Source organism: Orcinus orca, chromosome 2 (assembly GCF_937001465.1).
Source record: "Orcinus orca chromosome 2, mOrcOrc1.1, whole genome shotgun sequence".
Taxonomy (NCBI): Eukaryota; Metazoa; Chordata; class Mammalia; order Artiodactyla; family Delphinidae; genus Orcinus; species Orcinus orca.
This window is the reverse complement of record NC_064560.1, coordinates 150188237-150260325: the sequence shown is the minus strand read 5'-3', so window position 1 is coordinate 150260325 and position 72089 is coordinate 150188237.

Sequence of the window (72089 nt, the reverse complement as noted above, 5' to 3'; positions counted from 1 at the left end):
AGTCCTAGCCAGAGAGATTAGACAAGAAAACGAAATAAAAGGCACCTGAATCCGAAAGGAAGAAGTAACGCTATCTCTATTTGCAGATGACATAATATTATATATATAGAAATCCCTAAAAGCCTGACCAAAAAACCTGTTAGTACTAATCAACGAATTCAATAAAGTTGCAGGATACCAAAGCAATATACAAAAATCTGTTTCAGTCCTATACATTAATAACAAACTGTCAGAGAATTTAAGAACACATTCTATTTACAATTGTGTTAAAAAATACTTAGAAACAAATTTAGCCAAGGAGGTGAAAGACCTGTATACTGAAAGCCATAAGACACTGATGAAAAAATTGAAGAACACACAAATAAATGGAAAGATATTCCATGCTCATTGATTGGAAGAATTAAAATGTTAAAATGTCCATACTACTTAGAGCAATCTACAGATTCAATTCAATTCCTATGAAAATTTCAATGACTTTTTTCTTTTTTATATAACAAACAATCCTAAAACCACAAAAGACTTCAAATAGCCAAAACAACCTTGAGTAAGAATAAAGCTGCAGGCATCACATTTCCTGATTTCAAACTATATTACAAAGCTATAGTAATTATAGTATGGAATGGGTATTAAAACACACACATAGATCAATGGAGAAGAATAGAAAGCCTAGAAATACACCCACTCATACATGGTCAATTAATTTATGACAAAGGAGCCAAGAATACACAATGAGGAAAGGGCAATAAATGGTGTTGGTAAAACTGACCCTTATCTTACACCATACACAAAAACTAACTCAAAATGAATTAAAGACTTGAAATGCAAGGCCTGAAATCATAAAACTACTAGAGGAGAAGATAGGAAGTGAGCTCTTTGGCATTGGCCTTGGCAAAGATTTTTTTGGATTTGACACCAAAAGCAATGGTAATAAAAGCAAAAATAAACTAGTGTGAAGACATCAAAATAAAAAGCTTCTGCTCAGCTCAGGAAGTCAACAAAATGAAAAGACAATGTACTGACTGGGAGAAAATATTGGGATTGACATATACACACTACTATATATACAATAGGTAACTAATAAGAACCTACTGTATAGCAGAGGGAACTCTACTCAATACTCTGTAATGATCTATATGGGAATAGAATCTTAAAAAGAGTGGATATATGTATATGTATAACTGATTCACTTTGTTGTACACCTGAAACTAACACAACATTGTAAATCAATTATACTCCAATAAAAATTAATTTAAACAAAAGAAAAAACAAGGAATAACAAGTGTTGGAGAAATAACAAGATGTGGAGAAAAGGGAACCCTTTTGCACTTTTGGTGGGAATGTAAATTGGTACAGCCACTATTGAAAACAGTATAGAGATTCTTCAAAAATTAAAAATAGAACAATCATATAATCTAGTAATTCCACTTCTGTTTTTTTTTTTTTTTCTTTCTTTTTCACTTTGTTTTTTTGGGAGGCAGAGGGCACACAGGGTGGGAAGTAGCCCAATGCCTCCTCGTGAGACCCAGGACAATGGTAGTCAGAGTCAGGGACACCGCAGTGGCCAGGCCTAAACCCAACATCACGGAGGTGGGAGAGGAGGTCAACACTTCCACACCATGGTCACTAAGTCTTTCCCACAAAGATCTCTGGCCCCGCTGTAACATCCAGAGGAAATGAAAACACTAAGTCAAAAAGATAGCTGTACTCCCACATTCATTGCAGCATTATTTACAGTAGCCAGACATAGAAACAACCTAGGTGTCCATCAGCAGATCAATGGATAAAGAAAATGTGTCATGGTGTGTGTGTGTGTGTGTGTGTATATATATATATATATATACAATGTAATATTATTTAGCCATAAAAAAGAGGAACTCCTGCCATTTGTGACAACACGTACAGACCTTGAGGGCATTATACCAAGTTAAATAAGTCAGGCAGAGAAAGACAAATATCATATGATATCACTTATATGTGGAATCTAAAAAATGGTACAAATGAGCTTATTTACAAAGAAATAGAATCAAAGTTGTAAAAAACAAACTTATGGTTACCAAGGGGGAAAGGGGCAGGGAGGGATAAACTGGGATACTGGGATTGACATATACACACTACTATATATAAAATAGATAACCAATAAGGACCTACTGTATAGCACAGGGAACTCTACTCAATACTCTGTAATGACCTAAGTGGGAAAAGAATCTAAGAAAGAGTGGATATGTGTACATGTATAACTGATTCACTTTGCTGTACAGCAGAAACTAACACAACATTGTAAATCAACTATACTCCAATAAAAATTAAAGAAAAAAGAATGTATGTCATTTAAAAGGGAAAATTGTGGAGGTTATACAATCTACCCAATGTCTTCAGTAACTTAGGGACAAGTCCACTTATCTTGGAGGTATAGAGACATTTTGAGCCTTAGAACATTGCCTGGCATTTTGTATGAGTCAAAACATGTTTGCTCAACATGAAAACAAAAAATAACTTTTAGTTTCAGCAGTCTAGCATATTTTTATTATTCTAACTGAATATCTCCCAGGATATTTGTTAAGAAACATTTATATGTTACATATAAACATCACTAGAGTCTTGAAAAGCAACTTGATTGGAAACCCTTCTATAGATAATCTGTGGGCCAAAAGAAGACAGGAAATTATAAATTTTTAAATGTCATTAAATAGATATTTTAAAAAACAAGAATAAATATCACAAATAGCATCTCCTTACACAATTAACTGAATATGTGATGTGTAGCCATTACAAATCCTGCTTTGAGAGGTAACTCTAATAGGTACAAATTAAAAGGCAGGCTCTCTCACTCACGATAATTCTCATATTGATGATTCACACTCCTCCATCCCTTTGAAGAACCAATTTTCCTCTCCATTGACCTTTCTCCTCAAGGACATCTAAAGGGGTTTGTTTCATGATGCTTTTTCTCTAGTACAGTGATTGGTCTTAAAGTAGATTCATGACCCACTGGGCCAGTAATATACATCATATCCTGGCCCCTGTGATTGCTCTAGGACAGTGTTTACCAAACTTTCCTGATGCTAAGAAATCGCGTGCTAAAGATACTGCTTTCCAGGCCTTTCTCCTGGTGATTCAGATCTAGTTATTCTGGGATGGGGACTGAGAATTGGTAGTTTAACAAGTCTTCTGATTAGGAAGTTTTGAAATGTTTTACTCTAAAGCAGTGCTTCTCAAACTTTGCCCTGGGGGATTAAAACTCCAAATATTGAGATCCCACTTCATAACAATTAAATCAGAATCTCTGGAAGTAGGAAAGAGGCATCAATGTTATTTTTGAAATTCTGAGGATTATCAGCATTAGACTCATTTGAGAGCTCATTAGAAATGTAGACTCTCAGACTCTACTACAGACTTACCTATTGTTTATAATCAGAATTTTCATTTTAGCAAAATTCTCAGGTGGTTGTTAGGCACATTAAAGTTTAAGAAGCACTACTGGGTAGCGTTCTGATCAAAGTGAGGCAAGGGCTTTTCTAAATTGAGCTGGGCAAGTGCTTCCTCTTTAGTGAAGGTGGAAGAACATGAGGCCAGCAACAGTCATTTCTACCCTTCCCATGACTGAATCATGTGAGTTGGTGAGTTAAGTCTTTTTCTTGCAAGCAAAAAAGTTCTAATTCAGTAAGCTTCTTCTAAAACCACCTTCATTCAATTAAAAAATATTAATCTTTCATAGTGAACTGCTGAGGCCCCTTCTATTTTAAGATTTGTTGTTTTAAGTTTTTAAAATTCCCTATTTGTTTAAAGTTTAATTGACTTCCTTGCCCTTGCATTTTTTTTTAATTTCCTATCTTTGCAAAATGAACATGTAACTGTGTGACCTTTTCCTATATAATCAAGATGCTAAAAGTATATTTTTCCTGGGCTTGCTCTAATACTTACTCATTGAGAGATTACTTCTCTCTCTACCACTCTCATACCCCAGTACCATGAGAGGTGGGGATAATGATTATTAGAGTATTCTTTTGTTCTGTGGTGTAAATGGATTTGTACGTATATAAAGAGATTGAATATTTTAAAAATTGAGGGGAAATTAGAAACTCTAATTGTTACAAAAACAAAATCACAGCTGATGAAGTAATTTAAGTGTGTGTTTCCATTATTGTAACATAAAATGAATCCTTGAGATAGTGACTTGGTATCATTGGTAAGCTATTGCAAATGATTTAATTCAAGTAATAGAAATGTTATTTGAAGGAAAGAGGTGCTGCATTTCTTTGTTGGGTGGCTTCTATGAGCCAAATGTATGTTAGGACCTAGAAGAAGTTGTGACAAAGTGGTCAACAAGCCATCTGGCCTCTGGGACAGCAACTACAACGTTGCCCGTAAGCCTGACTAAAGATTGCACTCTACCAGAGTGCTGAAGAAAAGAAAATCTCTTGAGATCTTACTGAGAAGTGGGATAGTGAAGCAGTGTAGTTTTCACATTTTTTCCTTGTTCTAAATTCCCTGATGGCCTCTCAGTTCTAGAGGCAGCAACATAAGCACAGACTACTGGCCTGTCCCAATGACCTTCACAAAGCCCCAGACAACAATTTTTTTGGGGGTAGATTTCCCACCCAACTTCTCACACATCATGAGGGAGGACTTACTAGATTCACAATAACAATTTGTCGAAATACTATGCAAAGCAATCTACAGATTCAATGCAATCCCTATTAAAATCCCAGTGGCAGTTTTATAGAAATAGAAGAAAATATTAAAATTTAAAAAAAAGTTCTTCCTTCAGAAATAATTTACTGTCTTAATCTTCCAAATATTTTTTGTATTTTGTGTCTAAAGGACCCAAGACTTGTGTGAATTAAGGTAGGTCACGTCAGGTCATCACATAAGGTCCTTTAAGGCATTTTTCTACAGAAATACAGAGAAGTGTTTTTGTTTTCCTTGGAGAGATAAAAAGAATGAAGGTGATATCAGCCTTCATACAAGCGGTTCTGCTTATATAAGAAACCCCAAGAGCCAATGCTCAAACTTGGCAGACAGTAATATCCCATCATATATTTTTTTGCTTTGTTTATTGTTTCTTTCCTTTATTTTTTAGATTATTTCTTAACTTTAAATAACTTTGTAAAATTGCTTACTTTAAATCAGTTAAATCCCCACCATAACAAATTCTAGTCTCCTACTTCATCTTCAAGTAATTGACTCTCCTAAATAATTATAAATATGCTCTGTTAATAGCCACTTTTAATCAGGAATTCTGTCCTTCAGTGAAATGTTACCAACATTTTACCATATTTTGAAATATCATGGGGAGTAATGTCAGTAAGATGATAGAGTAGCAAGGACCAGATCCCCTTTTCCCCTGACAATCACACTGATTTGGCAACAATTCAAAAACAAATTCCTTTCCTGATAAATCAGAAAATAATTGAAAGGCTCCAAACCCTGGGAGAATGCAAAACTAGACTCACTGAAGCTGGTAAGGGTATTTGGGACACCTTCTTGCCAGTGACCCTTCCCCTGGAACAGTGCCATATAATCAAGGAGAGACCCCCTAGCTCCCAACCTCACCTAGGGGAGGGAGGGATTGGCTCAAATGTTTAGTTACCTAAACATATCTGAGGGGGCTCTTCAGAGGTCTGGCTTCTGAGTTGCCAGTTTTGGAGTTCTGACAGATCCAGCACATCCTAGCTGTCCAGGGGAAAGGCAGAAGCTTAGTCTGGACGATGCCATTGATCCTGTCCCCTGGCTCTGCACACAATGAGTGGACAATACAACAGTTGCCTACTTCTCCATCATGAGGGAAAGAGTAGAGGCCCTCAGAATCTCAGGCTACAATGATTGGTAAGGATCTTCCCCTGTATGAGGCTGGTCCATGAAGACATAGAGTGGCTGAATGGATTAAATAAATCAATCAAACAAACAAAAAAGAGACCCAACTATATGCCCTCTGCAAGAAACTTACCTTAGATTTAAGAACACACATAGGCTAAAAGTGAAGAGATGGAAAAAGATATCCCTTGCAAATGGTAACCAAAAGAAAGCAGTGGTGGCTATACTTATATCATACAAAATAGACTTTAGAGTTCAAAACTGAAACAGGAGAAAAAGAAGGACATTATGTAAAAATAAAGGAGTTAATTCTCCAGGAAGATGTAACAGTTATAATTATATATGAACCCAATGTAGTAAGCACCTAAATATATAAGGCAGGCAAAAACAGATATGAAGGAAGAAATATACAGCAATAAAATAATAGGAGACTTCAATACCACTTTCAATAATGAAAAGAACATCCAGACAGAATATCAATAAAGAAACAAAGGACTTGAATAACACTACAGACCAGTGGACCTATAAGACATATATAGAACATTCCACTCAACAGCAGCAGAATACACAACTCTATTTAAGCACACACATCTCTCTCTGGAACAGATCACGAGTTAGATCACAAAACAAGTTTTAAAAACTGAAGAAAATTGAAATTATACCAGTTATTTTTTCTGACCACAGTGGAATGAAACTTAGAAATCAAAGAAGAAGTCAAAATGGAAAATTCACAAATGCATGGAAATTAAGCAGTATGCTCTTAAACAACCATTGGATTAAAGAAGAAATTAAAAAACTAGAAAATACCTTGAGACACACAAAAACAACAACAAAAAGATATACCAAAACTTATGGTATGCAGCAAAAGCAGTACTAAGAAGAAAGTTCATAGTGACAAACATCTACACTAAAAAAGAAGAAAGATCTCAAATCAACAGCATAACAGTATATCAGGAACTAGAGAAAAAGAACAAACTAAATGCCAAATTAGCAGAAGGGAAGAAATAAAGATTAGAGCAGAAATAAATAAAAATAAACTAAAAAAAGAAAAAAATGAAATGAGTTGTGGTTTTTTTTGAAAAAAAACCAAAACACATAAACTGGCCAACCCTCAGATAGACTAACATGAAGAGAGAAGACTTAATAAATCAGAAGTAAAAGGAGACTAATACTACAAAAATAAGAGTCATAAGAGACTGCTATGAACAATTATATGCCAAAAAACTGAATGACCTAGGTGAAATGGATACATTCCTAGAAACATAAAACCTACTAAATCTAAATTGGGAAGAGACAGAAAGTCTGAAAAAACCCATAACTAGTATGGAGATTAAATAAGTTACCAAAACTACTCAAAGAAAAGCTGAGACCTGGATGGTTTCATTGGTGAATTCTATCAAATATTTAAAGAATAATGAACACCAATCCTTCTGAAACTCTTCTGAAGAAATTAAAGAGGAGAGAACACTTTCAAACTTATTTTATGAGGCAAACATTATCCTGATACTGAAGCTAGACAAAACACTACAAGAAAAGAAAACTACAGACCATATGCCTGATGAATACAGATGCAAAAATCTTCAAAAAATATCAGGAACCAGAATCCAACAGCATATTAAAAGGATCATACACCATAACCAGGCGGGACTTATTGCTGGGAGGCAAGAACAGCTAAATATATGAATATCTAGTAATATGATACACTACATTAATAGAATAAAGGATAAGAATCACATGATTATCACAATAAATGTCAAAAAACCCTATTTGACAAAATTCAACACCCTTTCATGATAAAAACTCAACAACCAGGAATAGAAGGCTATTTCCCCAATCTAATAAAGACTATATTTGAAGAACCTACAGATAACATCATACTCAACAGAAAATAACTGAAAGTTTTTCCTCTAAGACCAGGAAAAAGGCAAGGATGTACACCATCACCACTTCTATTTAATGTAGTACTGGAAGCCTTCATCAGAGCAATTAGGCAAGATAAAGAAATAAAAGAGGGCTTCCCTGGTGGCGCAGTGGTTGAGAGTCCACCCGCCGATGCAGGGTTCACGGGTTCGTGCCCCGGTCCGGGAAGATCCCACATGCCGTGGAGCGGCTGGGCCCGTGAGCCATGGCTGCTGAGCCTGCGCGTCTGGAGACTGTGCTCCACAATGGGGGAGGCCACAACAGTGAGAGGCCCTCGTAACGCAAAAAAAAAAAAAAAAAAAAAAAGATGGGTAAGATACATTTAAAGGCTGAATGATATAGTTTACACTATGCAAAGACCTCAATTCATTCTATACTCCTTGGCTTAAAATCCAAATTGTTAATTCTGATTAAGATTGTCCCCAGAATTAAATCAAATCATTAATTTAAGAGGAAAATACAAAAAAAAAAAGAGTCAGAAATAGTTTGCCATCTTTTTTTTATTACTCAAAAATATAGTTAAATCACTGAAGCTCCAAGAAATCCTAACTTTTTAAATGTATGATCTTATCATAAGAGCAATGGAGAATTAACTTTGCCTGGTTTAACTTCTAATGTTAATAAATGTGTTCTGAGATTTTTGGAGTTTTGCTGGAAGACATTTTCCAATCCCTTGACAGCTTTATAGTCTCCCTGTTTGAGACAAATAACATAATATTTTAAAGTTTATGGTTACCAATAATGACAATGAAGAATATAATTTCATATAAAAAGTATCCATTGTCCACAGTGCCCAACACATTGTTATATATACAGGGGGCTTTTTTTTTTTTTTGGTTTTGTTGATTTCTTTAGTAGTGGCACCTCTGAATAGCAGATGATCAAGAGGGAGACTGCCCCTCTGCCACCCCCAAAAAAAATCAAAGGTAAACCAGATTTACTATTAGCACTAAAGTATTCTCACATGCTTTTTTACTTTCAAAGATCTAGGACTTGAGTGTGTTACTGTCTTTGAAGTCCTAGACAGAAACATAACAGGTAAATTGCATATTTAGAATCACGGAATATCAGATATAGAATTGAACTCAGAAGTCACATAGGTTAAAAATTATATAGACAAACTGGAATCTAGCAAAGGGAGCAGATGGCCTCCGGTCATAGACGTACATTCTTGACAGAAGGAGGAATAGATTTAAGGACTCCTGACTTCCAGGTCAGTGCCTTCACCTGAATATCACTTGTGTCAAGATTTCCCAAGGTGACCCTCAGTTTCAGTTATTCACTAGAAAGACCTGCACAACTCAGAAATTCAGTTACCACTTATTACAGTGAAAGGATTAGAGATTAAAATCAGCAAAGGAAAAAGGTAAATAAGGCATAGTCCAGAAGAGACCAGCCATAAGCTTCCAGTTGTCCTCTCCCAGTGGAGTCGTACGGACAGTGCTTAATTCTCCCAACAAGGACATCTGACAACATGCATGAAGTACTGCCTACAAGGGAAGCTCACCTGAGCTGTGGTGTACAGAGATTTTTCACATGGGTGGGAAGGGTCAGTCACGTAGGCATGGAGCACCAGCATGCCTCATCTGAATTACTCAATCTCTAACCCCTCCAGAAATCAAACTAATACATCCTGGCCCAAGGCCCCCATCATAAAGCACACTGTTAATATAAACTCTCCAGCATGGCTCATGGCTCCACTGTACAAAGATACTCTCATCATGCAGGATATTCCAAGGGTTGAGATAATCTCCCAGAACCTGGTCAAGAGCCAATCCTTTCTTTAGAATGTATGAGGTTTGAGCTGCCTAATTCCATTGAGTTAACCCTCTACTGCACAGTGAGCACCCAAATCCTGCTGGGTTAACTCTTTCCTGCATACCTCCTAACATAATTGTTGGTATTAAGAGACAGCATTCACAAGGGTCCAGGAACCCTTGGTTTTGAATGGTATGCTTTAGCAGAGATTTAATTTTTTTAAGATCTTCACCCAATCATCTAAAAAGGTTATGAGGCAATTACAGGGAGAAACGGGCTTCTACTCTTAAGAATTTTGATCCTTGTAGGCCTAAATGGATACTAGTTCTTAGGACTTACTACCTCTGGTATCCAGAGCATCTTGGCATTAGGTAAGGAAAGATAGGAATGTTAAAGTGATGACAGGTTGGAAGTAGGACTCAGGAAGGTCATCATCCACAGTTTTTAAACACAGAAAAAGAGCAGAAGTAGGATCTCTGGAATCTCACCAAGCACAATGTACTTCCTTTAAATTGTGCCTTTAAAAGTTGTACACTCCAGTCTTCACTTCTTAGGATATCGCCAGTGGTATGCTAGTAAATTAAATAAGCAGCTCTCCAGGGGAGAGAAAGCTCTGATTTGAGGTATTTGCTGATTTCTGAGGTGCAAATATTCCCACCATGGCTGATTTCAAGCAACTAACATAAGGTCGCTGAATGTGGAATTGAAAAGAAATGTGTATAATAGGTTCTTGCAAACCCATAGGAATCTCCTCCAGCATACCCCTGGATATTATCGAGTAAGTTAGGCATAGCTGTGTCTACAGTTCCGGTGTTTAATTATCCGATGTAGACTAAATATTTCCTATAGCAAGTCTAGCTACTTCTTGACCTGCATTTATGACAAAAAAAAATGTATCCTCAACTATCATTAAAGTTCTTATTATATTTTGGACTTTTATTCTCACCTGCACAATAAAATATGCTTTGGCTCAGATATGTTCCAATTGTTCTTCCTTTAAAATTTAATTTTCTTTTTATTAATGTTATATTTTAAAAGGACAAGTAGATTTAAAAAATTATAAAAAACAATCCAAGTTGAAATTTGACCTTTGGAATGTGGTTTATCTGTGGGTCATTGTTGTCATCATGTCTAAAAGTAGTTAGAATAAATGTCACAGGCAAAGAAAAAGTTTGCTTCCAAAGACATTAAAGGATGAGAGTAATAGAAATACAATTTTAGAGCAGTATATTCAAAAGACCATTTGTACTATCAAATTAGTTAAGTAAATGCAGCCAATCTCTGAGGGAATCTTTGTATCCAGTATAGAAATTTAATTCCCTAGAAAAGAAGGTAACTAAACATAAAAGGACAAATGTGAAACCCAGAAAACTATAAAAAAGAAGAGCTATTTGGGACCAAGGCTAGGACTCATTACCTTTTCATTTGCTGATATCTCTAATGAGTTTTCCAATTCTTTAATAAGGGAAGATTGGTGATTAAACAAAGGCTTCACATAATTGCAAACATTATAATCAGTTTTATATCTACCAAATAGTACAATACATTCGTAAGTATAATAACTATTATACTCGCTTTTTTTCTTATTGAGTTCCTTTCTTTCTACTTTTCTAATAAAAGAACTCCATCCAGGTGTTAATTTGAAATCACCTAAAGTGAAAATAGCAACTGCTGCTTGGGTGCCAATAAAAGACTCTCCAAAACACTATAGGCATACCTCGGAGATATTGCGTGTTCCATTCCAGGCCACAAGAATAAAGCAACTACCGCAATAAAGCGAGTCACATACATTTTTTAGTTTCCCAGTGTGTGTAAAGGTTATGTTTATACTATACTGTAGTCTCTTAAGTATGCAATAGCATTATGTCTAAAAAAAAATGTATGCACCTTAGTTAAAAAATACTTTATTGTTAAAAAATACTAACCATCTGAGCCTTCGACAAGTCCTAAACTTTTTGCTGGTGGAGGGTCTTGCATCGATGTTGATGGCTGCTGACTGACCAGGGTGGTGTTAGCTGAAGGTTAGGCTGCCTGCGGCAGTTTCTTAAAATAAGACAACAATGAAGTTTACCTCATCAACTGACTCTTCCTTTCATGAACGATTCCTCGGTAGCATGTGATGCTGTTTGATAGTGTTTTACCCACAGTAGAATTTCTTTCAAAATTGGAGTCAATTTTCTGAAATCCTGCCACTCCTTTATCAACTAAGTTTATGTAATATTCTAAATCCTTTGTTGTCATTTCAGCAATCTTCACAGCGTTTCAGCAGATTTGATCTCAAGAAACCACTTTCTTTGACCATTCGTAGGAAGAAACTCATCATCTGTTAAAGTTTTATCATGAGATTGCAGCAATTCAGTCACATCTTCAGACTCCACTTCTAATTCTAGTTCTCATGCTATTTCCACCACATCTAGTTACTTCCTCTGCTGAAGTCTTGAACCTCTCCAAGTCATCCATGAGGGTTGGAATCAACTTCTTCCAAATTCCTGTTGATCTTTTGACCTATTTCCATGAATTACAAATGTTTTTAATAGCATATAGAATGGTAAATCTTTTCCAGAAGTCTTCAATTTACTTTGCCCAGATCCATCAGAGAAATGACTGTCTATGGCAGCTATAGCCTTACAAAAGTATTTCTTAAATAATAGGACTTGAAAGTCGAAATCACTCCTTGATCCATGGGCTGAAGGAGGATATTGTGTTAGCAGCCATGAAAAAAACATGAATCTCATTGTACATCTATCTCCATCAGAGCTTTTGGGTGACAAGGTGAATTGTCAATGATTGGTAATACTTTGAAAGGAATCATTTTTTCTGAGCAGTAGGTCTCAACAGCGGGCTTAAAATATTCAGTAAACCATGTTGTAGACAGAAGTGCTGTCCTCCAGGCTTTGTTTTTCCATTTACAGAACACAAGCAGAGTCGATTTAACATAATTCTAAAAGGCCCTAGATTTTTGGAATGGTAAATACTCATTGGTCTCAACTTAAAGTCACCAGCTGCATTAGTTCCTAACAAGAGAGTTAGTAGATCCTCTGAAGATTTGAAGCCAGGCACTAACTTCTCCTCTCTAGCTACGAAAGTCCTAGATGACACCTTCTTCCAGTATAAGGCTGTCCTGTCTACACTGAAAACCTATTGTTTAGCATAGCCACCTTCATTAATGATCCTAGCTAGATTTTCTGTATAACTTGTTGCAGCTTCTATTAGCAGCACTTGCTGCTTCACCTTGCACTTTTATGTTATGGAGACAGCTTCTTTCCTTAAACCTCATGAAACAACCTCTGCTAGCTTCCTACTTTTCTTCTGCAGCTTCCTCATCTCTTTCAGCCTTCACAGAACTGAAGAGAGTTAGGGCCTTGCTCTGGATTAGGCTTAGGTTTAAGGGAATGCTGTGGCTGGTTTGATCTTGTATCCAGATCACTAAAACTTTCTCCTTATCAGCAATAAGACTGTTTTGCTTCCACAATGTTCCTGTGTTCATGGGAATAGCACTTTTAGATTCCTTCAAGAAGTTTTCCTTTGCATTCAAAAGTTGGCTGTTTGCTGCAAAAGGCCTAGTTTTTGGTCTGTCTCAACTTTCAACATGTCTTCCTCACTAAGCTTAATCGTTTCTAGCTTTTCATTTAAAGAGAGAGAATTGCATCTCTTCCTTTCACTTGAACACTTAAGGCCACTATAGGCTTATTAATTGGCTTAACTTCAATATTGTGGTGCCTCAGGGAATAGGGAGGCCCATAGAGAGGGAGGGAGGTGGGGGGAATGGCTGGGTGGTGGAACAGTCAGAACACACACAACATTTATCAATTAAGTTTGCCATCTTGAGGGTGGTTCATGGCACACCTTAACATATACAATAGTAACATCAAAGCTCACTGATCATAGGTTGCCAAAACAAATATAATAATATAGAAAAAGTTTAAAATATCGTGAGAGTTACCAAAATGTGACACATTTAATATTAAATTGCATATTTAATAGCTCACAAGCAATGAACATTTCTGTAGTTAAGAATAATGGTGGTTAAATGAGACTGAAACTTAATACTTTATGTGATATGTGATTAAATTTTATTCATGTTGTGCTAAGTGAGATATTTTCAAATAATTCTGTGCTTTAAAGTCCAAAATAAAAAGTGCCAATCCACCACTCTCCTGAATATTCCGGAAATTTTTAATATAAAATATTATTGTTATCTCTATAGTCCATTTAAAGTAGAGGTCTCCTAGTTATGAAGAATTTCACAAATGTATTAAGGAACAAAATTTGCTTCATCTATTTTTTCCACACTCAAGAAGAGAAGCTATACACCATGATTTCTTTTGTGTGATTATTATACTATAAAGATATTATCAAATATTTTCTGATGAAACACTATTCTAAATAACAGGTGATAAAGTACATACAATATTACTTGTGTCAGGTGATGTACAATTTTAATATACTCTATATACTTAGGTCATTAAGTCAACATAAAATAACTTGTTTGACAAAGTAGAATCTAATTCTGATAACAGTAGAAGTTGTGTAAAATAATAAATTCTGCTACTAGAAACATGAATTAAAGCTCTCTCCTTAATCAAAGTCATAAAAAGTAGGGTATTTGAGTTTTTAGTATCTAGAACAAAGTAGTTCTAAAGGGGGCAAAATGCGTGGTACTCAGCCTTTCAATAGTACCTTCGGCTGGAAAATTAAAATACTCCACCGTACCACATAGTTGTATTTATCGCCAAAATAAAAAAATAAAAAATAGGAACTTTGAGTGAATTAAGTTCAATGTATCTCACATTTTTATTAAGGAGTATTATGGCTGGAGTTAGCTGGAGAGTAGCAGTTGTTCCAAAGCAAATACAGTGTTACGATTACTGTAGGACTCTAAGGAAGTGACTTTCTCAATCATCTAGTTATTTCACAAATGACAGAAGCAATGGCAGCTGCTCTTCTTAGGGAATATTTACCATATTCCAGGAAATATGCTAAGTGCTTGCAATGTATTAGCTCAGCTAGTCTCCACCCAGGTAGGAGGCTCCACAAGGGCAGGTGTTTGATCCTCCTGATTGTGAAGGTGTCTCTAACACCTAAAACAGTGTCATGAATATAGTAGGATCTCAATAAATATTTCTAAATAAGCAAATGAATGAATCCATATAACAAAATTACCAGAGTACTACTAATATAATTCTCATTTTATAGACACAGCCAGTGAATGTGAAAGTTGGAATCCAAAATTAGGGTTGCCTTCCCTCAAAGCTAACCACTAGGCAATACATATATCTATATAAAATATCATGGTGTATTTTACTGTGTTTTGAATTTTGGTGCAGTAGTATATGGAAGACTGATTTTACACTCAGACCAGGCACTTGATTTTTGCATAGAACTTTCTATTTGAGGAAAAAAACAGGGAATTTTTAATCAAATCTTTTTCTGAAGTTCATAGTATTTGATTAAATGAGAAGATAAATGATACAATCTGGAATTCTTATATTTCCATTGATGTTTAAACAGGGACGCAATTCACCTCTCAATTTCAATTGACAATATTTTCCATTTATAATAAAATAAAAATAAGAGAAATTCAGAGAGGGTAGGGGGAAAAAAGACATATTCCTTTGATATTCTCCAGCAGAGTCAAGAGTTTGGGGTTTCTGGTCTACTACAATTAATATGTCCCGGTTTCACTAGTTCAGGTACAAGTAAAGTCACACTTACTTTGATAAGCTGAGTTATCTCACTCGGAGCCCTTACCTGCCAAATGAAGAAAGGTCCACTCAGCCCCTAATATCCCTCTCCTCAGTGTGTGCAGCTTTCAGACACCTGCCTGAGATTCTGACCTGCCTGTACTGCCTGTTTGCAAGTGAAGCAGGACTGGATCTGTTCCTCTCAGTCAAGAGTTCTCAAATGTTCTTTTCAGGACCACTCTGGAAGAGGGCTGTTGTCTGCTGCCTTCTCTAATAGCATTTATGAATTTTGGGACTACCTTTCTTGATCCAGTGCCCCACTTACTGTCTCCTGGACTCCAGAGGCTCTGTGCTGTTCTTGCTGAAGCCCCGGAATCTGCTGAAAAAATGTGGCCTTTATTGTGCCACTTGCTCTAGCTGTTCCCAGCACCCTTGTTTATACAGCCACCAGTTCAGGCTCTGTTAACTGTCCCAGAAAACTGTGTTTCCTCAGGAGCTAGTAGAAAACATTCCTTTCTTCAGTATTCCTTTTAGTGTAGGATACTCCATGACTAAATGTCCATGTGCAGGATTCCCACATATAGCCAACTCCTAAGACCACCATATATTCATTCTCTTCTTCTTTCATAACAGAAAGCTACTTTTTAATCACTTAATACGTTGGCACCAGTTAGAATACTATACTTCTCTGACTTCCTTCTAGGCGTGACCATGTGATTAAATTTTTATCAATGAGATATATGAAGAGGAATTTGTAAGAAGTCTCCCTAAAAGGGAGAGGATATACACTTCCCCCCCTTCCTCCTTCCTTCATACTGAGCAGAACGAAGACATGAAGTGTGGAGTTCAAGCAACCATCTTAAGCCTTTAAATGAAAGTCACATGTTAAGAGGAGCACAGCATCCAAAAAAAAAAAGAAAAAGAAAAAAGCATTTTCCTGGATCTCTGAGGAAAGTGGACCTTTAGCTGTTACATGGATCTAGAACCAGAACCAAATGTTTATGCCCTTTTAAAAAATTATTATCAGTGTTACTCTTGTCATCCTACCAACAACAACAAAATTAAATGCCTTATTTTCTTTATATTACAATTGTGAAATACGTAGAGTCACCCCTCTTTTTCTTCCAGTTTTACTAGGATATAATTCACATACACCACTGTATAAATTTAAGGTGTACAGCATAACAATTTGACTTACATATATCATGAAATGATTATCACAATAAGTGTAATGAACATTCATCATCTCATATAGATACAAAGTTAAAGAAATAGAAAAAAAATTTTTCTTGCGTTGAGAACTCAGGATTTACTACTCTCTTACCAGCTTTCATGTATAACATACAGCAGTGTTAATTTTATTTATTATTTTGTACATTACATCCCTAGTACTTACTTATAAACTGGAAGTTTATACCTTTTGACTGCCTTCATTCAGTTCCCCCTCCCCTTACCCCACAGGTAACCACAAATCTGATCTGTTTTTCTATGAGTTTGTTTGTTTGTTTTCAAAGTGTAATTGACCTACAACATTATGTTAGTTCCTGTTACACAACATAGCTATTTGGTATTTCTATACATTTCAAAATGATCACCACGATGAGCCTAGTTATGTCACCATACAAAGGTACTACATAGTTATTGACTGTATTCCCCACACTGTATGTTTCATACCCGTGACTCACTCATTTTGCAATTGGAAGTTTGTACCTCTTAATATCTCTCACCTATTTGTATAGTCTCCTTGAACAATTAACTCAGTTTTTAGAACATGGTAAAGTCATGAATATATATATTTGCATAATGCATACATACTGACATAAATAATTGTGATTGCATTTGTTATCTCCACTAGATTATGAGTTTATTTGGGGCAGGGATTATGTCATATTCTAATATAATATAGTGCTTAGGGACACGATACATTAAAACTGAAAAACCAGGAACAATAAAAAGGATAATTAAATGTCCTTGAAAATAGAAAATTGGGGGATATAAACATGTGATTCAGTAAGCAAATGCTATTCTCATTGAGCGGCACAGGCATACAACTCTCAAAGCAGCTATTACCTATAAACGTCTGTCCTATCTTGCCTGGTCCCTGAAAGCTGATCTTTTTCTTTCACTAAAGTATTGTATAAAACAAGTCATCATGTTTCTTTTTATTTATATAAATACAGATACAGAAGTAGAATGAGATCAAGGACAGCTGGCCATGTCAAGCATTTAGAAGACAACCAATGAATATTTGTTTTGTGTAGAAATTGACTTCAGTCTTCAAGAAAGTATTACTGGAGGTGACTTAAGCCCCGTAGTATGCTGGTAAATATTTAAGAGCAACTTTCTAGACACAAAGAAAGCAAAATGAAACAACAGTTTACTCCCACAACAGAAAGAAAGAAAGAGAGAGAGAGAGAGAGACAGAGAGAGAGAGAGAGGGGCCCTGATTGGTAGTTTTCCAGATTCTGTGGTGTAGTTACAGACTTCGTGGCAAATTTCAAGATACAAACTACCTTACCACTGGCTCATAAAATTCCTGAAAAATTAACAACCTCCTCTTACCAGCAGGAAGAGGAGTTAAAGCACATTTCCTTTCTATACGGAGGACTATGGCTTGTGCTTCCTATAATTTCTCTGGTAAAAATAAACCTGCTTTTAAAGGCTTTAATTTCTAAAATATTTCTTAAAATAATATTTGCTGTGCTCCTTCATATCTGGAAATAGTCCCCATGTTGCATGACTTAGTTGTCAATGTTTACAGAGCTATTCTTTGTTTTGAGTTGAAGAATACAGCCTCAAACCCAGATTTGATCAATTCTCCCCATGAACCCACAGCAAAGCTAAGAAGCAAACCTCCGTCTGTATGTGGTATTCTCTCAGAGACCCCTGCTATTTCAGAGACAGAAGACTCGAGTATTCTTAAACCAGCAAAAGTTCTGTTTAAGCAGGAAGAGTTCCCATTTACTTAAATCACCAGACAGGTATTCTGAAGAGATTTAACAAGCCTTTACAGTAAACCTAGCAACTCTATTTTCATACCTTCATACAAATGATCACTAGTTGCTAGTTATTAGTGATTACTGAATACAAGTTTCCAAGGAAACTAATAAAGGAAGACAGTAATCCTAAAGGAGAGTGTTAAGTGTAGCAAAATACTATAATGAGTCTTCATTGTTTTTAATATCAACTTGAAGGGTATTTTATACATCATAAATACAATCTGTGCTCTAAAGAAATAATCACAACAAAATAATTACACTGAAGAAGAGTACAGTACTTGCCAGTTTTCAAGGCACTAGCACAAAGATTTTCTCATTTTGATTGTCACAATAACCCCTGTAAGATGGATAGGGAAGAAGTAATATTTCCATGTAAAGAATGTTATAATATATACTTAAGTTGCAAATTATGTGATTGTTCCAATTCTGTTTAGAAGGAAGTTCACAAGTCACACATTTCTTCTTTCTATATCAGGGCATGGTAGGGTTTATTAGGCAGTGTTCTTCGTATAGTCGAATTGCTTAATTCTCAGAAGCTTTGATTGAAATTCACTCATATACTGTCAAAAAGTATCTTCCATAAAATTTGGAAGATTTAGTACAGACTCATTGATTTTTTATAATTTACAGAGAGGAGAGGAAGTTTTACATTAAATCCTTTAATAAGAGAGCTCTGTACATGATTGATAGTAATAAAATAAGTTCAATATATTTTATATAGTGCTATGGACCTTGGCTACTCTGATGGCTTTATTTCTCTTTTTTTCTGTACCATGTGTCTTTATCATCTATTCCATATTTACCCACAACTCAAGATATTTTTTAAAGGATCATAGCAGATTTCTGGGGATAAATGTACAGCTCAACAGCTATTACTAAAAGATCTACTATTCATAACTAAACATGGTCATTTGGTTCACAATTTCTATTAATATTACAATGCTTTAAAACTAATATAAATATTAGTATTAAAATGTTTGTTATAAATGTAAGGCATTTATTTCTCTCATGAAATAATTTTGGGAAAAACCCGACCCTGATTTTTTGACAATTTCAAATGCCTTTTGAGTTTTCCTAAGAAATGTAAAATTCCAACTGGAAGGAAGCATTCTTCTAGAAAAATAAAACTTAATGTGTACATTTTATAAAATAGTACACATGTGAATGCTTCTTCAAAAGTATCCATTATCTTCCTCTGGAATATACATGAAACAAATCAAAGCCATTCTAGATACTTAAAATTTTCAAATTTTAGGCATATGTCAGGAAAAGTGAAAATATTCCTGTTTGCATCCATGGAATATTTATGGATGCTCTACTAGCAGTACAATCTGTGATTAATAGTACAAATGTAAAAGGATATAAGGTTTTGCACAATAACAATGAGCTGTTTGATGTAGATGATTAATGAGGTGTTTTTCCTCTCATCTTTCAAAGACAAGTTTTCTTTAAAAGGAAATATTTTGTTGCATTACCAATTTAGTTGTATTAACTTTTGAAGGTATGTTGATAAGTGTATATCATCCAAATATGAAGTGTCTAGCATTATGCTCTAATTGGTGTCTTAGTCTTTGATATCTTTTAGGTCTTACAATGACACATTAAATGGAAGATAACAATGTCAAAACTCATTTCTGTCATACCTATATCACAAAGCACAAAAAAGAAGAGCTTCAGAGCCAAAAGGCCAGTTTCTGCTTTGAATACATTACAAATTAATCAGTGGTTATGAAATCAAGAGTAAAGGGACCCCTGAAATTTGGCCAGTGTATTTCCTTCATCAGAGTAGACCATTCTTTCTGAAATCACTGCATCAGAACCATGAAGGTGGCAAAAGTGCATGAAGAGTCTTCATTAAATTGTCAAGAATCTCAGCACCTGAGTCTGACTTTCAATGTTTTATGGTTAAAATTCCCTTTTCTACTGGAGGAAAGTGCCTTATAAGCCAAGGAGTGAGGGAGAAATGATGAATCCCATTTGCTAGAGCTATTAGTTTTGAAATGCTTTCCACTGCTGGTCCAAAAATCAAAAAATGCAGTCAAAGATAAGAAATTTCAGATATTAGTCTTTGATTCTACACAAGAGTTTTCCTGGCTTGAATTAAAAGGATTTTATCTGCAAGCCAAATACCACATTTCAGAATATCAAATGGCCCAAACCTAATTATCATCTTTTTAAGTATGTGTGAAATATCTTTATGGATTCCTACCAGTTAATTCAAGAAGAGAGTTCACCATACAGCTAAAGATTTAAATATTTTACTTTCATTTTAATATATACATTGGTCTGACAGGAAACTTTGCGAAAGCATTTCTGGTGTCCAAACACTAGACATGCATAAGAAGTCACATTTTGCAGAGGCCCCATGAGCCTGTGAGTTTTGGTCTTTCCCTAGGCCTCACTTCATTCTTTATGGGAAAGAGAATGGAATAACGGAAGTTGAAAATCTGTAATTCTATAGAATGGAAAACTATATGATTCACACACACACACACACACACACAAACTAGCCCTCTTTTATCCTTTGGAATTTTAGGATTTCTTTTTAATTTTCATTTTGAAATCTCATTTGTTGGCCATTTTCTCCCATCACCATTGTAAAAAGACATTTAGATTGCCTTGTGACCTATTTCTACTCAACTGTGTAATTTAGAAAAACATGTCCACCCTTCTGGGAACATTGCTTGGTAAGAAGAATGCAGTTTAGATTTCAGCCTTCAGCTACTCCCTTGGTTAGGTTTCTTTGAGCAGAGCACAAACTGCTACAAGAGGCTAATTCTGAGTGCTATTTGGAGAAAAAGGCAGCAATAAATAGAAATGGTATTAAACGTACATTCTCAGAGATGAACTAAGATGTCAGCCCTTAGCCTCACAGGACACATGGTAATGCTTTTGCCTTGTGGTCACCTTAGACTTGGGTGAAAGAATCCTGGGCAATATGATGGGAGGTGTTCAGAAAATGCTATCTCAAGATTTTCTAAAATAAAAACTTTAATTACTCTCTATTTGGATTTAGAATCCCAACTGTACATAAAAAAGATATAGCTTCTGGCAGTTTTGAGACATTTGTCTCTCTGAAAACTTTGGAATGTGTATTCCATAGGAAATATTTGCTGTCAACCACCAACAAAGTCCTTTGTGTAGTCACATTATTCTGTCTCGCAGGTGTATATTGATTTAACCTGGAGGCTGAAGAAACAGAGGCAAAGAAGGTTATGTAACTTGCCCAAGATCACACAGATAGAAATATTGAAGCTCAAATTTTAATCAGGAAATCTGTATCTACCATGTTTGAGAGATACTTTCCATGATTTCGCTGAGCCTTTTCTCCCAAAACGCCAGCTCCAATATAGACATGTGCCCCTGGGCAGCTCAAATGGCACTGGGAGTCTGAGATCCAACACAGGCACAGATGTCGCAAGAGACAATAGGGACTGTTAACACCCACCATCACCACATGGACTCAAATCCCAAAGCCTCTGTGAACCTGCCTATCATCCATCCATCTATTTGCCCACGCACCCACACATGTATACTGTTTGTTTATTTAGAAATATTACACACTTATGTGCACACACACAGCCCATAAGATTGCCTGCAAGGAAAAGAGTATGGGGAATATTACAGAAGACATTATAGAGTTTTTGAAATAAAATCATGGTATATTTTGGAAATGTCAAGCATTTTACGTATATGCCAAGAAAACTGTAAAATGTTTATTTGATTTATAAAATGGAGGCTTTAACTCTCCAGCTTAGATGATGAGGTCTTTCTCTTTATATGTCAAAACCCCAGTAATCTGTAGGGAGTTCCAAACTCCTTGGAAAGCAATATAAGTTATAGGTTTCTTCACAGAGCTGTGCCAGTGTGGAGCTGCTTAGGTTTGACTCAGGATAGAAAACAAATGAAACATTTGCTGTTTTACTCTAGTTGCCTGTTACTCAAAATATATAGTTGTGAATTACTGAGTATCTAACAAGGCTTAGGGAAAGAGATCTGTTAGCAGTGAATCACCTGCTATTGGTTTTTACCTATAGGAAGTAGAAAATATGCTTCTTTTCTTTTTATATGGGTACCAGTGTCTCACTATGTGGTGTAACTCAACAACATCATGCCTACTTTTTTCATTATTGCCAAATAAATAAACTCTGGTGCAGTATATTAATCCAATCCCAGACTTATTTCTCTCTGGTTGAAGAATGCTATAGCCGTTGAATATAGTGGTTCAATTATATGAGAGAGCTATAAAGACTAAGTAAAAATCAAAATATCATATCAATATTTTAAAGCTATTATTTAATTCTCATTCCAGAATTTTCAATCTATTTCTAGTTTTTCAGATACACTACCATATACTTAAAATATCATGCATGTAAAGAAAGAAAAAAAAAGTTTAGAGAGAAAAGAAAGGTCTAGATGTAATCCGGTGAACCATTTCATTACACAAGGTAAAGGAAACTAACTTTTGCAAGATATTGTTGTTCTAGTAAATTTATTATCAATCATAAAAGCATGTTGCTTTTTGGCTATATCTTGATCTGATTTCTTCTTTCATTCTATGCCCTATTCTATACTTCTCATGTATAATGTCCCACAAAGTCATCTTATTAGCTAAATGTAGCTGATACTCAATTCGATCAGGAGTTCTGTACTTGAAGACTGACAATTTGTGCTTTCTCCATCATTAAGTACTAGATCTACATTAAAAAAATATACTCTAAAGGTATATTGAACATTGATAGATCGACTATATTTATAAAACAGCTTATTAGGTTTGAAGTTAAGATGTTTTTGACAATTGCTGATTATAATTTTGTATGCCATATGGTTAAATCTTTGCTCTAGACATAAGAAATTATCAGTGGATTCATGAACCGGTAAAGTGAATTAAGGCAAGTATCCATGTTGTTCTGGCATAAATACGATTTTAGATAAAAGGTAATATACAGTAGAAAGGGCAAAAGACTAAGAGTTAGAAGTCTTGGTTCTAGACATCTATTATTAGACAGTTGGGTGACTTTGGCCAGGCATTCAACTACTCACAGATCTCATTTTCCTTATCTACAAGGTAACAAGCTACATATCCATAATAGGCCTTCTGATTCCAAAATTTATTGATTTATGAATTATGTGTCATATATTTCCAAATTTGTTTCACTTAGGTAGATGAAGATTTAGTCCATTGTTTAACTGCATACTTTATAACACACTCTTTTACTATGTGATTGATTGAGTAGTGGTTATACGGAAGCAAAATGTTGGATCGTATTAAGACTTGTAGGAAAGCATTAACTTTTTAAATTAATTTTCCATAAAAGCTAAATAGATAAACTCAATTATCAATATACTTGTAGCTAGTATGTTGAGCATATTTATACAGGCAAGGCTTCTCATTCTATTAACCCAGGTTGACTTGAAATTAAAGAAATAATACTATTATACTATTTAGCAGGGTAATGATTTAGAAACTGATAATATGAGTATATTTTGAGCTCATAGAATCAGAATCCCAGCAAACTTAACTATTTGGAAGAATTTTAGGAATCCATAACAAATAAAAAACTAAGGAAAAAGGTTTTAACAGAGACCATTCATCATTTTGCTTGAGATAATAGCTGTGTCAACCAAAGGCCAGAACATATTGACTCAGTCATATACATTACTCATGAACCTTTTCATGCATTTAATATTTTTATTAACCACTAATTACTACACTAGTTTACTGAGATTCAATACATAAACTCAGTCTTCATTGAGATTATATTTTAGAAGGAGAGAAAAAACACTGACAAATTTTAAATTAAATTTAACTTTTGTTAAAAAGTTAACAAAACTTTTTAACAAAACTTGTTCAGTTTTGTTTTGTTTTTAGATTACACATATAAATGAGATCATACTTTTTAAATTGTCTTTTTCTCTCTGATTTATTTCACTTAGCATGATGCCCTCAATGTCCACCCGTGTTATCGCTAACAGCAAGATTTCCTTCTTTTTTTAATGGCTGAAGGAAACTGTTGACTTAAAGGAGAAAAATATTCTTAATCTTTTTGTTAAAAGAGAGCATACAGCATACTCATAATTCACGTGTTATGCACTTATGGCTAAAAGGAAAAAGTGAGATTTTAACTTTTTTGAAAAAAATTACAAAAGCTTATACTTTTAGAAAAACACAGATGTTAATATAAATATTATTTCTTGGCCAAGATCTTAACAAGTAAAGCTACTAATGAGGAAAAACAGACTTTTAAGAGTTAATGTTATATTGTGTAGGACAAAGAAATTATTTCTAGTGTCCAGGTATCTAAAAAGATCTTCTTTTAACCAATACAACTTTCAAGGGCAAAATTAACAGAAAACAGAATACAGGTACACATTTTGCACACATGCTGCCCTGAATAGAACATGTAGATTAATCCATTGATCTCAATTTATGACTTTATAATAACTAGTTTGATGACACAGAATGGGGTCTGTTTTTTTCCCTAGTGCTAAGGAAGAGAAATATTTTTGACTTGTCTTTCTGAGACTTTTTGTTGACAGCTGCTTAAGAAAACAATAAAGGACTGATGAAAACTGTTACAAATGTAATATGAAGTATATATTATCCTGCTTCTACTATGTACAGGTCTGTAGCTCAAAGGAGAGGACTTATCTGAAGATTTGCACTGAAAGTCATTTGTAGAAAAGGTCCAGATGCCGAAGCATAAGTGGCACCTTTCTGGAAAACAGTATAGTGTGATAAAAGAGGGGAGCCTAAGATGAATGACTTCCCAATTCTCTATCCAGATTGTTGGGAGAGTGACAATGCAAATTGTGCCCTCTGGGCTCTCTTGTGGGCTGGGTTCCTGATGGACTCAGCAAAACAGAGGCTTCCACAAGAGATTTGAGGGCAGTAAGAGAGAAAATCCTGGGCATTTCTTTTGTAAAAAATTAATACAGAGAAACCTCAATTGAATAGCGTCCGGGGATGTAAGGGAGCGCTCTCAGGCCCTGCAATGATAGCAGAGCCCAAGAGGAAGAAGAAAGACTCCTCCTCTCCCTGGCAACACCTCAGCCAATGAAAAGTCATGGACTCTTTGGTCATGATAGCCTTCCCAATTTCCTTTCCTCCCCTATAAAAGAGTTCTCCTTCCCTTGCTGTGGTGGGACTTGCACATGACTCATCATGGTTGCAGACCTTGAACTGCAATTGCGTGTTAATCCTGAATAAAGCCATTTATGCTGGAGATATAACTGGCAGTCTATTTTAGGTTAACATTTTGGGGGCCTGTACAGAGATCCAGAAAAGACCCCCTACGACTCAGGGGCTGGTGAGGAAACAGGTGTGTTATCTACACTGAGTCCATTGTCACTGCTTTTCTTGATGACCCTGGAGTTGGAAGGTACATCTTTCTCCTGGGTCCGAGCTTATGCCCTTTCTACATTTTGAAGCTCTGTAGGCTTTATTCAGGGTCTGTCCCATGGTTTTGTCCTTCCTAGTTAAGGCCTTGTTCTGTATGCAAGTACTTATTTGGCCCTTTGGTCTGATTTGAAATCAGTCTGTTCCAGCTGGACTAGTTCAGCCTTTGGCCCATTCCTCTGGGAACAGGGACTGTTTTACTGGAACTCAGCTGGCTCAGCCTTTGGCCCATCCCTGTAGGATAGGGGCTGTTCTATGGTGACTGAGCTGAGAAGCCTAGAGCCTGGTTCCTTTTGGGACCAAGCTGCTCCCTTAGAACTGGCTAGTATTAAGACTGCAGGTTGTTTAAGCTATTTGATGTGTTTAAATTGCCAGTTGCCTGAGCTATCTGAGGTGTTTAAACTGTTTTAACCTTAAGCTGTTTAGACTTTTTGAAAATTATTCTTTTACTCTAGAGAAAAACCTTTGAGAAATGGGATCCCAGTTGTCTAAATATTTTGGTAATGCCCCCCTCCCCTGACAGGAACTCTGGTTGGTTTTATGTTTAAAATCCATGGTCCTTCCTTATGTGCATTTCTACCTAAAATGGACCGACCTAACCGTAGGCAATTTAGAATATCAATGACTATTATGGATCTTTTGAAATCCCCAAACTTACTTTTCTTAAAATGAATTGGACTATCATAGCTCTAACATTTCCTGAACTGAATGGAATACCTATTTTGATTGGTATTTCGAGGCTTCCAGATGTTATCAGGAGTCTAAAATTGCCTCTCTGCAAAATAAAATTTTAAGATGAACTGAGGTAAACAATTAAAAAAAGATGAAATGGCTTCCAAATCCTCATTCTCCTCTTCCTTGTCTTCTTTGTCTCAGGCTACACCTCCCTGCCGTCTTGTCTCTCTCCCTTCATCCCTCCTGCTCTAGCCCTGCCTCTGGCACCACCTTCTTCCTTCCTGTCTATACCAACTATACCTCCTCTATACTCTCAGTTCCCCCATACTGATTCTCCAGCAGACTTCCCTTTTCCTCTGAACTTGCCAGAACCTATTCCTTTAAAATTAAGTTTTCTGAGGGTCCAGAGCCTAAATCCTTAATTTCTTATATTCCCTGGACTAAAGCTGAACTGGGAGCCATAGTCAAAGTTTTCCCCCAAAGTAACCAAAGATCCTCACAGATCAACCTGGTTTCTCTTATATTAGCTGGTTCATATGCTTGTTGGGGAAGGCCAGGCCCAGCATTGGAAAAAAACCACTTAATGGGAAAATCCTAAAGGTCTCTAGTATAACAACTGGAAGACCAGCCTGCTAACTTACTATATGGATCAGGCTTGAGCTAGGTGACTTCACTGTGCAATTCCTAGGGCTTCTTCCAAAGCCTGTTAACTGGAACAAAATTCAGGCTTGCACAAACAAACGTCTGATAAATCTGTTCATGACTGTTACAATTGACTTCAGATTGTTTTTAAAGAAAATTCCGATCTTCATTCAGATATCAATTCCACTAGTTTATTAATGGGATGAACTGGGACCTTTCCCACCTAGTAGAAAGAACCAGGATGGAATGGGAAACTATGTCCACTGCAGATTTAGTCCATCTGGTTAACTAGCTTTCTTGCACTCTTAGATGAGTCACCTGTAAGGAAGACCACTAAAATTCTTAATCTTCAACTCCAGTTAATGAAACCAAAACCCTCCTAGTTTCTGCTACTATTGAGAGCTAGGACAAAGAGATCATTTTAAATATAAGTGCTTTAGGCACCTTTAGCTCTCTAACCAGCCTTTCCAACAACCTCCCAATTATCGATGATGGAGCTCCGAGGAACTACAAGGCTCTTCCCAATTTTCCCTCTTAATTGGCTTGGAGAAACATTTCTCCAGATTGGGGATGAGTCACTTTAGTCCTAATCGACACTGGCCCCACATTCTGAGTGCTCAATCCCACTACTATAAAGCAGCTCCCACCTGAGTACTAAAACAGTTCAAATAGTGGGGATCTCTAATGAACCTGAAAAGATTCCTGTCTCTGAACCTATTCCTTTTTGTTTAGGCCCTTTGAGAAATACATACCCTTTTCTTCTTATTTCCTTTGCCTCCACCATTTATTAGTCCAAGACTTCTTAGAGAAGTATCATGCTGGAATTTCTTTTTCCCGAAATGGGGATGTAATTCTAGAATTTGATGGTAAGCAAAGTAACCAAAACAGGTGAATTAAATGACCCTTTGATATCTTTTATTTGCTCCATCTATGACGGCACTAGAGTTGATTCTGGAAACTTAGATCATTTGTCCCCCTTGAGTCATCTACCACACTACATATGGGCAAAATCTTCAACTGATATTGGCAAAATGCACAGAGCACCCCTCATCAAAATTCAAATAGATCCCTCAAAACCCCTTTCCAGAATTAATCACTACACTATTAGTAAAGAAGCCCTTCAAGGCATAAAGGCATAAAGACCGTAATAGAAGATTATAGGGCTCAAGGCCTCTCTGTCTCTTATACTAGTCCCTGTAAATCTTCCATTTTACTGGCAAGAGAACCTAAGGGCTGAGGGTGGAGGTTTGTTCACGACCTCTGACACTCTGTTATTATTATTCATTTATTATTATTAACGCCCCTTGATATTCTGTTGCTCCTGACCCTCATACATTACTAACCCATTTCCACTGGAAGCAAATTCTTTTTAATTGATTTATGCTGTGCATTCTTTAGTATTCCAGCTGATGCAGCCAGTCATTACCATTTGGCCATCACTTGGGAAGAAAAACAATTCACCTGAACAGTAATCCCTCAGGATTTTACTGAGAGTCCTTATTCTTCACAAATACTGGAGGTTGATCGGGATGATATAAAGTTTCCTAGGGCTTTTCTATTTTGTTGCAACATGTGGACGATTTCCTTCTTTGTTTTCTTTTTCAAGTCTCCTCATAGGAAGACAGCATCCACTTGGTAAAGCTTTTAGCTTTAAAGAAACATTCGGTCGCCAAAGAAAAACTGCAGTTTGCCCAAACCCAGGTTCAATATTTTGGGCATCAGATATCAGAACAAGGGCTACATCTAGTCCCAGGTAGATTTCACGGTGTACTAGGTTTCCTAAAGCCCAAACCTAAGCGCCAGCTGTAAGGTTATCTTGGGCTAATCATTTATTGCTGAAACTGGATTCCAAATTTCTCTCTTCTGGCCAAAGCTCTGTATGTTTTACTAAACAATAACAACCCAAACCCAATTTTATGTGAAGACCCACACGACACAGACTTTAAGGCATTAAAGGAGAGTTTGATGAACCCACCTGCCCTTGGGCATCCCAATTATCAGATTCCCTTTTCCATTTTTATATATGAAAAGGAATGGGATGCCCTTGGGGGAACTCACCCCAAAACATGGAGACTATCTTTGACCCATAGGGTATTACAGACAGCAACTGGACCCTGTGGCATAGGGATAACCCCTTGTCTTAGAACCATTTCAACCACTGCCCTTTTGGTTAAAGCCACTGAGAAAATTGTTGTGGGATCCTATTTAACCATTTTTGTATCTCATGCAGTAGAAGCCCTCCTGAACTCTCATCACACTCAACATTTCTCAGTCAGCTGTCTTACCTCCTATGAAGACCTTTTGTTAACTGCTTCTCACATAACTCTTTTACACTGCAGTAACCTTAGCCCTGCTACTCTTCTCCCCTCTGTCACCAACAAAGTCCTTCACAAATGCTTACTACTGACAGATGGCTCCTGACTCCTCGTGATGGTCTGCAGGATTCTTTGAGTAACACTGACTTCTCGTGGTTAACTGATGGTTCTTATTTAAAATGTGACAATGGCAAATATTGTGCTGAAGATATTATGACAACTTTTGATGTTGAGGCATCACCTTCACCTATGGTTACTTCAGCCCAACAGGTTACATTATAAGATTTTACACGGGTTTGTGTTTTAGCCAAAGACAAAACTGCCAATATTTATACTGACAGTAGATATGCTTTCAGAGTAGCTCATGATTTTGGAATGCTGTGGAAGCAACATGGCTTCCTTATTTCCAGTGGAAGCAAAACAGAAATGGCCCCTATGCTTAAGAATTATTAGATCCAATACTTTTACCTGCTGCTTTAGGTATTATTAAGATTCTGTGGCATTCTAAACTTGACTCTGTGGAAACTAAGGGGAATCACCTTGCTGACATTTCCACAAAGAATGCTGCCCTTAAAGGAATCAAAATCAGTCAAACCTCTGTCACCTTAGAAAAACTGGCTAAAGAAGTCCAACAATTGGCCTCAGAAAAGGAAAAACAAGATTGGAAAAACAATTGTTGGTTGGATAAAAAGAGAGAGCTCTGGTTCCAACCAAATAACAACACAGTCCTCCTGAAGACTTTAAAATTCCCACTACTTACTACTGTACATGCATTAAACCACTGGTCTACTGACAAAATGATAGCCTTCATGAATCAATATTGGTGGGGAAACATTAACAAGGTCGCAAAAAGTGCCTACCTCACTCATCCCATTTATCTGAAATACAACCCAGGGAAGCCTGTCCATACTGTTCCTGAACATTTTAAACTGCCTAATGGACCATTCAAGGTCTGGCAAATGGACTTCATACAACTTCCTCTGTCTCACGGGTATAAATATGTTTTAGTCATGGTCTGTATGTTTTCACAGTGCACTGAAGCCTTCCCTTGCAGTCAGGCTACTGCATCTTCTGTGACTAAAGTCCTTTTGGAAAAGATTATCCCTGCTTGGGGAACTCCTCTTGAACTTAGTAATTGAGGAGCCCACTTTACTGGTCAGGTACTTTGACAAGTGTGTGCTGTTTGGCTGGTTTTACAAGTTTCCCTGCAACTACCACCCTCAATCCTCTGGTTTAGATGAATGCACTAATGGCATTATTAAGACTCAACTGGCAAGATTTTAGAGGCCCTCCAAATACCTTGGCCAAAAGCATAGTCATTTGTCCTTCTGAATCTCAGATCCACCTTTTTTGGAATGCATACCCTTGGAGATAGTCACTAGATACTCAATGCTTGGCTCCTGCCTCTTTTGACCTACAACTGATAAAAGGAGAAATACTCCAATATTGCAAAGGCCTAGTTGGTAAAAGATACTTAGTAGAGCAATCTTTTCACAGTGTGTTCTCACGAGACAAAGAATTTAAGCATCATACCTTGTAACCTAGAGATTTTGTCTATTAGAAAAAAAAAGCCTCCAGAAGGACTCTCTTCATCCTCACTGGAGAGGTACCCTGCCAATAAATCCTTGTGCTGCCAAACTCCAGGGAATAGATTTTTGGATTCCTGTGACACACCTAAAGATAGCACTGAACCCTGACTGGACCTGCACATCATCTGGTGACCTGAAAGTAAAGACTTCCCAGAACTGAAGCAGCCAACATCTGATGAGATATCTTTCCCAAGATATCCACACCAGGCCTGTTGGAAGTTTGTTGCCAAAACTTTGATGGTAACATAATGCTTCAGATGATCACTAATGTCAAGATCTTGATAACATACAAACTTGAGATTCAATGTGCTTGAGAGTTCTCCTTCCTACCCCTCCCTGTTACTCAAACGTGACCTCAGTAGGTTTTCAGTCTGTGCACTTCCCTACGACTTGAAACACTGCACCCAGGAAAGATCCTTTCTGGCATTGAGGGACAAAAAGCCGCTGAAATCAGAAATCCTGAGTCTTATCAGCGATGCTTTCAGAGGAAGATATTTATCAAAGCGGAAATATAAAAAACAATAAACAGCAACCTCAATTAACTAGAGTCAGGGCACCAGTAGGAGGCGCTCTCATGCCCTGCAGCAATAGCAGAGCCCAACAAAAAGAAGAAGGACCTCTTCTTTCCTGGCAACAACTCAGCCGATAAAAGCCATGGACTCTCTGTTTACTATAGCCCCCTCAACTTCCTTTTCCTCTCTATAAAAGAGTTATCCTTCCCTTCCTGTGCAGGGACTTGCATATAGCTCGCCATTGTTGCAGACCCTGAATTGCAATTCTTTGCTAATCCCAAGTAAACCCTTCCTGATTGGATGCCATCTCACTTCCTGCCACTCAGCACCACACATTCAAGAGTTTAACCACGCTGAATTTTATATAGAACCTCTCTATTTTTCATTGTGTTTGCAAAAACATTGTTTCTATGTAAGATTGCCTACTTTTCCTTTTTATCAAATTCCTACTGATCTCTGGATATAGCTCAAATCCCTTTCCCAGTGAACTCACTACAGATAGAGTTAGCTTATTTATCCCACAGTGCTTTATCTTTGAATGGGCAAAATAGTTCTCAAAGAAGTTGAGTCAAGCAGATAATCTAAAAGGGACTGTTTCATAGTCACTGGCCCACAAACTCTTGCTATTCCCAAGGTACTGGTTAGCTGGATGTCCTGTTCCTATTCCTTGGAGTTCTACTCTTTCCTTCCGACTGTATTTAGAATACACTGTCAGGGGAGCAAAATTTGCCACTCCAGAATGTCTCTTTGGCATGCAGATTATTTCAAGCTGAAGACAATAAAGTTTCAGAAGACTCAGGAAGAAACTTTGACCTTCCCCTAAATGTCTAAAGAATGCAGATGGAGGACCTGTTCCAGGAATGGAGCTATCACCATAGATAACAATAGTGTGAACTAGGTAAGGCAGACAGGGAGGACCCTAGTAAAGTCTGTTAAAATCCTCTCTGTGTCCCACTGTGTTTGCACAGCCCAGCAAAAATTTCTTTACAAAACATTTTCTTTCCCATTTCCATGTCAATTGCCTTCTTCTCCTCTGAAGTCCCAAGCCACTATCCTAACATTCTCTTGTTTTTAGCTGAAGATGGTATTTAAGGTGAAGTTTTCAACCATTTTGGTGAATTGCTCAGTTTTCCTCAGTCTCTCCCATGTGTACATGTTATAAATTTTGTTTGATTTTCTCTTGTTAATCTGACTCATGTCAATGTAATTCTTAGACCAGCCAGAAGAACCTAGAAGGGTAGAGGAAATTTTCTTCCTCCAGGACAACACAATAGCATATAGTTTTCTAAAAGAAAGAGAGAAAGAGAGAGAGGGAGAAGGAGGGAGGGAGGGAGGGAAGGAGGGTGAGCACTTATTCTGTTTGTCTCTATTTGTAGATATGTCCAAATACTTTGGGTGTTTTACTTTCCAGAATCATCTTCTTATAAATTTTCCATATAAGCTAAAGTGATGAAAGGCACTTTGTAGGAGTTTGGAGGCAGTAATGATAAAACATCCAGTGTGCAGCTTTTCATTCTGACGATGACTTGTTTAGCTACAAATGGATTTGGATAATAAGAAGTTGGGGCAGACATATTTTTTACATTGGCTGTGAGCAGAACTTCACAGGAATATAGCTCAGGGCTTCAGCCAATGAACTTCTTAACTTTTGTTGAGAACAAAATTAAAACTCAGTCGATTTTCTATAAAAGTATATTTGTTCCTCTTTATTAGGTCATATCAGACGTTAACCTCTGATAATGATATTATTTGTTAGTTGATATCTAATCACACTGTTTGCAAAAAAGTTTTATTACCAAGGGCTTTTCATAACTTTATGGAGTCCATGCATTCACTACAACCTTATTGGAAGCACATTTTTTTTTTCTGACACTCTTATACATGAGTTTACCAAGAACAGAGAAAAGGAACAGATAAGATTATGCAATAAGAATGATATTTAAAAGAGTTTCAAGCATGGGAGATATTTTCCTAATTTAAAACTACTAAAAGGTCAGGCTTTTCATTGGATACAATTATCTATCTGTTTCCCTTAAAGGAAAATATCATCAGTTATCATGTATTATAAAATACAGAGTTATCAAATATTATATAAATACCTAAGTGAATTCTAAATCATTTATCTCTTCAGGAACACAAACATGATATAATTAAAAGAGGTAAAAATTCTTCACCAAATCAATATTGGTATTTTCACTACAGTGTCATGCTTAAAGAAACTCAAATATTTGGGGAGAAGGAGTAGGCTAATTTTACTAATATTTCATATTTGTACACATACATTCAGAACACATTATTCAAAATACTTTGCTGAAATCAACTCATTAATGTATGAAAATTCTCATTTAGGTATTAAAAAAATATATATTATATGTTAAACTTAGAAAGAGGATCACAGAGCAGTCAATTGACTGGCACAGTTGCTGAAAAGGAAGCCACTCCTAAAACTGAAAAATATTGATCCATAGAAGATCAGGGTTGGAAAAGGACCTAAAATTCTCTCTTCTATTTCCAACACCTGTTTAGTGTTCATTTTCCTTTTTAAATAGCAATACAGATAGCCAAATATAATTATACTTTATACCTGTATATCTCATTGAAAGTCACATCTATTTTTTAAATTTCTATGTATTTAAACTAAAAACAAAAACAGTTCACCCATTTCTCATACTCCTCACCCTCCTCTGGCAACCTCCAACCTGTCCTCTGTAGTTCTTTGTATCTATGAGCTTGTTTATTTGTTTGTTTTATATTCTGCATATGAAAGAGATCAGTATTTATCTTTATTTCTTTTTATTCTATCCATTAAAAAAATCTATAATCTTTGTAATAGTAATTTAATCACTCTCTTACATAAGTCTTAGTTCCTTTGTTAGGAGCAACTTTAATATTACTTGTTTGGAAAGGAAGATTTTCCTTTAAGTGAATATCTTAAGGTTTTCTCTTCCTCATGTGCAAAGACCTGAACTAAGTAATTTTTAGCTTTTCTTGTTGCTAAGATTCTCCAAGTTCTACTTCCACTTTGGCCAGGATGGTTAAGTGGGTGGGGTATTGGATTCAGGAAGGGTAAAGAAGGAGATAGCTATTAATCTGAGCCTTAAAGGGTGGGCAGATTTTTAACAGGTAAATTTAGAAATCAAGCCACCCATTCTAGGTGGAAAGGACAGCAGAAGTAAATGGCATTGAGGGGGAACAGTAGATAGCTTTATAAATAAGAATCGTCCCAGTTAGAGTGAAGCCTTGAAAATCAATCTCCTCCCAACCCCCCATCTCTCTCTCTCTGTCTCTGTCTTAACAAGCACTCTAGGTGAGTCTGTGGGATACAAACCACAATGAGTGATATTAAGCAGTATACAGAAGTAGGGAGTGAAGTAGGTCAATACCAAATTCAATCCATTAGGGGAGCTCAGCAATTCACAACAGCAATAATCTCACCTCCTCTGAGAATCTCCTTTTCTTCCCCCCAGTCTTTCCCCATGATTTAAGCACTGGCTTATTATTTTAGCCTTGTTATTCTAAGTGGTTTATTATTCTTGATGAATAGTGAATTATTCTAATGGTGCTTATTATTCTATTCATTACAACTTGAGGCTGATTAGGAGTGAATAGCTGCTAAGGAGGTGTTCCAATAGCCAAATTAGAGTTCTACATTTTTATGGTGCTTATTTTTCAGTATCAGTAATTGTCCTGGTAGTTTCCATCACTTAACCATCTCTTCTCTGCTTTAAACTACAGAGATAATAGTCCAGTGATTCCAAAATAAAGAAATCTCTTTATGGAGTAAAAAGAATCATATTTTAAAATTACTTTATATTCAACTGAGTGTTTCACTTTCAAAAACTGTCTCAACCATGCTTCTTTTCTGATCAATATGACAAAGATGATGCAGTAATACTGCAATGGTTACCTTATGATATGTATATATAAAGCACTTATCAACATGCAGTAAAAAGACTCCAAACTTCAGCTCATGCTCATATGGTCCTCCTTCTTGCCTGCCTTCCCCCATGGACTTCTGGCTTGTTTAGCCAGTTCCTTAATATATTATACATAATATATACATCATGTATGCATATACCCACACTCATGTGTGTGTATGTATCCTACTGCTTCTCTGGCTGAGTCCTGGTTAACATCATCTTTATCCCCATGTTATTACTATTATATTATAGCATTTGCATTTTATTCTATAATAACATTTGACTTCCTAGTTTTCTCTACAAATTCACTCAAAATTTAAAACATTGCTATTACATATGATCTCTTGTGGAATTAAGTACTGGGATTTGACACCTAAAATGGAAGATATTATTTTATGGCATTAATTATATGCTGCTCAGAGACCATTACTAGAAAATGTAAGGAGAAAATGGTAGGAAGGGCAATATATGATAATTATTAAGTTATTATTTTGTCAATTATTTTCAAGGGAGAAAGTATTCCATGCAACTGATAATGCCACATAACTGATTTTTCTGGTTTTTCGGTCCGAAACTTCTTTTCTCTTAATCACAATGGAAGGAAAGTACTTGCTTTACTCTACCCCGCAGGGTTTTGAGAACACCAGTCTTTTTCTTCCTTAGGACATTTTTATGGAGCCCTTCTGACTTCCTTACATAATTTGGACTAATTTTATTCTAGCCTGTAGCATGTCTGTCACCATAGGATTTGATCTTACTGCTGATCTGAGTCTTTCTTAGACGTTCTACCCTCCTCTTTTTTGGAACACCTTTTCTTGTTGTTTTGCTCAACTAAAAACAGTAATTTCTTTTCCAGAGGGCTGTGCATACTAGGTTTTCTGAATCCTTGTATATTTTAAAAATATCTTTTAGTTGATGGTTACAATTTTTAATTGGCCATATGGCTAAATATAATAAAGTTTTATGTTTAAATAATTTTGACTCAATATCAAAGGAGTTATTTCAAATTATTCTAGTATTTTCTTGTCAGAAGTCTATCGTCATTCTCACTTTTTTTCCTTTTGAAGACAATTTCATCCTTCTCTTTAGAAGTTTTGCATTCACACCAAATATATGTGAGAGTTCCAGTTGCTTCATAATCTAAACAAAACTTAGCATTGCTATTCTAAGAAGTTTTAGTTTTTTTTAGTGAGGAGGTAGAGACATATAATTTTGGTTTATATTTGCATTTATCTAATGACTAATGATTTGAAGCATCTTTTCCTATGTGTTTTTGCCATGCATATCTTTGGTAAAATGTCTACTCAGATCTTTTGCTCTTGTAAAAATCAGGTTTGTTGTTGGGCTCTTGTTATTGTAAGAGTTGTAAGCATTCTTTATACTATACTGTATTAGTCCTCTCAAATTTAACATGTCCATAATTGAACTCTTCATTATCTGCATTTTTCTCCACCAGACCTGTTCATCTTCAAATTATTTCCATTTCAGTAAATAATCCAATTAACCACAATGGCTTAAACATTTCTTGTTCCTTTTTTTTTTTTTTTTAACCCAACATCCAATTCATCCTACAATCTTTTTGGGAGAAATAATTTTTTAATCATCATCACTGAACACAACCTAGTCCAGGTCAAAATCATTTCTTAATTACCATACTGTAATTTCCTCCAAAGTGGTCTCTCTTCTTCCAGTCTTCCCTCTCTACAGAAACCAGAGTGTTTCTTTAAGTCACAGGATGTTTTTGCAGTAACCCCTACTCAAAGATTTTGCATTTAAATTAGACTAAATTTCAACATTAATACCACCAACTAAATAATCACTCCTAGAATTGTACATATACTAGTGCTAATTCAAATTTCAGGATGTATACAAATTACCTGGAACCAGCCCTACAGATTCTAATTTGGTAGGTCTGGAGTGGGGACCAAGAATAAGCTCTCAGAGAATGCTGGTGACAACAACCATGGACAATATACCTGTATCTACATGACACGTGTCTTTCCAAACCCTCCAGACCCAACCAACTATACTTCAGCCATATGAGCCTTATTTTCTCATGAGTCTTGAATGTAGTAACATATTTTCAATCTCAGGACTTTTTTTCTGCTTTCATTCTCTTTCCATAGATTCTCATCAAACACCCCAAGACTGCCTCTTTTTCATTATTCAGGTTTTATTCATAGGTCATCTGCTTGAAAGACCCAAATCCTGGGGTCCATTCTTCAATTCAGTAACTCATTAATTATCCTTTACTTATTTTCTGATTAGTATTCATCACTACCTGAAATTATCTTATTTGGTCATTTATATGCTAATTTGTATCTTGATCCACTGCCCCCTGCCCCCCACACGCACTAGAAAATAAATGTCTTTAGGACAGGGACTTTGCTTTGTTCAATACTGTATCCTGCATACGTGGTTTTGTATATGGTCATATATATTTGTTGAATAAGTGAGTAAATGGGAAACTTTAGGATGTCCAAGGAATAGTGTCAGGAGACAATTTCCGTGAGCTAGGCAGAGATTAGTTCATTAGGGCGTTGAATCAAATACTAAGACTCATCTAATAAAGTAAAATGAGGAGAAATGTCACTTCTAGATCTATCTCCATTTCTCTTCCTGGATCTTGGCTATCTCTTTCATTTGGCATTGTTTATCATCTATTGTTTAGCAGATTGTATGAGCTTGATAAGCACTATTTGGAAAAGGTCTGGATGAATTTTAGTTAGGAAAAGAGGGTGAAGAAATATGAGTACAGGAGATATTTCTTTGCAATAGTTCCAGTTGTAGACACAGAATTGTTATGCAGGTTCCCACCATAAACCACTCTTCTATGCTTCTCTGTAACTTCTAAATCCTAGAACTACAGGCTTACAATATATTCCTCAACCTTCCTGAAAGTCTAATAATTTGGGGTTGGGTTAGCACCATGAAACATAATGGGGGGTCATATCATCATCAAATCCCTACTAGTCGAATAGCCAAAGAAATCCTAGACATCAAGTTTGCTGAAACTATATGACTATGGATTTTCCCTCTATTAACATCAGCTCACTTATACTGTTCAAAATATCCTCTTGGGAAATTATAACTACTAATAATTTTTGAGATCTAACATTTGGAACTTCAACAATAAGTTAGTATTTGCTTGTTTGTTTGTTTTAAGCCAACAGGCAATAGGAGTCATAATTATTTTAAATCAAGTTCAGAATGGTTCCAAATGTTAACTGGCTAACACTTATGTTATAATTTTGCATTAATCTGATTCAATTATTTTTTAAATCTTTTATTGGAGTTCAGTTGATTTACAATGCTGTGCTAGTTTCAGGTGTACAGCAAAGTGAATCAGTTGTACATATACATATATCCACTCTTTTCTTTTTTTTTTTGAGATTCTTTTCCCATATAGCCCATTACAGAGTATTGAGTAGAGTTCCTTGTGCTATACAGCAGGTTCTTATTAGATATCTATCTTATATATAGTAATGTGAATATGTCAATCCCAATCTCACAATTTATCCCTCCCCCTCCCCTGACTCAATTATTTTGACCTGCTTTCCTTGGTCTCATGTCAAAGAAAATGTCACTTTTATTCGTGACTGAATGACTGTTATGTTTTCAGAGTATAACAAATGTAGGCTACCAGTAAATATAGTATAGTAATTGGACTACTGTTTTTAAGAGAAATTAGTGCAAGACAAAACCCAATGTTACTATGGAAACTTTTTTTCTTTGTTAAAACTTCTGGGAAACATCAAACTAGTAATTCCCCTAGTCTTGTGAAATGAGGCAAAGAAGAACCATGGATAAATCTACAATTTTATGTATCACAGAAATGATTTAAAGTAGGGTGTATAATCAAAGACCCAGGTCTTGAGATTATTATCTCTAGTGCTCTCACTTTCATGCTAGTCATCTGAAAATTACATACTTATAATTTACTTCTCCCATTATCCAGTATTCCATAGGCCATTAAAAATGTCTAAGCTGATCCTCTAATAACAAACTTTGATAAGATTCCATTTCAAAAATGCAGGTACATATAAAAGAGAAGAAAGGGTTAAATACCTAGAACTAATCTTGATAGAAATTATTTGCAATTGCATTCTCTGATTTCAACCTATGTCAACATCAGCAATCACATTCTCCCACAATCTCCTAATTTCTTTCTCTTTTCCTTGTCATAATCACACAGTCCCTGAATTTTTCTTTCAATGTATCTTGGCCCTTGTACTCTTTCCAATGACTTCCTCATAAAAATACAAAATTCCAGCATCAAAAATATCAAAGCTGTATTAAAATGTTAAACATTTTCTTTTACTAAGGAAAGCAAATTTGGTACTTTCCTAAAGCATTTTACTCTTTCAGAGGAATTTTGAATAAATTCATCATGCTCCAAAAGCATCCATTGAGAGTTTGACTAGAATTATCTATATAATGTGAATTCAGTTTAGGGAAATTAATAGTTTTATAGTGTTAGGTGTCTTCTCAGAATATTATGTTTTTCCAATCATTCAGGCCTTATTTGATGGGATTTTAGTTCTCTGACCAGAGATCGAACCCAAGCCCTCAACAATGAATGCAGAATCCTAACCACTGGACCTGGACTGCCGGGGAATTCCCTAAATATAATAGTTTTCTTTATTTGGATGTTGCACACTTATGGTTAAGTTTATTTTCAGTGATTAAGCATGAAGTAACCTTTTGTAACACATTAATTTCTGCTAATATAAAGATATACAGATAATTACATTTATTATATATTTATAGTTTAACTTCTTCTGAGGAGCCCAGTTTTAGGACACAGATCTTATGTGTGATCTTTAAGGCCTGGTCATAAGCAATTACGAGGTTCTTCCTGGCATGCTTCTTGGGGGGTTGCTGCCCTCCCCGCACCAGACTTGGTACACAGCCAGTGCATTACAGTTTTCTGGAGGAAGTTCAGTCAAGGGCTGAGACCACCCCCCTCTCCAGTCCGACCATGCTCATACATATAGCTGCATTCTGAGCCAAGGCACCTCTATTCAAGCTCTTCCTTATTTGGGTCTTGGCTGAGGCACTTCCCAGGTGCCCCCTCTTTACTGGAGACCTCAGCTGAGGCATTTTTCTCCACTTTGACTCAGTACTTTCCCACTTTTATCCCTTTTCTCTCTTCCTTCTCCCTTGGTCCATGAATCCATAATAGGCAGGGGTCTTTTGTTAGGGGTCCTTGGCAGGGGGACAGTTCTTCCCAGCTGAGCTGTATCTTGCTGACTCTTGCCCAGTGTCATTCTGTGAAGGAAAATGGAACACTGAGGAGCCAGTGCCTCTTTTGGCCTCTTGTGTGCACTGTCACACTATGTGAATAAAGGCCTGGTTGTTACTTTCAGTTGGACTCGTTTTCCTAACTGACCATCTCAACATTGCTCAACAGTATCCAGCAACTTGATTGCACTTATTTACTTTTCATTCTAATATTTTAATAGTTTTCTGGTTTATGTCCTTGGACGTGTTTTATAGAAAGATATTTCTATTGTCCAGAGAGAATGATAATATTGTTTCTCCCATTCTAGTATGTATACTTCATTTTTTTTCCTGTGTGTCCAAATGCTTTCACACATTTTGTACAATGATGAATAACAGTGTGGTGGTGGATATTCCTTTGTAAGTCATGACTTTGAAGGAAATACTAGAATTTGTTCCCATTTAATATTTCATTTCTATTTCTTACAGATGCAATTTTAAAAGATTATATGTCTTGCACATATCAATTTCCTACTATTTGCAGCTTATAAATAACTTTTATATATATCAGCTCATATCCATGTGTAACACTCTCTTCATCCACTATTAGAAAAAATTCACTGCAGTATTTGATCAACAAATCAATCATATGTGATTTCAGAAATTGAAGTTTAAACATGTTAGTTTATAAAGAAGTTTTGAGTAGAAAATTAAAATTCTATCAAGTAAAAATCATAGATTAAATGACTACATGCTAAGTGAAAAACTACTGATATAAAAGAGAATCATTAGATTTTTAAATTCCACAAAGCAGTTAAGCACTATACTATCTAATAAAAAGGACTGTAACTTAATATGATTTGAAATCAGTAGGCAGGTACATAACTATTATGATAAATAATATAAATACTACATTAATGCTACCATATATACACATGCATGTGTTGAGGCACACATTACTTAGACTATATGAATATATTTATTTTAAAAAATGAGTAAGTCTGCTAGAATGGAGAGCCAAATCCTATGTATTTTTCTCTCACTGTATAGAAAGCATATAGTTTAGGAATTCTGTATTTCTTTTAAACTCATCAGAATAAAATTTAAACCTTCTGAAAAATAATGAAAAAGAAGAAAAGTTAAATTGAATATGGAATTTAAAAAATATATTTCCTCTACAGATTGCTGTTTTTTTAATTAAAACTTTTGTTTGTATATTCTTGGGCTTAACCAATCCACAAATCATTTCACAGTTGCAGACTTTTCAGCAAACTAGCCTTGACATACTGTGAGACTCATCAAAAGAAGTTCCTTTAGCCCATGAGTCTCAGAATTGGTAGGAACCTCAGAAATTGACTGATTCTTCTCACTCCAATTCTGCTCACTCTACAACACATTCATGATTCCCTCTATGACATCTATGCTAGTGATCATTTAGCATCCATTTGAATGCCACTCATGATGAAAAACTCACTGGCTGTTAAGGTATTGCATCCCATATTTGAATTATTGTGAATAATTTGTTCATCAACTTGTTAAAGACAAATATGATTCCTTATAATTTTATCAAATGAGGATTAAAAAAAATTAACACATTTCACATATCTGAAAAAACTTCAAAAGTGTGAAGATATTTCTTCAGATTAAACATCTCAACTACTCCGCAATAGAATCCTTTTTAATTCTGTCCACCACTTATATTTTCCTGGACACTATTTATTCCATTTTCATTAATAACATAAATTTGCACATAGAGTTAATTACCCACAGCTGGAGTTAGTCTACTTATAATATCTTATAGTATTTAACATAAATGAAAGTTTCCTGTGTTATATACTATACTTAACTGCACACTGAATTTCTATTAAGGCAATATTAAATTTTTTTCATTCTTTGGAAAACCATTCCATATTGTTAAGTCTCACTGAGATTCTAGTAACCTAAAACTTTGAAATAGCTTTTTTGTACTATTAGGAAAGCACCACTCTTCATTTACTGCTTCAGCAGATGCTTCTCATAAAAAAAAAAATAAAAAAGTGACCTTAATGTGACCTTATTGTTAACACTGTTAAAGTTTATCTTTTAGTAGAAAGTTTATAAAGTCCCCTGAAACATTCATGAATCCTTATTCTATCAACAAAATAATCCCCATCCCTTCTGTATTGTAAATACTCCCAATGTTATCTTAATAAAAATGTTGACCAACTGAAGATAAAGAATAGCACCTTGTGGCATGTCCTACTAAAAAATCCCTCTGTAAACTGTCTTATTTACTACTGTTTCTCTAGTACCTAGAAGAGTGCCTGACATATGTAGGCTTTCAATAAATATTTTTTTAGAGGATGGCTTTAGAAATCACTCTTACTGGGTTTACATAGATCATATCAACACTCGTGAGATACTATCATTTACCAGCTACCCATTCATCAATTTTACTAGGGTATTCCTCATATACCTAGGAGGTACCCCTAACTTCACAACAATCCACACTACCCCTTATCCAGTCAACCAAAAACAGAACTTAATTTTACATTTTGATTTCTTCATATTCATATCCTTAATATACTTTCACACACATATGCATAACATGCAAATATTTTATCTTACAATAATGGGATCATATTAAATACTTTGTAGAAATTCTTCCAAGTCAAATAATAAAGTATTCCTTTAATAACTGCATAATATTTTATTGTGTGAGTGTTCTGTAATCAGACTGCTTCTTATTGATGGGTATTTTTTTTTCCAGAACAATACTACAGTAATTGTCCTTGGACAAAAAATGGCAAACTGATGTGGTTTTATTTCCATATGGTAGCTTCCTTGAGGGATTACTTGACAAAGAATATGTGTATTCTTCAGTTTAATCAATGTTGATAGACTGCTTTTCACAATGGCTTTACTAATTCACATTTTTACCAGGAATTAAGAATTAACCATTGAGAGGTTTCAAGATGGTGGTGTAGGAAGATCCTCAACTCACCTCCACCCACAGATAAAACAAACCTATAACTACATATGGAATAATTCCCTCAAAAAGGGAGCTGCAAACTGGATAAACAGAGCCTCCACAACAAAGGGTAAAAGGACAGCACTGAGACAGGTAGAAGAGGCAGAGATATGGTCTCAACAAGGAAAAATCCACACTCCAGCCACAGCAAACCACAATTGGGAGGGGTCACAAAGCTAAGGATCTTTTCCCTGAGGTATGAGGGATTTAGCTTCACATTAGGCACTCTAACCCTTAGATCCTGCACAGGAGAGATGAGCCCCCAAAACATCTGTCTGTGAAAACCAATGAGGAATGTGTGCAGGAAAACTACAGAACTTCAGAGAACAGAGAACCTGCTCTAAAAGGGCTGGTATGCAGACCCATCTGACTTGAAAACCAGCACAAAAACACCATATTGAAAAGTGCATGGACCAGTTGTGAAAGGGATCCACTTACTAATCTTAAAGCCTCTGCCAGAGAGGCAGAAAATAGTTGGGATGCTGTTTGGGGACTGAAACGTTGGTGGGAGCCATTTTTGTGGTCTCAGGCCACTCAAATGTCAACACCAGTGGATGACATTTTGGAATTCTCCATCTAACCTCATTGGCACCAGTTGCTGCATGCTGCAGAGAGCTCCACTTACCTCTGAGCCTTGGCCAAGCCTCACAGCTGGTCAAGAAATAGCCCTGCCCCCCAGCATGCCACAGCAGCTGCTGCTGGGCTCCGCAGCTCATCCAGGGACCAACCCTGCCCATCAGGACTGTGCGGCTGTGCTACTGCCACAACAGAAGGGAGCAGGCAGTCCACATAGGAGACACCCTGTGAGTGCCTGGCTCTGGTGGCCAGGTAGGATTGTGCTTCTGAGCTCCACAGGACATGTCCTAAATAAGGTCACTCCTTCAAGACTAGAAGTGATAACTGATTTACCTAATATATGGAAACAAACACAAAGGATTGGACAAAATGATAAAACAGAGAAATATGTTCCAATGAAAAGAATGAGAGAAAACCTCAGAAAAAGAACAAAACAGATAAGTAATCTACTTGATAGAGAGTTTAAGATAACAATCATAAAGACGTTCAGTGAACTCAGGGGATAAATGGATGAACACAATGAAAACTTAAACAGATAAAAAATGTAAGAAAGTACAAAATAGAAGGTATACTAAACTGAACAATATTCTAAAGGGGTTCAGCAGCAGACTAGATAAGGTAGAAGAATAAGCGAGCTGGAAGACAAAACAATGGAACTAACTCAGAGCAGCAAAACACAAGAAGAATTTCAAAAAGTAAAGATACCTTAACATCAAGCAGAATAACGTCTTCATTATAGGGGTCCCAGAAAGAGAAGAAAGAGAGAAAAGTCCAGAAAACTTATTTGAAGAATAGTGGCTGAAAACTTCCCTAGTATGGAGAAGGAAGGAGACATCCATGTCCAGGAATCCCAGAGAGTTCCAAATAAGATGAGCCCAAAGAGACACACAGCAAGACACATTATAATTAAAATGGAAAAAGTTAAGGGTAAAGAGAGAATCTTAAAAGCAGCAAGAGAAAAACAATCTGTTATGTACAAAGAAAACCCCATAATGCTACTAGATTTTTCAGCAGAAACTTTCAAGCCAGAAGAAAGTGGCTTAACATATTCAAAGAGGTGAGGAGAAAAAAAAAAAAATCCAACCAAGAATTCTCTACCTAACAAAGCTACCATTCAAAATTGAAGAAGGGATCAAGATTTTCCCATATAAGCAAAAGCTAAAGGGGTCCATCACTACTATGTCCTACAAGAAATATTATAGTGACTTCTTTAAGCTGAAAAGAAATGGCACAAATTAACAATTAAACATAAAGATGTAAAAATTTCATTGGAAAAGGTAAATATATCATAAAGGTAGTTAGTTGATCAATCACTTATAAAGCAAGCACAAAGATTAAAAGACAAAAGTAGTAAAAAGTAACTAAATGAACTAAAATTACAATTATTAGTTAAAGGATGCACAAAATAGATGAAAAACATGTCATCAAAAGTATAAAATGTGGGCTTCCCTGGTGGCGCAGTGGTTGAGAGTCCACCTGCCAATTCAGGGGACATGGGTTCGTGACCCGGTCCGGGAAGATCCCACATGCCACAGAGTGGCTAGGTGCGTGAACCATGGCTGCTGAGCCTGTGCATCCAGAGCCTGTGCTCCACAACGGGAGAGGCCACAACAGTGAGAGGCTCACATACCAAAAAAAAAAAAAAAAAGTATAAAATGTGTGGGGAGGAGTAAAAAGATAAAGACTCAGAATGTGTTCAAATTTAAGTCACTACCAACTCAAAACTGGCTACTACTCACATAGCATGTTATATGTGAACCTCACTGTAACTGCAAGGAAAAAACTTATGGTAGATACACAAAAGAAAATTAGAAAGAGTCTAAATATAACATTAAAGAAAACCACCAATACAAGACAAGAAAAAAAAAAGAAACAGAAAGGAACCACAAAAACATTTAGAAAAACAATTATCAAAATGGCAATAAGTACATATCTACTAATAATTATATACCTATTAATGATTATATTTACTTTAAATGTAAATGGGAAAATTTGCTAATCAAAAGACATAGAGTGGCTGAATGGATAAAAAAAAACAAGACCCATCTATATACTGTCTATAAGAGACTCAGTTTAGAAGAAAGGAAAGACAATGACAAAGTGAAGGGATGGATAAAGATAATCCATGCAAATAGAAATGAAAAGAAGGCTGCAATAGCTATATTCATATCAGACAAAATAGACAAAACAATGACCATATTAAAACACAGGGATGGGCATTACATAATTATGAAGTGGTTAATCCTACAAGAATATATAGTATTTATAAATGTATATGCACCTAACAGAGGAGCACCAAGATATATAAAACTAATATTAACAGACTTAAAGAAAAAAAGAAATCAATGCAATTATACTAAGGAATTTTAACACCCTTCTACAACAATGGATGGGTCAACCAGACAGAAAATCAACAACAACAAAAATGGACTTAAACAACACATTAGACCCATGGATTTAATAGATATATATAGGACATTCCACCCAAAAGCAGCAGAATGCACATTCTTCTCAAGTGCACATAAAATATTCTCCATAAAAGATCACATGTTAGGCCACAGAACAAGTCTCAATAAGTTCAAGAAGCTTGAAATCATATCAAGCATCTTCTCCAACCACAATGCTATGAAACTAGAAATCAATCACAAAAAAGGGAAAACTCACAGTTATGTGGAGGTGAAACCACAAGCTCCTGAACAACCAATGGATCATCAAAGGACCTAGAAACAAATGAAAACAGAAATATAACATACCAAAATCTATAGGATGCAGCAAAAGCAGTTCTATGAGGGGAGTTCATAGAAATACAAGGCCTACCTCAAGAAACAAGAAAAATCTCAAATATGCAATTTGATTTTATACTTAAGGGAATTACAAAAAAAGAAAAAAGAAAAAGAAGAAGAAGAACAAACAAAGCCCAAAATTAGTAGAAGGGAGGAAATAATAAAGATCGGAAAAGAAATAAATGAGATAAAGACTAAAAAAATATAGGAAAGACCAATGAAACTAAGAGCTTATTCTTTGGAAAGATAAACACAATCAACAAAACCTTAGCTAGAATAACCACGAAAAAAAGAAAGAGGACTCAATAAATAAAATCAAAGATGAAAGAGAAGTTACAACTAATACCAAAGAAATGCAAAAGATCAAAAGAGACTACTACTAACAATTATATGACAACAAATGGGACAATATAAAAGAAATGGATAAATGCCTAGAAACATACAATCGTCTTAGAGTGAATCATGAAGAAATATAAAATGTGAATAGACCAATTACTAGTAAGGAGATTGAAATAGTAAACAAAAATCACCCAACAACAAAACCCTAGGACCAGAAGACTTCACTGGTAAATTTTACAAAATATTCAGGAAGAGTTAACACATATCCTACTCAAATTCTTCACAGAAAGAGAAAAAAATAGAAAAAAACTGAATACTTTCAAACACATTTTATGAGGCCAGCATTACCCTGCTACCAAAACTAGATAAGAACAGGACACTACAAAAAAAAAAAAGAGAAAGAGAGAGAGAGAGAAGAAAAGAAAAAAAGAATATTACATGCCAATACCCTTGATGAACCTAGATGTAAAAATCCTCAACAAAATATTAGCAAATCAATCCAACAATACACTAAAAGGATCATACAGCACAATCAAGTAGGATTTATTCCAAGTATATAAGGATGGCTCAACATCTGCAAATCAATCAATGTGATACATCATATCAACAAAATAAATAATAAAATACATATGATCATCTCAATAGATTCAGATAAAGTATTTGACAAAATTTAATATCCATTTATGATAAAAACTCTCAAGAAAATGGATATAGAGGGAAAATACCTCAACATAATAAAGGACATATATGAAAAACCCACAGCTAATATCACACTCAACAGTAAAAAGTTGAATGCTTTTCCTCTAAGATCAGGAATGAGACAAGGATGCCCTCTCTCGCCACGTTTATTCAACATAGTTTTGGAAGTTGAAACCACAGTAATTAGGCAAGAAAAAAATAAAAGACATCCAAATCAGAAAGGAAGAAGTAAATCTGTCACTATTTGCCAATGACAAGATATTAATACTATATATATAAAACCCCAAAGTCTTCATCAAATGACTTAGAACTAGTAAATGAAATCAGTAAAGTTGCAGGATACAAAATCGGTATACAGAAATCTGTAGTGTTTCTATACACTAATAACAAACTATCAGAAAGAGAAATTAAGAAAACAATCCCATTTACAATTGCATAAAAAACAATAAAACACCTAGGAATAAGTTTAACCAGGAGGTGAAAGACCTGTACACTGAAAACTATGACATTAATTAAAGAAACTGAAGAAGATACAAATACATAGAAAGATATTTAATGCTCATGGATTGGAAGAATTGACATTGTTTAAATGTCCATCCTACCCAAAGCAATCTACAGATTTAATGCAATCCCTGTCAAAATTCCAATGGCATATTTTACAGAACTAGAAGAAATCTAAAATTTGTATGTAATTACAAAGGATCCTGAATAAGAAAACAGTTTTGAGAAAGAAGTACAAAGCTGGTGGTATCATGCTCCCTCATTTCAAACTATACTACAAAGCTATCATAATCAGGATAGTATGGTATTGGCACAGCAGTAGACACATGGATCAATGGAACAGAACTGAGAGCCCAGAAATAAACCTCTGCATATATGGACAATTTCTGACAAGGAGCAGAGAACATACAATGGAGAAAGGTAAATCTCTCCAATAAATGGTGATGGAAAAACTAGACAGCCCATGAAAAGGAATGACACTAGACCATATATAAAATTTTTATGTCTTATACCATACATAAAAATTAACTCAAAATGGATTAAAGACTTGAATGTAAGACCTGAAACCATACAATTCTCAGAGAAAACATAGGTGGCAACTTCATTGACATCAGATTAGCAATGTTTTTGTGGCTCTGATTCCAAAGGCAAGGGAATCAAAAGCAATAAGAGGGAGAAGATATTTGCAAACCATGTATCTGATAATGGGTTAACATCCAAAATATATAAAGAACTGATACAACTCAACAACAGAAAACAAACAACCTGATTAAAAAATGGGCAGACAATATGAATACACATTTTTTCCAAAGAAGAAATATAAATGGTCAATAGGCATATTAAAAGATACTAAACATCACTAATTATTAGGGAAATGCAAATCAAAACCCCAATAAGATATCACCTCACTCCTGTTGAGAATGGCTATTATTGAAAAGACAAGAAATAATAAGTGTTGGAGAGGATGTGGAGAAAAGGGACCCTTGTAAACTGCTGGTGGGACTGTAAATTGGTGCAGCCATTATGGAAAACAGTATGGAGATTCCTCAAAAAATTAAGAATTGAACTACCATATGACCCAGCAATTCCACTTCTGGGTGTTTTTCCAAAGTAAACTACTTCAGAAAGACACATGCACCTCTATGTTCACTGCAGCATTATTTACAATAGCCAAGATATGGAAACAACCTAAGGGTCCATCAATGAATGAATGGATAAAAAAGATGTGAGTTCACACACACACACACACACACAATAGAATACTATGTCAGCCATAAAAAAGTATGAAATCCTGCCATTTGTGACAACATGGATGGACCTTGTAGGTATGCTAAATGAAATGTCAGACAGAGAAAGAAAATGCTGCATAGTTTCACTCCTATGTGGAATCTTAAATAAAACAAGCAAAACAAAAACAAACCCATATATAAAGAGAAGAGATTAGTGGTGACCAGAGGGGAAAAGAATTGAAGGGTGGGTGAAATGGATGTCAACTATACGGTGACAGATGATAATTAGACTTGTAGTGGTGATCACTTTTATTATATATAGATGTTGAATTATAATGCTGTACACCTGAAACATAATGAAAAGTGTAAACCTGTTAATAAATCATGTAATATGCAACAAAAGAATTAACACTGATACATTTCTAGAAACATACATTCCCAGGAAGACTGAATCATGAAGAAACAGAAATCTGAAAGGGTCAAGTTAATAAAAAGGATATTGAATAACCCAAAATTGTCCAGTTAAAAAATCCAAAACGAAAATGGCTTCACTGGTGAATTCTACCAAACATTTAAAAAAGAATTAAAACCAATTCTCCTGAAACTCCTCTGAAATATTGAAGAGGAGAAACACTTTCGAGTTATTTATGAGGCCAGCATTAACTTGATACTAAAGTGAGACAAAGACACTACAAGAAAATAAAAATACAGGCCAATATCCTTGATAAACATAGATGTAAAAATCCTCAAAAAATGTTAGCAAAGCAAATTCAGCAGCACATTAAAAGGATCATACACCATGATAATGTGGAATTTATCCCTGGGATGCAAAGATGGCTCAACATACATGAAATAATAACTGTGATACACCACATTAAAAGAAAGAAGGATGGGGCTCCCCTGGTGGCACAGTGGTTGAGAGTCCGCCTGCTGATGCAGGGGACACAGGTTCGTGCCCTGGTCTGGGAGGATCCCGCATACCGCAGAACGGCTGGGCCCGTGAGCCATGGCTGCTGAGCCTGCGCATCCGGAGCCTGTGCTCCGCAACAGGAGAGGCCACAACAGTGAGAGGCCCGTGTACCGCAAAAAAAAAAAAGAAAGAAGGATAAGAATCATATCATTTCAATATATGTAGAAAAAGTATTTGACAAAATTCAACATTGTTTCATGATAAAAATCTCAAAAATTAGGTATAAAATGAATGTGTCTCAGCAGAATAAAGGCCATATATGGCAAGCCCACAGCCAAAATCATACTCAGCAGTGTAAAGCTGAAAACATTTCCTCTAAGATCATGTACAAGCCATGAATGCACATTCTTGCCACTTCTATTCAAGACAGTACTGAAGGTTCTAACTAGAGTAATTAGGCAAGAAAAAGAAATAAAAACATCCAAATCAGAAAGGAAAAAGTAAAATTGCCTCTGTTTGCATATGACACAATATTATATATAGAAAACCCTAAAGACTCTACCAAAAATCTGTTAGAGGTGATAAACAAAATCAGTAAAATTACAGGATATAAAATCAACATACAAAAATCAGTTGCATTCCTATATAGTAACAATGAACTATCCAAAAAAAAATTAAGGAAAAAAAATCCCACTTACAATATCATCAAAAAGAATAAAATAATTAGGAATAAATGTAACCAATGAGGTAAAATATCATACACTGAAAGCTATAAAACAATGAAGAAAATGGAAGAAGACACAAAATAATGGAAAGATACCCTGTGTTCATGGATCAGAAGAATTAACATTATTAAAATTAATATTAAAATTAATATTAAATTAAATTAATATTGTTAAAATGTCCATACTACCCAAAGAAATCTACAGATTCAATGCAATACCTATCAAAATTCCAATGGCATTTTCCATAAAAATAGAAACAGGAACTCTGAAATTCATGTGGAACCTCAAAAGACCCTTCATAGCTTAAAGTAATCTTGAGCAAAAATAGCAAAGCTGGAGGCATCACACTTCAAAGCTAATCAGAACAATATTGCCATAAAACAGACAGAAAGATCAATGAACAGAAAAGAGAGCCCAGAAATCAACCCATGCATATATGGTCAACTAATTTTCCACAAAAGTACCAGGACTACACAACAGGGAAAGGATAGTCTTTTCAATAAATGGTGATGGGAACACTGGATATCCACATACAAAATAATGAAATTGGACCTTTATCCTACAACATACACAAAAAACATCCCCAACTTAAATTTAAGCCGTAAAACCATAAAACTCCTAGAAGAAAACACAGGGAAAAGCTCCTTGAAATTGGTCTTGATGATGATTTTTTGGATTTATTGCCAAAAGCACAGGCACAAAAGCAAAAAAAAAAAAAAAAAAAAAAAAGTGGGATTACATAAAATTAAAAATGTTTCTTCATAGGAAAAAACTGATCAACAAGATGAAAAGGCAACTATGGAATGGGAGAAAATATTTGCTAACCATATATCTGATAAGGGGTTAATATCAAAAATATATAAGGAATTCTTACAAGTCAGTAGCAAAATAACCCAAATAAACTGATGCAAAAAAGGGGAAAGGACCTAAATAGACATTTTTCCAAAGAAGGCTGACAAATGACTAACAGATACATGAAAAGAAACTCAACATCACTAACCGTCAGAGAAATGCAAATCAAAATCGCAATGAGATGTCACCTCTCACCTCTTAGAATTTCTATAATTGAATAGTTAACAGCAAATATTGATGAGGATGTGGAGAAAATGGATCCCTTGTGCACTGTTGGTGGGAGTGTAAATTGTTATAGTCATATGGAAAACAGCATGGATGTTCCTTTAAAAGTTAAATATAGAACTACCATATGATCCAGCAATACCACTCCTGAATCACTGGAGTAGGAAATGAAATCACCATCTTGAAGAGATATCTGTACTCCTGATTTTATTGTAGCTTTATTCACAATAGCTAAGATATGGAAACAACCTAAGCGTCTGTTGACGAATAATTGGATTAAAAAAATACAACACACACACATGCGCGCGCGCACACACACACACACACACACACACACAGAGGAATATTATTTGGCCATAATAAAGAAGGAAATCTTGCCATCTGTTATAACATGGAGGAACTTGCAGGGCATTATGCTAAGTAAAATAAGCGAGACAGAGAAAATAAATACTGTTTGTGTCATCTAAATGTGATATAGATGACATTTATTTCTAAAGAATTATACCTTTCTCTCTAAAGAATTATACCTGTTGTAATTCCTAAATGTGACTACTCCTAAGTATTTTGATTCCTTCTTTTACCGAGAAATTTCTGCAATTCCAACTTCACTTAGCATACTAGCTCTGAGTTCGTATTTCAACAAACTAGCCAAGCAAAAAATTGGGGCTATATTCATCTTCTTGAGCTAAAAGTGAAGTCCAGGCCTTCCTTTGAGTCTATCCTCACCAATGAGTTTCACTCAGCTTAAAATTATGTCCCTTCCACCGTGTTGCAGCAAACTAAGAATCAATTCCTACATATATTCCCAAGTATTTACAATAAAATGTCTTGCTAATCTTTTGTTCCCTAGATGATATTTTCTCCTTGTTTTCCCAGGATGGTATTGGTCTAGTTATAGGTAGTATGGTAAAAAAGCAAGCAGGGGATGTACTATCACATCACCTTGCAAAGTGTACCTCAGGTAAGATAATTATAGGGCTTTACAGAAGGTTAAGACCAGCCTCATAAGAAAGCAAAGGAGAATCAACTCCTGTAGCAAGATATTCTCAATGTGAGATTTTCAGTCTGCAAAATAGAGGCACACTGGTACATAGGTAAAAATGGAGTTGAATTGAAATCCACTGTATTCAGCAGTGACAACAAATTTAAGGATCTCTTTTATCTCTATGAATTATTTTCACCTGTGATGTTTTACCCATAATGCAACCAACATGGATTATTTTAAAGTCTCCAACGATCTATTACATTATCTAACATGTCCTTCCTTTCTGGTACTTCATTCTAGGTAGAGGTGGAAGGGGTCTCACCTTACTTTAAAGTTCCCTTATGCTTCATCTTTACATATTCTGAATAACTCTAAGCTTAACATATTACAAAAGTAACACTTTTTGCAGTATAAATGACTTCAAATTTTATATGATACCTCATTTAACATCAGATCACTATATTCCTTTAAACCAATGAGATAATACTATCCATGAGGCAAAAATGGGTCATTTTTAAATGTTAATTTAAATTTTATATACCTTTTTTCCCTCCTCAAATTGGTTGTTTCTCACTGCTTAAACCTAGAGAATGTGGAGAGTTTTGACTTCTATCTATACAGTTTTAGGATATATCAAATGTAAAATATGAATGTTTAAATAGTTTGAAGGAATACACATAATACCAACAGATAGAATTAAATTACTCTTTCTCCATTAAAAAAATCTGTTTATGCATTGGGCCTTTTTATTTTAACAAACTATCAAGTTCATTATGCTAAACAAGATTTTTCTTTTAAAGAACCAAATATTTTGAGTTGATAAAAAAGCTTTTATCAGTCTGTCCAAGGACTAACAATGAAAAGAAATATCATTCTGACCTAGCTGCTAACAGTATCACACTCAGCCTTTATTGTATATTTATTTGGTAAGATTTTATTTATTCAACATTGAAAAAAGAGGTGTAAAAGCCAATGTTTCACCTAAACAGTCTGCTAATCTAACAAGCAAACTAGAAGCTCAAGATCTTGATAGCTCCCTAACCACACTATATTGAGCTCAATGTATTCCAGTAAAGACTACGGATTTCTCTCCCAGCTGAATTGTCATAAAGGATACCACCTTTGCTCTGAGGAATAAATAAAGATATAGTTTAGAAATCAATTGATAGAAATTTGTAGAAATGTGCTGGTAAGAAGAAGCAGAGTGATGGATCTCAAAATGTTGCAGTGAATATCAAGATAGGTTAAAGTTTTGTAGAATGGACCCTGGTTGCCATATCCATCATGCTCCCAGCTAAATGCCACAGTGCTAACTGTTACAAGTAAAGGCATTTCTACCTTAGAAACATTCCCAGTTTTTGTGCTAGCCTGGGTGTTCCATAGAGATCCCTGTTGAGCAAGACCCATAATCCATGGGTCAGGTTTTATACTTTGAATTCATGTCAATCTCAGATGCTCTCCCCCTTTCCCCACCCCACTCCCAGTGTAAATTCAGGCAAAGACATTTTTACAGATTAAACTTATTCTTTTTTCCTGCATGCCTTAATTTTTAAGAGGGACAAAAATATTTTCATCACTAACCTTAATTTTGAGTTTTGCTTTTTCATGAATATGTATGGTCTCCAAAGCAGTCCCCAGGGTCTCCCTGTTCACTGATCTCTGACTGTACCTTGGAATTCCTTGCTTCATGAAAGTAGTAGTGGTAGTAGTTATAGTAATGGGTAGTTTAACATGTGACAAGCACTGTTGTAAGATTTTTTTCGCTTATTAACTAATTTAATTCTTTCAACTTGCCCATTTTATAGATGAAAAAACTGAGGCACAAAGAGTTTAAGTAACTTGCTCAAGATGACAGTACTAGTATGTGGCTGAGTTGGAATTTCAATCTAAACAGTATAACTCAAAAGTCTTGGATTTTAGCATTACAATACTTCAGCAGAAAAACTGAAAAGAAAGCAGTTTTCCCAGTCTCTCACATCATGCTTCATGCCCCAGACATTAGACTTGACTAGTTCTTGTCAGTTCTGTCGCATTAAACTACATGTGCCACATTCCTCTTTCGAAGTTATATGAAATATTAACCCATCAAAAAGTAAGATGCGATTTGCTGGGGATTTTTTCAGTGACAAATAAAGTGGAAATTTTCTTTTCTTTTTTTTATAATATGTTTTAGAGAAATAAAACACCATTATTATATTTAGTTTAACAACCATTGTTTTTGGAGGAGGTAGAAAATTTTCCATTGTAATATTCCTCTTCTCATTAAGGTAATGTATTCACTCATAATCTGGTGAAGCAAGTGATAAAAGTCAAGGCAAAGAGAGAAGTTGAATAGAAGCAAGTGTTCTTCCATTATGTCCTTTTATTGATTGCTGTAATTAACCACAGTCTTCTCAGATTTAAAAGTGTTCAGGTTCCAGGGAAGTTAAATCATAGCACCATTCCACTTAAAAAATACCCTACATTGTGATTTTTCTCTCTTACATCTATGAAATAGAAGAAACAGTGAATTTCAAGTGGATAAACTTTATAAGTCACTGAGCTCAATTTACACTTAAAAATTGTACTTATGAAACCTTGGTATGAACCACTTGTTTCAAAATAATAGCAATGTTTTCAATCATTAGTTAAAAACCCTAAGAAGTGGCCAATACCTAGAGCTTCTCATCAGCATGTGTACCATTTATATCTAACCACATAACCTACAAGTAAAGCTTTATTTTTTGGCCCAGTTACACATCTTCTGAGAAGGTGGGTGATCCTGTTAACATTGTCAACTTTCAGCATCACTAAAAAAATCCTTTAATTTGGGATGAGATGCCACAAGCTGCTTCTCAGTGATCCCTTAATATTTTGTCCTTGTTTATATTTTCTCAGTACATAGAAAATGCCACATAAGAAATAGGTCAAGATGTAGAAACTGGAATGAATTAAAAACAAGTTAAACCAGTAGTAGACAGAATTGATATGCTCTTCTCCACAGACAGACTTCAAATTATTCCTGTTTCAGCCAGCAGGTGTCTACAGGTGTAGGCCTGCAGGTATCATCAGGTGGCAAGGCGTAAAGAGTCAGGGATAGCAGAGTAATTGCCATGGAAGGATAAATTAACCTAAGTGCTACTTGCCAGGAGAAGTCTGTTGGAAATCTCTCTTCCACCCATTCTGGATCTAATATACCAATTAAGTTTAGTTCTTCCTATGAAGAAAAAGTTTTAAAGTAACAGCAAAGCTCTATTTGCAAGTAAGGAGAGAGGGAAAAAGTCCTTTCTCTCTAAGGAATTATACCTGTTGTAATTCCTATTGTGATTTCAACTCTTATGTTTCTAGAATCATCTTATTTACAAATTAACAATTTTTTTAAGGGAACAATTTTCATGCTTAGAATAAATTTTTGTGAATTGAGCACTTATGCTAGAAGTTATGGAAACAAATTTTCTAGCCTATATTGCAATAAGTAGTAAGCTTCATAAAGCAAATCACTGTTGATGAGGTACTACATACATACATACACACACACACACACATTACCTAATGCGCCATAACTAAAAACTTAGAGAAAGTAACTATTTTACAGTAGAAATATATACAATAATTAAGATTTCCCCCAAATTGTTAATTAATATGTTACTAGGTCATTGTATATTGCATCATTTGGGCAAGGTCTCGCTCAGTGGGAAAACGGAGTCGTATTTGAATACACTCTTCTGATTCTAAAGACCATGCCTTTCCATTCACGTTTATCACACTCCTTAGATTCTGATATTTTCTTGATTTCAAGTAACTTTATTATTTCAAGAATGGTACTTTATTAAATATGGACATAAATGTGTTTTGTTATAACATATTGTAAAACTTCAGGGAATATAGTCTATAGTAAAAAATCTATACTACAAAGCTATGATAATTAAGACAGTATGGTACTGACACAGAAACAGACACATAGATCAATGAAACAGGAGAGAAAACCCAGAAATAAACCCATGCACTTATGGACAAAGGAAGCAAGAATATACAATGGAGAAAAGACAGTCTCTTCAATAAGTGGTGTTGGGAAGATTGGACAGCAACATGTAAAATAATGAAATTAGAATATTCTCTATTTTGTATAACACCATATAAAAAAATAAACTCAAAATGGATTAAACACCAAAATGTAAGACTGGATACTCTAGAAATCCTAGAGGAAAACATAGGCAGAACACTCTGACATAAATCACAGCAATATCTTTTTGGATCTGTCTCCTAGAGTAATGGAAATAAAAACAAAAATAAACAAATGAGACCTAACTAAACTTAAAAGCTTTTCCACAGCAAAGAAAACGATCAGAAAAATGAAAACACAACCTATGGAATGGGAGAAAATATTTGCAACAATGCAACCAACAGGGATTACTTTCCAAAATATACGATCAGCTCATACAGCTTAATACCAAAAAAAAAAAAAAAACAATCCAAAAAAAAAACAATCCAATCAAAAATGAGCAGAAGACCTAAATAGACATTTCTCTAAAGACATACAGATGGCCAACAAGCACATGAAAATATTCTCAATATCACTAATTATTTAAGAAATACAAATCAAAACTACAATGAGTTATCACCTCTTACCAGACAGAATGGCCATCACCAAAATGTCAACAAATAATAAATGCTGGAGAGGGTATGGAGAAAAAGGAACCCTCTTACACTGTTGGTGGGAATATAAATTGGTACAGCCACTACAGAGAATAGTATGGAGATTCCTTAAAAAACTAAAACTAGTTACCATATGATGCTACAATCCCACTCTTGGCATATATCCAGAAAGTCTCTAACTCGAAAAGATAACTGCACCCCAATGTTCATAGCAGCACTGTTTACTATAGTGAAGACATGGAAGAAACGTAAAAGTCCATCGACAGATGAATGAAAAGAAGATGCAGTGTATATATATATATATACACTATGGAATATGGTATATATATGGAATACTACAAATATATGGAATATTACTAAGCCATATAAAAGAATGACATAATGCCATTTGCAGCAATATGGATGGACCTAGAGATTATTATATTAAGTGAAATAAGTCAGAGAGAGAAAGACAAATATCATATAATATCACTTATATGTGGAATCTAAAAAAATTATACAAATGAACTTATTTACAAAACAGCAATAGACTCAGAGAAAACAAATGTATGGTTACCAAAGGTGGAAGGGAGGAAGGGATAAATTAGGAGTTTGGGGTTAACAAATACACATTACTATATATAAAACAAACAAGGACCTATTGTATAGCACAGGGAACTAGACACAATATCTTAAACTATAATGGAAAAGAATCTGAAAAAGAACATATATAGATATAATCGAATCACTTTTCTATAAACTTGAAACTAATACATTGTAAATTAACTCTACTTCAATTAAAAGAAAAGAAAATCCATTGTAATAATGCGTGTCTTGATGTTAATGGAAAGTAAGGTATTTTTAGTTACATACTTTGACTTTGTAATGAAAGAAGGTAATATTTTTTTAGGTAAAAACTATTTAACAAGCACTGTACACAAATTCTCTCATTAATCCTCAAAACAATCCAGTGAATCAGACCCAATATCAACCCAACTTAAGATAAAAATCATAGGGATTTTCAAAGCTATATAATCACTATCCAACTATGTGGTAAATAGTAGATCTGGGAATTGAGTTCAAGTCTACTGAGCTTCAATAGTTTTGTGCTTTCCACTATACCATGCTGCCTGAAATGGAATGTTCCCCCTACCTTAAATTTTCTGCCAAACATTTCTGATCTTCACCATAATATCGTTATAACTATAATGAATGCAAACTCCTAACCAGTGTTAATTTTCAAATTTGCATATTTCTTAATTTTTAGTTTTGTATTTGATGCCTTATTAACCATTTTAAAACTGGAAATATTTAATAGTATATAATCTCTCCAGTTTCATTCCCATATTGGGATATTAAAAGTAAAATTTCTAATCAAATGATATGAAAAATAAAGATATATGTCATTAATTAAGATGTTATGACTTTTTGAATCACAAAGGGAATAAAGCAAATTCTTGGCTTGAAAATTTAAAGTGATGTTTTCTATTAAGAACAAGTGAAAAGTTATTTGCACTTTACTCAGATGGAAATTTTTACTCCTAGACCTAAATAATTCCTACTTTGAGTCTCCTTTATTTGAAAATATGACTATTTTCCACTAAAGTCATTTTACCTATTTCTACTTTTCCTTTCACCAAACCAAATAATGGTGTGCTAGAAAGTATGAGGATTCTGAGATAAAACAAGATAGTAAACACAAACAAAATTATGATTTATTTATTCTCTTTCATGAAAACAGTAACCAATTTTTGACAATATTAAGAAGAGTTAAACCATAATTCTTTAATTAACACATCAGAGGTAAATCATGTGGCAGGAACAGCCTGCACCTGTATTCCAAAACCAGCTGTTCCTGCTAAAATTAATATCTGTAGAATCCTGGCTGACAGTGGAGGATTGAGTCATTAATCAAAAATGTACGAGTTTACTGGAGTTTCAAGGTTTGGCACAATTGTAATTTACTCATCACCAGGTTCCTAAGAAATATAGATAGAAGAAAAGAACTAGGTAAAATTCTTGATTAAACAACGTCATATTTTTCTAATACTAACTTGATTCATTGGATCCTTCTTTACTTATAAAAAGAATCTCTCTGCAATGTTTCCCACTTGTTTACCATACACTAGTGGAAGGAAGGAAGGAAGGAAGCAAGCAAGCAAGAAAGGAAGGAAGACTGACTCAGGAATATAAAATGAAATCAAAAGAATCTGAAGCAAACATATAGACACCACTCCTTGATCTATGATCCTAAAATATATCCCTCACTTGATGTAAGGTTAAATTGATCTATTATGCATTTACAAAATACAGTTTAAACTTTACACTTTGTTCTGATTCCAGCCAAGATGTAAAATCAGGGACAAGATTTCCCTTTTGCTGGAAATAATTTTTAAAAACTGGAAAAATATATGAAACAACAATTTTCAAAATTTTGGACATCAGTCATTCCTGAAAGATAGAAACAAAGAAGGTGAGCACTATGATTTTTCCACCTTACAGTTTAGAGACAGTTTCCAAGCTTAGGACAAGGAGAGAGTATCAAAGTAGAGTTTGGCAGTCTCTCTATTGAGGAGAATGAGCTGAGAGCATGAGTCAAAGGTGGATAAAGCGTGCCAGAGTCCCTGAGAGAAGAGAACTGTGCAGAGTTACCATCAGGTTTTCAATGAAGTCCTAATGAGCACAGGCACACGAGGAAACTATTGCAGTCTAGAAAAGAAGCAACGAGAGTATAGTGCACAGTCTCTGAAGCTCACACAAGGCTGAATATATTTACTATTTATAATAGGCAGAGTAGAAAAACCACATAATTCAGAGCAATGGGTAAAGTGTTCAGAAGGGCATTCCCTCAGAAGTGGAATAATATTAACCCTAAATTGATTCTGTTCTAGAATTGCTTAAGAAAGCTTAAAAGAAACAACTGTTTCTATATAACTTAATCATATTCCATAACACAGCAGAATAATATTTTCAGTAATACATAAATATTTCAGTAAGCTGAAATAAAATGGTACTTTCTCAGTTTGATAAATTACAGCTATGGAAACCCTACAGCTAACATCACAGTTAAAGAGTGTATGTTTCAATAATAATAATAATGCAGTAAGACTATCTACTCTTACGCAGTTCTATTAACATTTTAGAGGAGGTACTAGTCTAAGAAGTATGGCAAGGAAAAAAAAAAAGTAAAAGATATTCATATTGGAAAGGAAGATGTAAAACTCTCTCTATCCATGGATGTCATAAACACCTACAGAGAAAATCTGATGGAATCTACCAAAAAAGCTACCAGAATAAATGAGTTTACTGAGGTTGCAGATACAAGATCAATATACAAAAATCAACTATATTTCTATTGCTAACAATGAGCAATCAAAAATTGAATTTAAAAATAATATTATTAACATCAAAAAATATAAAGGGCTTAGGGATAAATCTGAAAAAATGTATACAAAACCCATATTTTGAAAATGATAAAGTAGATACAAAAATTAAACAAGACGTAAATAAGTAGAGAGATAAATAATGTTCATGGATTGGAAATATTTACCAAGATGTCAATTCTTCCTGACTTGATAATAAATTCAACCAAATATCAATCAAGATCCCAGCAGGCTTTTTACACAGAAACTGATAAGCTGATTATAAATTTAAATATAAATGCAAAGAACCTAGAATAGTAAAGGAAATTTGAAATAAAAGAGGAAAGTTAGAGGACTTATGTTACCTGACAAATATATATTATAAATTTATAGTAATCAAGACCATGTGATATTCATGTAGAGATAGACATATAGATAAACAGGGAAAATAGAAAGTCCATAAAAGATTCACACATATATGGTCAATTAATTTTTGACAAAGATGCCAGGACAATTAAGTGGATAAAGAATAATCTTTTCAACAAATCGTGCTGGAACAATTGTATATCCATATGCAAAAAATAAACCTTGATGCATACCTCAAACCACTGACAAATATTGACTCAAATCATATTATGAATGTAAATTTAAAGTCTAAAACTATAAACTTCTGGAAGAAAACATAGAAGAAAATCTTCATAATCTGGGTTGGCTTAGGCAATGATTTCTCAGATATGGCACCAAAAGCAATCCATACAGGAAAAAAAAAAATCCATAAAATCAAGGACTCTGGCTCTGTAAGAAATGCCTACTTATAGAATAAAAAGGCAAGGTACAGGCTGGAAAGAAATATTTGCAAATTATTTGTTTGAAAGAGAACTGCTATCCAGAAAATAATAGGAATTCTCAGAACTCAACAAAAAGAAAACGAACACCTCATTTATCAAAATGGGAAAAATATTTAAATAAAATTTCAAAGAATATATATGGATGGAAAATAAGCAACAAAAAATGACCAATATTATTGGTTATTAGGGAAATGCTAATTAATAGCATGATGAAATATCACTACAAGCCTATTAGGATGGCTAAAAAGAAAAAGATTGACCATACCAGCTGTTGGGGGAATGTGGAACGAATGGAACTCTTATAAGTACATTGCTGGTGGGAATTTAAAATGGTGCTACTATTTTGGAAAGTAGCTTGACAGTTTTGCAAAAATTTAAGCATATACCTACCACATGACCCAGGCTTTCTACTTCTAAGTATTTACCTAGAAAATGGAAAACCTATATCTATGTAAAGACTTGTTTATGAATTTTCATAGCAGCTTTATTTGTAATAGCCAAAAACTTAAAACAACCTGAAAGTCCATCATTGATAGGCAAATGGATGAACAAATTGTGGTATATCCATACAACAGACTAATACTCTGCAATATAAAAGTAATAATACATGGAACAACATGGGTAAATAATTATCCTGAGTGAAAGAAGCCAGACAAAAATGTATACATAAAATATGATTCCATTTATATAAAATTCTAGAAAATGCAAACTAATATAAAGTGAAAGAAAGCTGATCACTGGTTTCCTGGGGAACGGGGGTAAAAAGAAACAAGAAGGAGAATTACCAAGGGATATATGGCAACTTTTAGAGGAATAGATATGTTCATTGCCTTCACTGTGATGGTTTGAAGATATATACATATGTCCAAACTTACCAAACTGTACATTTTAAAAATGTGAAGTTTATTGTATATCAGTGATACCCCAATAATCTCACATTTTAAATAATTTAAAAATTTAAATAAGTTTCAGAATTCTGATCTCAATTTTGACTTGAAAGAGTTTCAAAGTCTTAGGAAGTCAATAGTCATGAAGGATCTAGTGTTTGGTTGGAAGACCCAAGTGTCAAGCTTTTCTTCTGATACTGAATAACTTTTCTATTATGCATATTAAAATTCAAGCCACACCTTGGTGCCTAGTGCCACTGTGTAATCTCATTAAATTACAGCATGTCTACACTCAGTAAACATTCCCACTGGATTATGACTAAATTCTTAGCAATGTCTGCACTTTAGGTATCTTGTCTGTTTTTAAGATCTACTTCAATGCCTAGCAAATTGTACATCTTTAACAAAGAGCTGTTGAGTGATTGAGTGAGTAAATACAAGAAAAAGTTTCCAACATTTTACTCCTGTGACACATCAAACCACTCTTGGTTACCTAGGAGATTATAATTTGGGGGCAACAAAAACAATAGTAATCATGATTACTGCATTCTTACTTCGGATCATCCATAGATTTAAGCATTTCTTCTTAATTCCTCAAACAATGATACTGATACTTCTGTTTTATCGTCTTGGCAGATAAATTTCACTACAGGTGAACAACATTTGATATCAGGATCATATTTACATACAGGATTTGTATGAAGTACTTGTTTCAGAAAAAAATCACTTTAATAAAAGAAGATATTTTATTGATATTGATTTGGCTTGAAAATTGCATTTGCACATCTCTAATTTTTAGTACAACTCCTTCAATAACCTTTCCCATTCTTTACGTCTTTCCTGTTTCATGTGGCAAAACTAAACCCTTACCTAAAAAAATCAAGCAGGGGTCCATTAATAACAATACAAATAGAGAACAAAGTATATTTCCTTTATGATTTCATTGATTCATAAATCTTAAGTGTATTAATCATGACCAGATATTGGAACTTCCCTGGTAGTCCAGTGGCTAAGACTCCATTCTCCCAGTGCAGGGGTCTGGGTTGGATCCCTGGTCAGGGGACTAGATCCCACATGCTGTAACTAAGAGTTCACATGATGCACCTAAAAATCCTGCATGCAACTAAAGATCCCTCATGCCACAATTAAAAGATCCTACATGCCACAACTAAAGATCCCATATGCCTCAACTAAAGATCCCACATGCTGCAACTAAAGATTCCACATGCCACAATGAAGACCAGCTCAGCTAAATAAACGAACAAAACAAATATTAAGAAAAATCATGACCAGATATTTGCAAAACAATTATAATGATAAGATTATTAGTAATAATAATGAGAAACAGTGGTAAAGGGGAGATTATGAATTGAATAGAGAAAGTCCTTAGAGTAATCATAGTTGACAGGTTAAAAAATTCTTTGTATAAGACTAAATCTTTTTTTTTCCCCTTGCTAATTGCTAATTTCAATGACCATGGAAAATACAAACCATCTGGCTTTTTGGAAACTGTAAATATACCTGTGGTATACATACATATACACACACACCTAAGGCTTTACTTTTTCTAACTATAAAATGTTCTTTGATTTTTATTTTCCCAATAAAGTGATAATAACTAAACTCCACACATTCCTAAGAAAACTTATTCAAAATTGCTGTCTGAAAAATACCAAACTACTTTCTCAAAATTTTTCTTGCCATATTTATTCTGTTACATCTAATTAGTTGTATTATGCTAATAGTTTTTCATAAGCAACTGATGTTAGTTTGCTGATTTTTAAAGCCAAAGTATATGTCTCTAATTTAAGGCATGATGCTTATCCTGAACATATTTTAAATAATACAAATATGATGATAAATACAGTGGAAACACACTAAACTAGTTTTAACATAACCAAATAAAAACAGGCAAAAATTATTGCTCAGACTCATAAAATAAATTGTAAAGCAGTAATATTTGATGTAAATATATACAATGGAATATTATTCAGCCATAAAAAGGAACAGAATTGTGCCATTTGCAGAGACGTGGATGGACCTAGATACTTTCATACAGAGTGAAGTAAGTCAGAAAGGGAAAAACAGATATATATTAACGCATATATGTGGAATATAGAAAAATGGTATAGATGAACTTATTTGCAAAGCAGAAATAGAAACACAGACATAGAGAATAAATGTATGGCTACAAAGGGGGGAAGGGGGTGTGGGATGGATTGGGAGATTGGGATTGACATATATACACTACCATGTATAAAATAGATAATTAATGAAAACCAACTATATAGCACAGGGAACTCTACTCAGTGCTCTGTTGTGACCTAAATGCGAAGGAAATCCAAAAAAGAGGGGATATATGTATATGTATAGCTGATTCACTTTGCTGTACAGCAGAAACTAACACAACATTGTAAAGCAAGTATACTCCAATTTATAAAAATGCTGAGCTAGATATTTCTTAACCAAAATCTTCAAAAATCATTTAATAAAATGACCTAGAATAAAAAAATATTTGTATTATTTAAGATAAAGTTTGTAAACTATATTTAAAAAGTCAAAGTCCTGAACATGTTGATCTGTCAGATACATTACAGGAGCTTATATCAATAAAAGTAACAATAGTGACAGTCAAAGAGAAAAAGATTGAAGTTGCAGGATGAATACCTATACATATCATTAATATAGTCTACCTTTTTTAAACTCAAAAGGGTAAAAAAAAATCATACCATTAATATTTTCTCAAAACCTAGAATAAATGGACCTCATTGTCTTGGAACTAAGCCATACTCAAATACTTCTGTAAAAAAAAATGTTTTTCTCAGTTAGGGGCTATCATTATTTCCTTAAAATCAATAGACACTTAAAAAAATATCTATTCCCAGTATTCTCAAACTAGGTATTTTAAAATTCTATTTCCCCCTTTTTTTGTTGTTATTCTTTCTCTCTCTCCTCAAACAGTGAGCAATAATCTGACCACTACTGATGAGCCTGAATTTAATGGTTTCACTTCTTTCTCCTCACCAGAGTAGTGATTTCATCCGGCAATTGCCTTTTTCTCTTCTGTCAAGTCTTCTGCAACATAATCCATCAAGCCCTTTCTTGAATTGTCTCTACTTATTTCTCTTCAAGTGCAGTGAAACGCCTCCTCTTTGAGATCATGTTTAAATATAAAAGATATACATGCACACACACACGCATTGGTTCATGTTAATCCTTTGTATTTGAATATACTCCATGTTCTTATAATAAAACCTATACTGAGTCATGCTTTTACTAATTTATCCCAATAGCAACACATACTAGAGGAAGAAAAGGATATTATCTTAGAAATTCTAAATGAACTGGATGGTAGTCCTGGATTTCCTATTAACAGTGTGACTTTGGAAACTATTTGCTTGTTTTGTACTTGTTTCTAGATCACTGAGCAGGCTCTCTCTCTGTTATCTAATTTGTTGTGATTATTTAGATTTCTTCTCTTGTTACCATTTCCACCAAAAAATAAAAAGACATTAAATGGATTGAAAAACAATTGTCAGATCAAATTCCCGTTGGCAAAGACATTGGTGATCAACAGGTGAAACTAATGCCTGAGTTGAAAAGTAGGATTTCACTTATCTCTATTTCTCTAGAGATTCTGTATAATTAAGAGTTGACTGTATCTGTTTCCTATTTATTGATACTTCAGTGACCTTGAGAAACTAAGTAAATTCCTCCATGGACTTCCTTGAAAAAGTTGCATCTCTTTCACATTTCTTCTTTCTTTAGCAATAGTAATGGTATAAATTTCAGGTGTTTAGCTACCATAAATTTTTGTTCACATAGAGTAGAAAGGTAATCTAAATGGCTACTCACAGTGAATTCATTCCTCCAAAACTTCTACTCACCAGGCACATTCCTAGTACTAAATTTGATTAAATAATTATTTTAAGTGATCTCTATTCAGGGTACATACAGATTTGAGATAAAAGCTAGAATGAATTTCAAGCTGCAATTATATTTCCTGACTGCTTTTTCTTTATACCTAGAAGACTTGCTGGAAAACTGTTTCATTTGATAAACTATAACCATTTGACAACTTTTGACTAAAGTTATTGACATATTACTCTTCTACAGTAAAAAATCTACTGGGTTCAAAGTGATGTGATAAATTCATTTAGAGAGTGAATATTTGATCTGAAATATGAAGTCACCAAAACGTATTAAACTGAAATTTAGAGATTTTCTGAGGCAGTATTTAATCAATTGTTCAATGAATTTTTACTTACAATTATTTCATTAAATGAGTTACTTTCAATATTTCTTTCTAAAAAAGTCATTACAGTGACATTTTAAAACTACCTCCTTCCCCCACCAAAAAAAAAAAAAAAAAAAAGAACATGTATACTTTGGTTTATAGATTAGGGCAAAATTCTATGAAGTGCTTCCATGTAAAGCACTAACTATTCTAGGGTACTTCAAGTCTTTGAAATCGGCGGTATTAACATCAGTCGCTCAATTCCTTTTATAGATAGGTTCTGACACTTCCTGCCTTACTCTAAATACAGAGAAAGACACTTTGATTTAGCTTGATGTAAACAAAAGCACAAATATGAACTCTGTGGATTATTATTTAATATAGGCTGTATATCTATTGTGAATAAATTTTTATTATATTTTCATTCATCATTTTTACTGACTTAAGTTTATGACTAAACAGCAACTAAGAAATAAAAGTTACAGCAAAAAACCCAGTAATTTTAAACATATATGTCAGCATTCACACATGAGAACAAATGCTCCTTCCCCTTCAGACTTGTCACATCTGGAAGCTATTTGCCTATTCCAATTATCCTAAACCTACCTGAAACACATCATTAATGTATATTTCTAAAATACAAATAAGAAAAGATATTAACTATATAAATATCATAAAAGACATAAAAATCAATGATTAAAACTGTACACTTTAGTAGAATTTAGTAATTTTACTCAACTTTCAAGAGTGAAAAGTCAGTCTCTAGACATGAAATTTTTAAGTATGAAAAGGAAATTAAAATCTCTCACTTCATCGTTCACCATTCTCTAAATCATTCACTTGGTTCCACACTAAATTCAATAAACAAGTCAAGCTGGTGTCACCATCAGGGCCCTGCATTTATTACTCCCTCTATCTGAAGCTACTCTCCCTAGATTTTTGCACATCAAACTCCTTAGATTCACTTAGGTCTCAGCTCAGAGATTGCACTGATTACAATATTTTAAGTTGCCTCCCCTTCCCAAAGTCACTTTCTATTTCACTATTCTGTTTTGCTTGTTATGAAATGCTTACGACTATCTGAAAATTATCTTATATTCTTATTTATTCTATTTCTATTTTTCTTTATCCCCTCCCTTAATGGACTGTAAGCTCCAGGAGACTAAAGACCTCACTAACTAAAATACATCCACTGGTTAGCATAGTACTAGCATGTGTTAGGCCCATGGGGGGGGGGGTGAGAGGAATAACTCCATGAATAAATGAGATATTTGTGGATATGTATATAAAGTGTAAGAAATGTTGCTAAATATCAGGATGATTGGATCTTAGACTATTATTTCCAGTTTGACTTTGCTTATACAAGTTATTTCACATTGTGTGCCTTGAATCCAATGCTTTCACAATAAAGATTAGGACACAATAATTTCTCCTTATCCTTTACCTTATGATATCAATACTACAGTCCTCATTACTTACATTTCAAAACAATATTACACACAAACATATTTAATAAATGCTGAATAACAGAGGAATAAATGATGTGACCATGGGCTAAACTAAAATGATATAATTAAAATAATAAATCCTCAATAATCCCCCAAAAAATACATAGAAAAACAGGAAAACAAAACTGAGCAAACTGGTTGCCCGGACATACACTCTGAAAGAAGTTTGCTATCTTCAAGCAGATGTAAAAATGATTCCTGTTGAAAGCATTGAAATGTAAGAAGAAAGAGGATTAAAACAAAGCATAAGTATGTGAGTAAATATTGATCAAACAAAACAATAGTTATAGTCTTAGGTGGCTTAAATTATGTGGAGAATTAAACATATGACAAAAATGGCACAGAACATTGAAATACAACTTTAAAAGAGAAAAATGGTGAGCCAAAGACAATGTATATGCAGTTTACATAATCTGACAAAAGGCTTTATGTAGGACACATACAGAACTCTTATAAATCAGTAAGAAAATGACCGTCAACCTGATTTTAAAATATGGGCAAAAAAGTATACAGGCACTTTAAATGAGGTAATTCAAATGGTCAGTAAGCATAGGAAATGTTCTCAACCTCATTGATCATCAGAGCAATGCAAATTAAAACCACACTAAGATAGTTGAGTTTATACCTCAGCTAAAAGAGCTCAAGTTTAAAGGACTAAAAATAAGTATTGGTAAAGATATAGGGCGACTGCAACTGCTGAAAACAGGATGAAGAGAAAATCACAACCAAAGTTAGAGAAAGCAGCTAGAGGCAAATAATGGTATAAATAAATGTAGGAACATAAAGAAAAATAGATAATGAAACATGTGCTGAAAGAAAAAGTATATCCAGAATCCTATAACCTAAAAAAAATGTTTTAGAATGAAATGTAGAATAAAACTTGAGTTTGTAGGATGGAATAAAAGAACCTGAAATGTTATGCAGGTAGCTAAACATAAAATATTTTTCTTAATTTTGTTAAAATAAGAAATTTAAATCAAGAATTAATATTTATTGTAGGTTTTGTAATTTATGTATTTGTGATATATGACAATAGCACAAAAGATGAAGGAAGATAAATCGTATTCAAAGTTCTTAGATGTTACATATAGTAATGTTAAAGCAGACAGTTAGCTAGATATGAGCAGAGAAAGTGGGGCATGGGCCAAATGGCAGGAAACCACACATCTTGTAAACAACAGGGGTCCTTGAGCAAAGAAAAGCAGGAACTTCCAGGCTGACAGGAAACCACACATTCTGGGGTGATAAGTGTCCTGGAGGCAGACAAAGAAAATGGGACAAGGCAGGAATCTCCCATGTTTGAATGTAATCTTTTGCTCATTATGCTCTCATTACAATAAAATTAGCCTTGCAAATAAGAAGTTCCCATCATGCACTGATGCCATGACACTTCCAGTCAAGACTAAATAAGGACACAAATCTCTCCCCTTGGGAAGGTGGAGCTGGGATGAAAATTAGGGAATATGACCCCCAAACCCCTCCCTTCACAATGAATATTGCACTCCTTCATTTCTACACCCCACTAACCAGCTTGACAAAGAAACTCAGGGCAGCTACTCACCTGAGACTGCCCGCTCTCCCCTTGAGAGTGGACTATTGCTTAATAAATCCTCACTTTACTTTCTTTCCCCTGAATTCTTTTTGCAATGCGAGAAGAACCTGCTCTCCAGTTATCAGTAATGCAATATTAAGCATGTATACTGTAATAACTATTGAAACCACAAAATATAATACAAAGTGTTATAGCTAAAGAACAAATAGAGAAATTAAAACATATAATAAAAGATACATAATTAAGTCCAAAAGGCAGTAAAGAAGAAACAGAAAAAATAAGAAAAAGATGAGACAAATAACTTGTGAGATGAGACATAAATCTAAACATAATAATTGCATTAAACATAAATGGACAAAATCTCACAACATACACAAAAATTATTTAAAGATGATCATACACTTAAAGCCAAAAATATAAGGTGTAAGGAAGAAAACTGAAGGGTATCACTGTGATCTAGACAAAAGTTTTTATATGTGACGTAGACAGCATTAGCCTTGAAATTAAAAAAATTATAAATCAAACATCTTCAAAATTAAAAACTTCTGTTCAATAAAACACATCATTAAGAAAATAAATAGGCAAGCCCAAGATTGGGAGAAAATATTTAGAACACACATATATGGGAAAAGATTTAAGCAAAACATGTACTAAAACTTCCTACAACTCAATAATAAAAAGACAAACCAGTAAATTAGAAAAAGAAAACATATGTTTAAATTTTGTTTTTAAAAACACAAGAAGTGGCAGTGTAAAAATATGAGGTAATAAACACTGTGCCTACACTCTGAAAATGAACAATTCAAAAGATGCCATACACTTTATACTTAAGTATGTTTTATTTGTTTTTAATGAATTTATACTAATGTGCCCATTAAATTATTGGCTAATCCAGAATGATGGGACAAATACGCTGGTGTCATTTTTTTCAAACAAATATGAAGGAAGGAGAAAAGAAAGATGAGAAGGAAATCACAACGTATCAGTTAGCCAGGCTCAAAAACAACTACTGTATATATTATAGTGTTCAAGCAGACTGAAAGTAGGAAATCACTAAACAACTTGATTGAAATGGAATGAATGACCACAATATAATGGCATAAATATGAGTCTATTAGCTAACAGGTGAATTCCTGAGCTGGGTTTTCACAATCTTCTGTAACACTGAACAGGCCCCTCATACTTAGTCAACCTTAGTGCCACACACAAATTCTCTGCTTCAGTCAAATCATTATCCTCCCTGCCTCTTCCACACACCATATCAGTTCCTACCACTGTACCTGTACTTACGTTGGCCTCCTACTAAAAAACTCTTTAACTTTTCCTCTAAGCCACATCTATCCTTTGATATTCACTTCCTCCTTGGAATTATCCTAAGCTATTATTTTATCAGGAAGATGATGATTTTTATTTCTACAGTAGGATGACACTGGAGAAAGTTCAGACCAAAGGGAAGGCTAGAGAATTCTAGAAATACCTTTTGTAGGCACTCAGCCATATCTTCAGCATATAGATTTATTAATTACTGAGGTATTCAAATTACCAAACAGTATAGATATATTTTTCATCAAACCATGTGTTTATACCACATTTAGTCATTTTGTAGTGTCTTTATCAGTTTTCACTCCTGTCTCCCAACAATTAAATATGTAAGTAACATATAATCTCCTTAGAGCAGAAAGCATTTTGTATTCATTATACACTTAGTTTTGAGCTAGACACATTATCCTGATTGTATCTTGCCCTTCTATCCACTCTCATACTTAATTCATCATCTCTTGCCTGGACAATATCAGC